General features: G+C 45.2%; 1 protein-coding gene across 1 annotated transcript; it reads left to right on the forward strand.

Annotated features, from left to right (window-relative positions):
* Positions 1-30426: 30426 nt before the first annotated feature.
* On the forward strand, positions 30427-58971 carry LOC130298323 (uncharacterized). Its single transcript, XM_056551253.1, has 3 exons — positions 30427-30598; positions 30685-31218; positions 58914-58971. Exons 1-3 carry the CDS (start codon positions 30474-30476, stop codon positions 58969-58971), a joined length of 717 nt encoding a protein of 238 aa, XP_056407228.1. The 5' UTR covers positions 30427-30473.
* Positions 58972-72089: the final 13118 nt, after the last annotated feature.

Raw genomic sequence — 72089 nt, forward strand, 5'->3', positions numbered from 1 at the left:
AGTGAGGAAATATCCATAATAACATTGGTTTCTTTTCCTTCACAGTGACGTGGGAAATGTCTTTCCCGAAAGCATATTATTCAGAATTGGATTCATAGGGATGTCCATTGGCACTTTTGGTACTAACCTTTCTTATTTATAAGTATATGGTTATGCATACTGAAGAGTTCAGGGGTCATCAGGTCCTGATCCAGAGGATCCTGCTGGCCATTGTGTGGGCCTCCTGTTTTTCCACAGCTGTTATGCATGTATTGTCCCCCGAAGAATATCCCAGGATACACTTTGTCAGCACGATAATTTCCATTACATGTGAAGCCTTATACTACCTTGGGCAGTCCATCCAGATGTATAAATTACCAGGAGCAAAAAAAGTCATCCACCATAGTAGATGCACCTGCTGTGGCCTGACTTTTGTCTGTGTAGTTTTCTATTTTGGATATGAAACATTAAAGGAATTATTCCATAATGATGAAGACTGGGACGAGATCCGTGAAATCCCCATCATAATCATCGAGTGGGTGATGCTTCTACTGATCCTGATAAACATCGTGACCTATTATTCCACCATGCAGAGGTTATTGTTGACCGTCTCCAGAAACAGCTGCACACTCTCTCTTAGAGTAAAAATTGATGACTTCGGGGTGTAGACCACCACGGGGGCCATCAAGTGGACTTCTGGGAGAGATACTGCACAGGACACGGAAAACATCTAAAGAAGAATAACTGGGGGACTACATATGGTGCCAGTAATCATGACACAATAATATGAGCTGGTGATATTACCTATACAAAAAAAAATAAAAAAAATAATAAAAAAATATTGGTGTGTGAAGTGTAATACCTAGTTAGAAAAACAGAATCAAATTCATCATTATAACCCCCCTCTGCATTACCCTGTTTATTATTTTTCAAGCAAGCACTTTGTTCTAATTCGTCCACTCTCTGGCGTGCTCCTTGTATAAGGGGTTTGGGATACCCTTTTTGTTTAAAACGATCCTCCAGGTTCTCTAGTTGTTGTAGGTATTTTTGTGTGGAAGAACAATTCCTTCGGATTCTTTTCATTTGACCTAATGGAATGTTCTTCTTCCATTATTTAAGATGGCAACTGTTAAAGTCGAGGTATCTGTTTGCATCCACCTCCTTAAAATAGTTGGCAGTATGCGAACAGCCATCCTGAATATAGATATTTAAATCCAGGAACTCACATTTTTTGGGGGGACTGATGCAGCGCTGCCTTTGGATATCTCTGGCTCTGCCATAGCGCTTTTTTTGAGGGGGCGTGTCGGCTGCCCCTTCGTCTGGTGGTCAACACTAGTGTTGCTCGCAAATATTCGCAATGCGCGAATTCGCGAATATTCGCCAATATAGCACTATATATTCGAAATTACGAATATTGTTTTTTTTTTTTTCACAATACACATCACAGTGATCATCCCTCTCTGCTTCCAGCTTGTGTGGTGTAAAGAAGGCTCTAATACTACTGTGTGAGACTGGCGTATGAATTTTCGCATATGGGAAAATTTGCTTATGCACATTTTCATTTATGCAAATTTTCGCATATGCAAAAATATTACGCGAATATGCGAATTTAGCGAATATATGACGAATATTTGTCCATATATACGCGAAATATCGCGAATTCGAATATGGCCTATGCTGCTCAACACTAGTCAACACGCGCTATCTGGCCGGCGAGCCAGGGCCCCGTACAGGAGATCACGGGGCCCCCCAGCAGTCGGACACCCCACAATCTGAAATGTATCCCCTATCCTTGGGATAGGGGATGTTTTTCAACACTGCACTACTCCTTTAATGGCCTCCAAAATGAAGTTCCTCTGATGTATGGGCATCAAGGGATCTTCCACTAAAAAAGATCACACAGCTTCCACTCCTCTGTCATGTGGGATGTTACTATATAATGAAGCAATATCTAGCGTTGCCCACATATAGTCCTCTTCCCGTATGATATCTTTCAATAGGGTTAATAAACGCCCATTTATCTCTGAGGTATGCTGGTAAAGACACCGCACATTTCTGTAACTGATGGTCTATATATTCAGATAAACATCTGGCAACTATCGGACGACCAGGTGTTTTTTTTTTCGGTCTTTATGTACATTAGGTAGAAAATAAAAATAAGGTACATTTGGTTTGGGGTTAAATATATATCATGTTTTTCCCTCTTAAAGGGGTACTACGCACCAAGACATCTTATCCCCTCTCCAAAGGACCCCCGTGATCTCGGTTGCGGCACCCTGTTGTCATCACTGCACAGAGAATACAGGGGCCAGCACATCGGCATAGCCATTGACTGTCCTGGCATGCTGGGAGTTTTGCTACAGCTGGAACTCTTTTTATTAGAAAAATATAAAACTTTTACAAAACACAAATACAATGCTTAATCAGCTGAAACATAAGGATGAAAAAGTAACAAATATAAACTCTTTGTTACAGAATAAAAGGACCTACCTAACCAACCAGCCCAGCTTAACTCAACTACCAAATAATGCCTGATACTACTAATTCTTACCTATTATCCTTCCAAACACACACACATACACACACACATTAATTACCAACAAAACATAAATATAGCTTTCCTTAATTAAGTTTTAACTGAAAACATCCGAATAGGAAACTTATCCCCACATACCATACACAAAATGCATTAAACAAAAATAAATAGGGCTAACTGCCATAAAAATAATAAGGAAATAAATAAAATAATTCCATCTTGGAAATACCATTAATTTTACACACAGACAACAACCAATACTCACAATACATATTAGATCATAACAACGAAAAAAATAAAAAAATAAAATAAAGTAAAAAAAAATAAAAAAATTTATAATAAAAAGAGGGCTTATTGCCATAACTAAAAATAATTCCAACTTGGAAATTTCATTTATTTATTTATTTTTTCCCCTTTCTCCTTTCCCTTCTCTTTAAACTATAGTAACACACACATGCATGGATACATTACCATAAGGGGGAAAAAATAAACACAATAATATCAACTAAAAGCTGGTCCGACTTCCTTTACCCAACAATGAGGTATAACACTATACAAAAATACATAAAACTATTTATACTTATGAAATACATGTAAACAAGAATAAAACCTAAAGAAAAATAACCTACACTATGAACTCTCCCATCACCCACACCACTCCCACTGGACATGGTCAGAGTTCGTGTATCACAGTGTTTTTTTTATTTATTATTATTTTTTTTTTACTGAAACAGTCATTGTCCATAAACTGACCCAAGTCAGACCCAAAGCATCACCCCCTCCCCCCAACAACCCCCACCCAACTTAAAATTAATCCCCCCCCCCACTATTATTAACTAACTCAACAATGTACTAATTCACTACAACCACAGAAATAATATGAAAAACAAAGTAATACAGTACTTCAAACCCCCACCAGGCCCAAGATTGGTTGCCTGCAAGCCCTTTACATTCAAATTACAGAAAACAAAACAAAAAGCTAGAGTGACATGCATAGCCCACCACCAGGAAGAAGGATGGCAATCCTGATAAAACTAAGTTTCAAAATGCTTACCCTATGAACCTTACTTCTAACCCTATCGCTATCCCTTCATAAAACTGACCCTATACTCACCCTAACATCTATATACTGTCCCTAACCAAAATTAAGGTACATCAAAAGAAAACCCTCTCCACAGGAGAGAAGCCCTACTGGTACCAAGACTGCCATACTCCAAAGACCTGATCTTCCCGAGGTCACCAGTGATGTTCCTACATACCTCCACCTCGGAGAGGACTTTCTGTTGGGTCGATACTAAGCACCGTGCATTCCACGTGTAGTACCTAACCACTAAGCTAACTAAGAATAAAGTGCCCCGATCACGGCCACCCAGGTTCCTGAATGCCCCATAAGCCCACTCCGGATAGGAAAGGCCGGCAAGTTGACTCCAGCCGATGGAAGCACCCACCCTGTTGTAAACCCCTATATTAAAGGGACAATGAAGCAGGAAGTGGTCCATGCTTTCCAGCGTGTCCCCGTACTCTTCTCGGGGACATCCCCGGTCATCAGAGTTCCTGTACTTCAGGTTGTCCCTCACATATAGCTTCCCCTGAAAGCAGCGCCAGGCCAAGTCCCAAAACTTCTGGGGGATCCTTTTCATATTTAAAAGATGCAATCCCACCGTCAGATCCCGACCTGGGCAGTCCCTGAGCGCCAGAGGCTTCTGGAAGTGGGTCAACAGAACCCGTTTGTCAAGGAACTGCCTTGACTGGGTCCTGATCTCCCACACTCCCAGACCCCACCGACGTATCGCCTTCAGAGTCGGGGTAGCGTAAGCCGGAAGATATCCATGTGGTGTACGGAGGTCCTTCACTTGCCCTCCTGTCTCCCATTCCTGGAAGAAAGGCCGAAACCATTCCCTGCAGGAGAGTACCCACGGAGGAGCCCTCTCTGACCAGAGGTTTGCAATGTTGGCTTTCAAGAAGGTGTTCGTTAAGAACACCACAGGGTTTACCATAGATAAACCCCCTAGCCTCCTCGTGCGGTACGTAACCTCCCTCTTGACTAGGTTCAACCTGTTCCCCCATAACAGTTGGAAAAACAGGCTGTAGACCCTAGTGTAGTAAGCCTCTGGTAAAATACATACGCTGCCCAGATAGATAAACAAGGGGAGCAGGTACGATTTGATCAGGTGTACCCTTTCCCTGAGGGTCATAGACCAACCCTTCCACTGGTCCACCCTCTGAGTGGCATCCTGGAGCTTACCATCCCAGTTTTTGGTGGGATAATCATCCTGGCCGAATGTGATGCCCAAAACTTTTGCTGAGTCTTGGGGCCCTGGAAGGGTGTCCGGGAGATCAAACGTGGGGTCTCCCCCTCCCAGCCAGAGACTCTCACACTTATCCTGGTTGATCTTAGACCCGGATGCCTCCGAGTAGCGGTCCACTTCCGACATCACCACATCGGCCTCCTCTCTCGAGGAGAGGAAAATGGTGACATCATCAGCGTACGCCACCACTCTCTGGGCGACACCCGGCTCCGCCAGAATCATCCTGACTCCCGCCAATGGTCCGCAACTCACCCTCCTAAGGAAGGGATCGATCGCAAATACATATAAGAGCGGGCTCAAAGGACAACCCTGACGGACTCCAGACCCCACCTCAAAGAGCGGCCAGACCACCCGTTCACCAGCGGGAAACTCTCTGCCCCTGCATACAAGATCTTAAGCCAATTAACAAAAGTACACGGTAAGCCATATCTCAGGAGGACGGACCAGAGGTAGTCATGGTTCACTCGATCAAATGCTTTGGCCTGATCCAAGGAAAAGTAAGTACCCCTTCCAGAGACCCGCACTACTCCGCTCCACTGCCTCCCTGACACTGAGGACAGCACTTAAGGTGCTTCGGCCTGGAACAGAGCAGTGCTGAGCCCCCGAAAGGAGCCGGGGTGCAAACTTCACCAGCCGATTAAACAGTATCTTGGCCAGAAGCTTCCTGTCTGTAGGTGCGAGTAGAAGGATCTGACGACCTCCAGGATCCCTGATCTGGACCGATTCAGAGATCCCGTACTATCAATCAGTCCTGAGACTACTTTACTACTCACTGACATCTTGCAGTTCCTGTAAGGGTCGGGCGAGCGGTACTTCCCGTAATCCCTCTCAAAAACCAAAGATGCTTGCCTATCGTACTGACACCTCATCAGCAAGGACTTCACTCTGGAGATATCCTCTCGGCTACCTCCAGTCGAGACGAGAAGCTCGAGTTTCCTCCTCAGTCCCTGATACAGGCGATACCTGTTTAGGGACCTGAGGCTCGAGAGCTGGCGGAAGAACCCCGCAACCTGCTTCTTGAATATCTCCCACCACTCAGACTTACTACTACAAAAGTCCAGTAAAGGTACCTGACTTTGAAGAAAATCCTCAAAGGACTGTCTTATCTCTGTTTCCTCCAGGAGGGACAAATTCAGCTTCCAATAACCTTTTCCCATCCGGGGGGTCTCTGAAACATTCAGGGAAAACAAAATCATACAGTGGTCGGAGAACTCCACCTCAACCACGGACACTGCGGAAGAGACGGCTTCCTCCTTTAAATAAAACCTGTCTATCCTAGACCTGCTGCTACCTCGATGAAAGGTGAAACCCGCGTGGCCTGAGGGGCTCCGGATGTGGGCATCCTCTAGGCGAGCTTCCCTGACTATATTACTAAGGGCCACACAGTCATAAGCCAGCCGATCATTGGAACCTCTCCTATCTTGGGACCTCGTGACATTATTGAAGTCCCCTCCAAAGATCACTTGCCAGCTAGTAAAAAGAAAGGGTTTAATCCTCATAAAGAGATCCTTACGGCCCCACTTTGTTTGTGGGGTGTAGATGTTAATGAGCCGGAGCTCTTGTCCCTTCATGAAGACATCTAAGATCAGGCACCTCCCCATTTCTAACTCAATGACCCGTCTGCATTCGACCGGAGCGGTAAAAAGGACCGCCACCCCACTATACGGCTCAGCCACAAGAGACCAGTGGGAGGGGCCGCGCCTCCACTCTCTTCTGGCTTTCACCAGAGAGGCTAGATCTGACAACCTGGTCTCCTGTAAAAAGAAAATGTCGGCTTCAACACGGCCGAGAAAATCAAAGGCTGCGAATCTAGCCGTATCAGACTTTATACTGGCACAATTAATAGATGCCAGCGTCAATGGGGTGAGTGCTGCCATCCTGGGTAATTGAGTTAGACGGCCTTACCCATTATTTTTTCTTGCCCTTCTTCTTCACCGCCTCATCCCCTGAAGAAGAAGGAGCATTCTTACTTTCTTTAGATCTCTTTTTTGACTCAGACTGATCCATCTGGCTCCCATCTCCATCTGGCCCTGAGTTAGCCCTGCCCTCCGAGGAAGATGCCTCAACAGGACAGGACCCAGTTCCCCCTGGAGGCTCCAATCCCTCAGGCACCCCATCCTCGCCACCCCCCTCCAATGAGGGGGAGGAGATGGTATCAAGGACAAGGTACCTGTTCGATAGGTCAATCAGAAGGGGGGCAGGTAAGCTTCCTTTTAGGACCTGGCCTTTAGCACCTGAAATAGAGGACTGAGACTTCCCCTTTACAACTTTTTTGCCCTTGTCTTTTTTCGGCCTTTCCCTCCCCTCCTCATCCACACTTTTATAGTGGGAGGAATCAGAAAAGATCAGCCTCTTTGCCTTCCTCTTCGCGAATCCTCCTAATCTCCTCATCCAACACACCATCCCCCAGGGTCTCAGCAACATCTGGGCTAGTGACAGGAGCAGGGCCAGGAGCTACCCCCGCCACCTGAGAACTCTCCAGCTCCCTGCTCCTTCTGCGGTTTTCCTCTCGCCTTAGTTTGGCAGGCCCCTTCTTGCTCTTCATTAACCCTTTTGCTCCTTCACCCATGCCCGTACCCTCCCCAGCCGGGGCAACCCTAAAGCTCTCCCCAGCTGGAGCGGCCACCAAACGGGAAAAGGCGCTGGGGCAACGCTTGAAAGGGTGTCCTAGGACAACACACAGATGACACCGGATCTGCCCACAGGATGCAGCCAAATGACCAGCCCCACCACAAAAAGCGCAAACTTGCACAGTGCAGGCTGCGCTAAAATGGGTAGGACTACCACACCTGTGGCAGACTTTAGGCTGCCCCTGGTAGAAGACTTGGATTCTGTCACGTCCGAGTAAGGCTGCCGATGGGATGTGGGCAACTGTGCTCCCTGAACGCCTAAGTTTGACGGAAAACGTCCAGGCCCCAGACCAGATCCCGTGCTCATCAAGATTTTTCTTGGGCATGTCCGTCACATCCCCATAACGACCGAGCCAGGTCATGATGTCGTAGCAAGACAGCGACTCGTTACGGGTCAAAACGGTCACTCTCTTGGTTTGGTTCTGCCGGGATATCGCTTTTACAGCGAAATCCCGCCAGCCGGGCTCGTTCTTCACCATCTCGTAATTCGACCAGAAAAGTTCAAGACCCTCTGGCCGAACAAAGCTGATGTCGAACTCAGAAGAACCATAGGGGTGAATCAGGGCAAAGATGTCACTCGCCCTGAACTCCATCTGAAGGAGGAGCTCAACCACCCTTGCCCGGGGCGGGCACGCTGTCACGATGCCGGCTGGCAGGTAGTGGATCCTCTGTGCCAGAGAGGGATTGGCGTGGACCGTGCTAGTGGATCGGTTCTAAGTCACTACTGGTTTTCACCAGAGCCCGCCGCAAAGCGGGATGGTCTTGCTGCGGCGGTAGTGACCAGGTCGTATCCACTAGCAACGGCTCAACCTCTCTGACTGCTGAAGATAGGCGCGGTACAAGGGAGTAGACAGAAGCAAGGTCGGACGTAGCAGAAGGTCGGGGCAGGCAGCAAGGATCGTAGTCAGGGGCAACGGCAGGAGGTCTGGAACACAGGCTAGGAACACACAAGGAAACGCTTTCACTGGCACAATGGCAACAAGATCCGGCGAGGGAGTGCAGGGGAAGTGAGGTATAAATAAGGAGTGCACAGGTGAACACACTAATTAGAACCACTGCGCCAATCAGCGGCGAAGTGGCCCTTTAAATCGCAAAGACCCGGCGCGCGCGCGCCCTAGGGAGCGGGGCCGCGCGCGCCGGGACAGGACCGACGGAGAGCGAGTCAGGTACGGGAGCCGGGGTGCGCATCGCGAGCGGGCGCCACCCGCATCGCGAATCGCATCCCGGCTGGAGGCGGTATCGCAGCGCCCCGGGTCAGTGGATCTGACCGGAGCGCTGCAGTGACGAGAGTGTAGCGAGCGCTCCGGGGAGGAGCGGGGACCTGGAGCGCTCGGCGTAACAGTACCCATCCCCTTGGGTCTCCCCCTCTTCTTAGAGCCTGAGAACCTGAGGACCAGACTTTTGTCTAGAATATTGTCCTCAGGTTCCCAGGATCTCTCTTCTGGACCACAACCCTCCCAATCAACTAAAAAAAAAGTTTTCCCTCTGACCTTCTTGGATGCCAGAATCTCTTTGACGGAGAAGATGTCCGAGGAGCCGGAAACAGGAGTGGGGGAAACAAGTTTGGGAGAGAAACGGTTGATGATAAGTGGTTTAAGAAGAGAAACGTGAAAGGCATTAGGGATACGAAGAGAAGGAGGAAGAAGAAGTTTGTAAGAGACAGGATTAATCTGGCACAAAATTTTGAAAGGACCAAGATAGCGTGGTCCCAACTTGTAGCTAGGGACACGGAAGCGGACATATTTAGCGGAGAGCCATACCTTGTCTCCAGGAGAAAAAATGGGAGGAGCTCTTCTTTTCTTATCAGCAAACTTCTTCATGCGTGATGAAGCCTGTAAGAGAGAATTTTGGGTCTCTCTCCATATGGTGGAAAGATCACGAGAAATTTCATCCACAGCGGGCAGACCAGAGGGCAAGGGGGTAGGGAGGGGAGGAAGAGGGTGACGGCCGTACACCACGAAAAATGGGGATTTGGAGGAAGATTCAGAGACTCTGAAGTTATACGAGAATTCGGCCCTTGGTAGAAGATCTGCCCAATCATCCTGGCGGGAGGAAACAAAATGTCGTAAATAATCACCCAAGACCTGGTTAATTCTTTCTACTTGTCCATTGGATTGAGGATGATATGCAGAAGAAAAGTTTAATTTAATCTTGAGTTGTTTACAGAGAGCCCTCCAGAATTTTGACACGAATTGGGCGCCTCTATCCGAGACGATCTGCGTGGGCAACCCGTGAAGACGAAAAATGTGTACAAAAAATTGTTTAGCCAACTGAGGCGCTGAAGGAATACCAGGAAGAGGGATGAAATGTGCCATTTTGGAGAATCGATCAACGACCACCCAAACAACAGTGTTGCCACGGGATGGGGGTAAGTCTGTAATAAAATCCATACCAATCAGAGACCAAGGCTGTTCGGGGACAGGCAGAGGATGAAGAAAACCAGCGGGCTTCTGGCGAGGAGTCTTATCCCGGGCACAGACAGTGCAGGCTCGCACAAAGTCCACGACATCCGTCTCCAGAGTCGGCCACCAATAGAAGCGAGAGATGAGTTGCACAGATTTCTTGATGCCTGCATGACCTGCGAGATGGGAGGAGTGACCCCATTTGAGGATTCCGAGGCGTTGGCGTGGAGAGACGAAGGTCTTTCCTGGAGGAGTTTGCCTGATGGAGGCTGGAGAAGTGGAAATCAGGCAGTCAGGAGGAATGATGTGTTGCGGAGAGAGTTCAACTTCCGAAGCATCCGAGGAACGAGAGAGAGCATCGGCCCTAATGTTCTTATCGGCAGGCCGAAAGTGAATTTCAAAATTAAATCGGGCAAAGAACAGAGACCACCTGGCCTGGCGAGGATTCAGCCGTTGGGCAGACTGGAGATAGGAGAGGTTCTTGTGATCGGTGTAAATAATAACTGGAAATCTTGATCCCTCCAGCAGATGCCTCCATTCCTCAAGTGCTAATTTAATGGCTAGAAGCTCTCGATCCCCGATGGAGTAGTTCCTCTCCGCCGGAGAGAAGGTCCTAGAAAAAAACCACAAGTAACAGCATGCCCGGAAGAATTTTTTTGTAGAAGGACCGCTCCAGCTCCTACAGAGGAGGCATCAACCTCCAATAGGAAGGGTTTAGATGGGTCAGGTCTGGAGAGCACGGGAGCCGAAGAAAAGGCAGACTTGAGCCGTTTAAAGGCGTCTTCCGCTTGAGGAGGCCAAGACTTGGGATTGGCATTTTTTTTGGTTAAAGCCACGATAGGAGCCACACCGGTAGAAAAATGTGGAATAAATTGCCTGTAATAATTGGCGAACCCCAAAAAACGTTGGATAGCACGGAGTCCGGAGGGGCGTGGCCAATCTAAGACGGCAGAGAGTTTGTCTGGATCCATTTGTAGTCCCTGGCCAGAGACCAAGTATCCTAGGAAAGGAAGAGATTGGCATTCAAACAGACATTTCTCTATCTTGGCATAAAGTTGATTGTCACGAAGTCTCTGAAGAACCATACGGACATGCTGGCGGTGTTCTTCTAGATTGGCAGAAAAAATCAGGATATCGTCCAGATATACAACAACACAGGAGTATAAGAGATCACGAAAAATTTCATTAACAAAGTCTTGGAAGACGGCAGGGGCGTTGCACAGGCCAAAGGGCATGACCAGATACTCAAAGTGTCCATCTCTAGTGTTAAATGCCGTTTTCCATTCATCCCCCTCTCTGATGCGGATGAGATTATAAGCACCTCTTAAGTCCAGTTTGGTAAAGATGTGGGCACCTTGGAGGCGATCAAAGAGTTCAGAGATGAGGGGTAGGGGGTAGCGGTTCTTTACCGTGATTTTATTAAGACCGCGGTAGTCAATGCAAGGACGTAGAGAGCCATCTTTTTTGGACACAAAGAAAAATCCGGCTCCGGCAGGAGAGGAGGATTTACGGATAAAGCCCTTTTTTAAATTTTCCTGGATGTACTCAGACATAGCAAGAGTCTCTGGGGCGGACAGAGGATAAATTCTGCCCCGGGGTGGAGTAGTGCCCGGGAGGAGGTCAATAGGACAATCATAAGGCCTGTGAGGAGGTAGAGTCTCAGCTTGTTTTTTGCAAAAAACATCCGCAAAGTCCATATAGGCCTTAGGGAGACCGGTTACAGGGGGAACCACAGAGTCACGGCAAGGGGTACTGGGAACCGGTTTTAGGCAGTCCTTGAAACAAGAGGGCCCCCAACTCTTGATCTCCCCAGTGGACCAATCCAGGGTTGGGGAATGGAGTTGAAGCCAGGGTAGTCCAAGGAGAATTTCGGAAGTGCAATTGGGGAGGACCAAAAATTCAATCTTCTCGTGATGAGGTCCGATGCACATTAGAAGGGGCTCCGTGCGGAAACGTATGGTACAGTCCAATCTTTCATTGTTTACACAATTGATGTAGAGGGGTCTGGCGACACTGGTCACCGGGATGTTGAACCTGTTGACGAGAGAGGCCAAAATAAAATTTCCTGCAGATCCGGAATCCAAGAAGGCCATAGTAGAGAAGGAGAAGGCAGAGGCAGATATCCGCACAGGCACAGTAAGACGTGGAGAAGCAGAGTAGACATCAAGGACTGTCTCACCTTTGTGCGGAGTCAGCGTACGTCTTTCCAGGCGGGGAGGACGGATAGGACAATCCTTCAGGAAGTGTTCGGTACTGGCACAGTACAGGCAGAGATTCTCCATGCGGCGTCGTGTCCTCTCTTGAGGTGTCAGGCGAGACCGGTCGACCTGCATAGCCTCCACGGCGGGAGGCACAGGAACGGATTGCAGGGGACCAGAGGAGAGAGGAGCCGGGGAGAAAAAACGCCTCGTGCGAACAAAGTCCATATCCTGGCGGAGCTCCTGACGCCTTTCGGAAAAACGCATGTCAATGCGAGTGGCTAGATGAATGAGTTCATGTAGGTTAGCAGGGATTTCTCGTGCGGCCAGAACATCTTTAATGTTGCTGGATAGGCCTTTTTTAAAGGTCGCGCAGAGGGCCTCATTATTCCAGGATAATTCTGAAGCAAGAGTACGGAATTGTACGGCGTACTCGCCAACGGAAGAATTACCCTGGACCAGGTTCAACAGGGCAGTCTCAGCAGAAGAGGCTCGGGCAGGTTCCTCAAAGACACTTCGAATTTCCGAGAAGAAGGAGTGTATAGAGGCAGTGACGGGGTCATTGCGGTCCCAGAGCGGTGTGGCCCATGACAGAGCTTTTCCAGACAGAAGGCTGACTACGAAAGCCACCTTAGACCTTTCAGTAGGAAACTGGTCCGACATCATCTCCAAGTGCAGGGAACATTGGGAAAGAAAGCCACGGCAGAATTTAGAGTCCCCATCAAATTTATCCGGCAAGGATAGTCGTAGACCAGAAGCGGCCACTCGCTGCGGAGGAGGTGCAGGAGCTGGCGGAGGAGATGATTGCTGAAGCTGTGGTAGTAGCTGCTGTAGCATCACGGTCAGTTGAGACAGCTGTTGGCCTTGTTGCGCTATCTGTTGTGACTGCTGGGCGACCACCGTGGTGAGGTCGGCGACAACTGGCAGAGGAACTTCAGCGGGATCCATGGCCGGATCTACTGTCACGATGCCGGCTGGCAGGTAGTGGATCCTCTGTGCCAGAGAGGGATTGGCGTGGACCGTGCTAGTGGATCGGTTCTAAGTCACTACTGGTTTTCACCAGAGCCCGCCGCAAAGCGGGATGGTCTTGCTGCGGCGGTAGTGACCAGGTCTTATCCACTAGCAACGGCTCAACCTCTCTGACTGCTGAAGATAGGCGCGGTACAAGGGAGTAGACAGAAGCAAGGTCGGACGTAGCAGAAGGTCGGGGCAGGCAGCAAGGATCGTAGTCAGGGGCAACGGCAGGAGGTCTGGAACACAGGCTAGGAACACACAAGGAAACGCTTTCACTGGCACAATGGCAACAAGATCCGGCGAGGGAGTGCAGGGGAAGTGAGGTATAAATAAGGAGTGCACAGGTGAACACACTAATTAGAACCACTGCGCCAATCAGCGGCGAAGTGGCCCTTTAAATCGCAAAGACCCGGCGCGCGCGCGCCCTAGGGAGCGGGGCCGCGCGCGCCGGGACAGGACCGACGGAGAGCGAGTCAGGTACGGGAGCCGGGGTGCGCATCGCGAGCGGGCGCCACCCGCATCGCGAATCGCATCCCGGCTGGAGGCGGTATCGCAGCGCCCCGGGTCAGTGGATCTGACCGGAGCGCTGCAGTGACGAGAGTGTAGCGAGCGCTCCGGGGAGGAGCGGGGACCCGGAGCGCTCGGCGTAACACACGCATCTTTACCCCTCCAAATCAGACGGGCCACATTCCTACGGTTACTATCCTGCCCGGGAGTCGGGAGGGACCACATCACCTCCCCATTCTGTTCTTGGAAGGCACCCAGACCATGCCTCTCTATCCAAAAAGACAGGTCAACCGAACCCCTCCCTTCTACCTCAATTGACCTATCACCCTTACGCAGAGCCTCCAGGAGGCGCCGCTGCAAGTGACCCCCAGAACCAGATGGAGACGGAGACCCTCTTGATTCCCCGGCAGCGACGCTGGCATAGCTTCTAGCAGTCGCCACCAGGGGGGCAGCCGAACCAGCCCCTACTTCCTAAGTACTCTTTACTGATCCAGTGACATCCCTTTGCCTGCCTCCAGCACTCTTCTCTTGCACACCGATAGCATCCCTCTCTTGTACACCTCTAGCACCCCTCTCTCGCACACCGCTAGCATCCCTTTCTTGCACACCGCTAGCACCCCTCTCTCGCACACCGCTAGCACCCCTCTCTTGCACACCGCTAGCACCCCTCTCTTGCACACCGCTAGCACCCCTCTCTTGCACACCGCTAGCACCCCTCTCTTGCACACCGCTAGCACCCCTCTCTAGTACACCTCTAATGCCCCACTCTTGCACACTGCTAACATTTTCATGCAACATACCATCACCAAAATTTTCACTCTCTTTTGCACTCTTCCCTTTCACACTATTATCCTGGCTAAACTTTCCTGAGCTGGCCGGGTTATTTGCGTATGCCACGGGGGTTTGTGCTGCTGGTCCCGCCCCCGATGACCGCTTTTTCGGTTCTGGCGATGTTACTTCCAGTTCCAGTGATGACACTTCCTTCAACGCCGATGATGTTCCCAGTGAGAACTGCTTCACACTGGGTGGGATCTGTCCCTCCGGACGCACCCCCACCCCTCCTACAGCAGCCGACGTGGAGGGATTCCCCACAGCGTCAGTGCAACCTTCAGGAGCCACCTTACCCGACCGCCCGGGCTTTTCTACCAATCCAGACGCATGGACACTCCCCCCCCTCACAGAGGAGTGCCCTGCTACGCCCAGATCGCTCGGGGGACCGCCCCCCGAGCAGACAGCAACATCACCAAGCTCCGGCACTAGGACACGCCCCCTGCCCACCTGGGGTGGTCCTGCAGCATCGGAGTCGCCCACCTTAAGCCTGTCCTGCCCTTCCCTACCGACTGGACAGGCGGCTCCTTGGCGTCTGCAGCCATCTTAGAAACCTTATCCACCATGTACCCCCCATTCTGGCCCCGCTTTACAGCAAAAGCGGGGTCGGGCAGACTGGGGGGCCCACCAGCCTGAACCACCTTTTCAGATGGCCCAGACTGCTGGAGAGAAGAATAAACAAGTCTGGTGACCTCTCCTTTTTTCCTTTTATTTCTCCTCTTCCTCTTGCCCTTCACCTCAGTATCTGGGCCTAAGTCATTTCCAAATGAGAAGTTCTCAAAATGGGTAGGTGACTCTTGGAGCACAATCGCCTTCAGCAATCCACCACCAATTAACCCATTGCTGCTGCCGCTGTCGTCACTGCTGTCATCTGACGTTACAGGCAGGGCTACCTGAGCAGGATTTATGTATGAACTCTGGGTTGTGTCCTCCTCCTCTATTTCACTCTCCTCTGCACCACCATCTTGCTTCTCTTTAGCACCTTCCTCAGCACTGTCCTCTCTTTCTCCACCACCATCTTCCTCCACACTGTCCTCCTCAGCACTGTTCTCTCTTTCTCCTCCACCATCCACCTCCACACCATCCTCCTCTGCACTGCTTTCGCTGTGACTGACCTCCTCCTCTCTTTCTGGGTTCTGCTGGCCTCTGAACCGACTTTCATTGCAGAGTTTTTCTCTGAAGATACCAGCCCCTTCCATGATCTCCATCCTCACCCTTTCTACCTCCTCAACCTCTTTTTTCAGGGTGCGCACTTTAGCCGAATACACTGGCCTTCGATTTTTTGAGGTGTAATCAGCCTGGTAACGGGCAAATTTTAAGTCCTCTCTTAGCCCACGAAGCATTTTGCCAAGACACTCATACTCCGCCATTTTTGCTTGGATTCGGGACCCAAAAGTGGCCAAAGACTCCCTGGGACCCAATGCCCCCCATTGCTGGGGTTCAGAGGTACCTTGCCTCCCCATGTTTCTCCTCAACTCCTCACCTTCATGCAGGTCTTTACCTGCAGCCTTGCTTGTAGCCTTCCTTGCAGCCTTGCGGCTTCCAGATATGGACGGTGGAGTTGGTTCTGCATTTCTGCGGATCCTGGAGGATCTCCGTACCCCATCCTGGGAGTTGGCCGTTGCAATGTCACCTCCACCTCCCGCCGGCCTGGTAAGGGAGATGGGGACGTTGGGGTTCATGCAGGGAAACCCTTCCCCGAAGGCTGCCACAAACCTGGGGGGGGGGGGGGGGAGGGCTGGTGAAAATCCTGCTGCTCTCTGGTTCTCTGGTTCTCCTGGAGCTGACGATCACACAACCACACCCTGAACAGGAAGTAGTGCAACAGCTGGAGACACCCTATTTGGAAAGCACTGCTGTAGGGTAATTTGGTGGTGGATGCAAATCCCTAATTTAGGCCTCAAATGCACATGGTGCTCTTTCACTTTGGAGCCCTCTCATATTTCAAGGCAACAGTTTTTGGTTACAAATTTTTTTTCTCTTCTTTTACCCCTTAAGAAAAGGTAAATTTTGGGTCTACACCAGCATGTTAGTGTAAACAGAGTGTACCATATACATTTGAGGCCTAAATTGGTGATTTGCACAGGGGTGGCTGGTAGTTACAGCAGTTCTGACATAAACATAAAAAACACCCATATGTGACCCCCATTTAGAAAACTACACCCCTCACGTAAAGTAACAAGGGGTATAGTGAGCCTTAACATCCCACAGGTGTTTGACAAATTTTTGTTAAAGTTGGAGGTGAAAATAAAAAAATGTATATTTTTTTCCCTAAAATGCTATTGTTACCCCAATTTTATCATTTTCACAAGGGGTAATAGGAAAAAAAGCCCAGCAAAATTTGTAACCCCATCTCTTCTGAGTCAGAAAATACCCCACATGTGGATGTAAAGTGCTCTGCGGGTGAACTACAGGGCTCAGAAGAGAAGGAGCACCATTGGGCTTTTGGAGAGAGAATCTGGCTGAAATTGAAGGCCATGTGCGTTTAGGCCTCCATGGTGCCAGAACAGTGAACCCCCCCCCCCCCCCCCACACACACACACACATGTGACCCCATTTTGGAAACTACACCCCTAATAAGAAGTGCAGTGAGCATTTACATCTCACAGGTGTCTGATAGATTTTTTTGAGCAGTGGTCTGCCAAAAGAAAAATGAAAATTTTTCATTTGCACAGCCCACTGTTCCAAAGATCTGTCAAATGCCAGTGGGGTTTAACCCCTTAAGGAACCAGCCCATTTTCACCTTAAGGACCCAGCCATTTTTGCACATCTGACCATTGTCATTTTAAGCATTAATAACTCTGGGATACTTTTACTTTTCATTCTGATTCTGACATTGTTTTTTCGTGACATATTCTACTTCATGTTAGTGGTAAATTTTTGTCGAGGCTTGCATCATTTCTTGGTGAAAAATTCCAAAATTTGATGAAAAAATTGAAAATTTAGCATTTTTCTAACTTTGAAGCTCTCTGCTTGTAACAAAAACAGACATTCCAAATAAATAATATATTGATTCACAGATACAATATGTCTACTTTATATTTTCATCATAAAGTTGACAGGTTTTAACTTTTAGAAGATATCAGAGGGCTTCAAAGTTCAGCAGCACTTTTCCAATTTTTCACAACATTTTCTAAATTGGAATTTTTCAGGGACCAGTTCAGTTTTGAAGTGGATTTGAAGGGCCTTCATATTAGAAATACCCCACAAATGACCACATTATAAAAACTGCACCCCTCAAAGTATCCAAAATGACATTTGGGTAAGTGTGTTAACCCTTTAGGTGTTTCACAGGAATAGCAGCAAAGTGAAGGAGGAAATTCAAAATCTCCATTTTTTACACTCGCATGTTCTTGTAGACCCAGTTTTTGAATTTTTACAAGGGGTAATAGGAGAAAAAGCCCCCCAAAATTTGTAACCCAATTTCTCTAGAGTAAGGAAATACCTCATATGTGTATGTAAAGTGTTCGGCTGGTGCAGTAGAGGGCTCAGAAGGGAAGGAGCAACAATGGGATTTTGGAGAGTGAATTTTTGCTGAAATGGTTTTTGGGGGGCATGTCACATTTTGGAAGCCCCTATGGTGCCAGAAGAGCAGAAAACCCCCACATGGCATACCATTTTGGAAACTACACCCCTCAAGCCACGTACCAAGGGGTCCAGTGAGCCTTAACACCCCACAGGTCTTTTACGACTTTTCGTTAAATTTGGATGTGTAAATGAAAAAAAAAAAAAAAAAGTTTCACTTCCAGGCAGTGGAAGAGAGGTGGTTGTGGTTGTGATAAATATAAAGCAAATACACTATGTTGAGCTAGCGATTGTTTGTCTGTATACAAGAGTGTGAAGCATACAAGTGAGTGAGTATAAAAGTGAGGGGACTTAAAATTAAGGGACTTTAAATTCAGGAAGTTTAAATTGAAATATTTGATTTTTTTTTCTTTTCTGTTAATTTTTGCAATCCCCAAATCTAGTATGACCTCCATGTTGGAAAAGGCAGTCCAGTGTGCATCTTGCGCAATGTATGCAATCCTTGAACAACAGTTTGAGGGTGCATATTGTTGTGCGAGATGTGTGCGAGTTGCTCATTTAGAAGCCCAGATCCTGGATCTAGAGGAGCAACTGGCAACACTGAGATGCATTGACAACCCGCAGAGTAGTCTCCTGCTCACTGAGCAGGTACTCTCTGGGGTCGAGGTGGGGATGGATAGTGGGACGGAGGGGCAGGACAGTCAGGCAGTTAGCTGGGTTACAGTTAGAAAACGGGGTAGAGGGAAAAGTGTCAGGGAGGCTAGTCCTGAACTGGCACACCCCAACAAGTTTGCCCAGTTGGCAGATGAGGGGGATGTCATTTCAGAGCTAGCGGTACTGCAGCAGGACTCTGCCTCTGACCGCCAGGGGGGTGTCTGCTCCAGTAAGGAGGGAGGGAGGAGAGCAGGGCAGGCCAGACAGGTACTGGTAGTGGGGGACTCAATTATTAGGGGGACAGACAGGGTGATCTGTCACAAAGACCGGGATAGCCGAACAGTGTGTTGTCTTCCTGGCGCTCGAGTTCGGCACATCGCGGATCGGGTTGACAGGTTGCTGGGTGGGGCTGGAGAAGACCCAGCAGTCATGGTACATATTGGCACCAATGACAAAGTAAGAGGTAGATGGAGTGTCCTTAAAAATGATTTCAGGGACTTAGGCTGCAAGCTTAAGGCAAGGACCTCCAAGGTAGTATTTTCTGAAATATTACCTGTACCACGAGCCGTACCAGAGAGGCTGCGGGAGATAAGGGAGGTAAACAAGTGGCTCAGAAGCTGGTGTAGGAAGGAGGGGTTTGGGTTCATGGAGAACTGGGCAGACTTCGACTTTAAAGGAAACAGATTTCTGACTATAGCTAAAGACCATTATCTGTCCCAAATGGTGCAGGGCCTGACCAGAGGGGGCGCCCTACTAGACTTAATATTTACCAACGTACTGAAACTGGCAGAGTAATTAATGTGCAAGTAGATGGACACCGAGGAAATAGTGATCATAATGTAATACATTATAACTTGTTCTTCAATAAGGGAATCTCTCGAGGGGCCACAAAAACAATGAACTTTCGAAAAGCAAAGTTCGATCAACTCAGAGAAGCCCATAACAATATAAAATGGGATAATGTCCTCAAAAATAACAATACTGACACTAAATGGGAGACTTTTAAAAATATCTTAAATTTTCACTGTAAGATGTATATACTTTATAGGAATAAAAGGGTCAGAAATAAAAGTAAACCAATATGGATGAATAAAAATGTTAAGGGGGCAATAAATGACTAAAATAAAGCATTTCAGTTACTAAAACAGGACAGCAGTGAAGAAGCATTAAAAAGCTATAGAGAAAAATGTGAAATATGTAAAAAACAGATAAAAGCCGCAAAAATAGAGACAGAAAGACTCATTGCCAAAGAGAGTATGACTAACACCAAAATGTTCTTTAATTATATAAATAGCAAAAAGGTCAAAAATGAAAGTGTTGGCCCTTTAAAAAATGATGAGGAAGAAATTATAAACGGGGATCAGGAAAAAGCAAATATACTAAAATTCTTCTCCACTGTATTCACTGAGGAAAATTAAATGCCAGGTGAAATACAGTGTGATAAGGTAAGCTCCCCAGTACAGGTCACCTGTCTAACCCAGGAAGAAGTACAGTGCCACCTACAAAAAATCTAAATAGACAAATCACCAGGTCCAGATGGCATTCACCCCCATGTTCTAAAGGAATTAAGTAATGTAATAGACAGACGCGGAGGTGTTGAGGGGCATGTGTGGAACTCCGCTACTCCTTGCTGGGATTTGAATAGACTGGCCCAGACCCTTTCTTGTGGATGGAGAGTGGAGCTGAGTAAAACGATCAGACTTTACATGTGATGAATATCTAACAGTGCAGAAGCCGGTGAAACCATTGATTAATACCCCGGCAATATTCTGAACAGAAGCAGCCTCTTGCACTGGCCCCATGTGGAATGGACAATATTGGATGCCTGACTCTCTGCCTGGTCACTCCTCCTAGCGATTTGGAGAAACCGGGACTCATGGACTAAATTGAACAACTTGGTCTTAGCAGAATTCCTCTCTCATGAAATTGGACCCCTCCCTGGACCCAATAAGATCAGTGACTCTGGGGGGTGATTGCACTGTCTACCAGGGGGAGCGTGAATACGCTAATGATTCCGTAGTTGCATATTAGTATGCTATATTTGGTGGTGGATATTTCTGGATCAGGGTGTGATACCCTAGGTTTTAAGCGCTCCCCAGAGCCATATGGGACTGTGAATTCTTACTTTTGTATGCTGTAAATAACGGGATTTAAATTCTCGAGTGGGAGGGGCCTATGGTGTATAAAGTTGCTAAGTTGGTCCGTGATATCCCCGTAGTGATACATACACCCCACAAATATAAAGTGAAGAGAAATAGTGGGTGAAATGGCCCCTAAGGTGAACCCCAGAAGATCAGGGGGTAGCTCGCCACAAAAAGATAAGGGGGCTATGGGTAAATTGGATAAAATATGGAAGTCTCCAGCTGTGGGTATAAAAACTAGAACCCAGAAGGATCTCTCCCCTAGTAAAACAGGCTCTAGGTACTCGGTCTTGGCGGTGGAAGAAACTGAGGAAGGGCAGTCTGTGCCCCCTGTGGGAACACAGATGTTGGAGGAGATCTTGGGAGGGGTGAAAAAATCTAATTGTGCAATTGAGGAGATAAATAAACAATTAGGTGTGGTATCTACCGAGGTATCTCTGATAAGACACGATATGACTAAAATGAGAGATAGGATTTCCAGACTGGAGGAAGAAGCCCCTAAAACAGAAAATAGGATTAAGGTTTTGGAGGAGGAGGTTAATGACTTGAAAAAGGAGAGGACATCTGTTAAAGATAAGCTCACTGACCTTGAGGATAGATCCAGACGTTGTAATATAAGGATGGTGGGGTTTCCTGATGGGATGGTGGGGTTTCCTGAGGGGGGGGGGGGGGACTCTGCCATACAGTTTCTTAGTAGGTGGTTGAAGGAGGGGATAGGGGAAGGGCATCTTACTCCAATGTTTGGGATTGAACGAGCTCATCAGTGCCAAGGCGTATTCCCCCTCCGGGGGGTCCCCCTAGGACAATCCTAATTAAGTTATATACCTCCCAGGACAGGGATACTATCCTTAGGAGGGCAAGAGAGATGAGGGACCTACAGTATAATGGACAGAATATTTTTCTATATCCGGATTTCTCTTGGGAGACCCAGAGGAAAAGGGCATCCTTTCGGGAGATAAAAAGGCGGCTAAAGAACGCAGGGGTGCCCTTCTCTCTGCTGTTTCCAACGAGACTCCGGGTTGAGCATAAGGGAAAGGTAACAATATTTGGAACCCCACAAGAAGTCTCAGATTGGATGGATAAATAAGGCATCTAATATAAGGCACTACTGTGGCATTAGGGGTTGGAAGTATTAGTTGAGTAATAATGTTACGTCTCGGGGGGGAGGGGTTGGGGGGTTCTCTGGGGTGTCACTAGGATAGGAGTGCATAGTAGAAGTACGGTGCATTATGGGGAGAGGGGGGGTGCGGGGGGGGGGAAGGATAAGGGAAAGGAGGGAGGGATGGCACGGGATGATCAAAAGAGTGTTTTTTTTTTTTTTTCTCTCTCTCTTCTTCTTCTCTCTTTTCTTTTTTCTCTTAGGCAAATATATCTATGCTTAAATTATTAGCCTGGAACATACGAGGTATGTCAGATAGAATTAAAAAGTGTGCAGTCTTCGATTATATTCGGAGGTGCCTTCCTGCGATCATATGTTTAGTTGAGACCCATAGGTCAAGAGATGAGCAGATACTTCCAAGGAAGTGGGCCAAAGAAGAATACCACTCCAGACTCTCTTCCTACTCCATGGGAGTATCAGTATATGTTCACAGGAGGGTACCATTCGAGACTAAGAATGCAAAGGTAGATAAGTATGGTCGATATGTATTTCTTTATGGAATATGGGAAGATAGGGCAGTCATCTTGGCTTTTGTTTATATTCCTCCATCTTTTAGAGTGGATGTTCTGAGGGACCTCGTGAGCTATAGCGAAAGTAAGACACATTCGGCATTATGGATAGTTGGAGATTTGAACAATGTAATAGACCCTAGTATGGACAGATACAAATTAGGTAGGAATGTAGGGGGGAACGAAACAGCATTGGCGAGATACTGTGGAGAGATGAATTGGGTTGATGGGTGGCGGAAACTAAACCCAGGAGTAAGACAGTACTCATGTTTTAGTACCTCATATAACACCGCTTCCCGAATTGACTTATGCCTGTGTGATAAGAATGCAATGACCTGGACCAGCAGGGTGCAGTATAAAGCTAAAACCCTATCGGACCATTGCCCAGTGGTGGTGGAAATTGGAGGTAAGGTAATGGGTGGGAAAAGGTTGGGCTTTCGGCTCAACCCCCACTGGATTGAATTAGTGGGCGACCAGGACTGGTTTAGACAGGAAATAGAGGCATTCTGGGAGATTAATCATAAGTCCGCAAACCCTCAGGTGGTATGGGATACTATGAAGGCATACTTGAGGGGTCTATATATAGGGCGAATCAATAAAAAAAAAAAAGGAATTCTCACAGGAAGAATCAGTACTGAATAGTAAAGTGGCAACATTAGAAGCAGGGATAGAAGAGGATAGTGGGGGGAACAGCTGTTAGAACTGAAGGCAGCTCAAGAGGAATATAAAGAATATCTACTTAAAAAGGCACAAAATAAACTATTCTTCAGTGGGCAATTTAATTTCTTTGAGAAAGGGAAACCAAATAAGACACTGTCAAGATTACTTAAAAATCAAGGCGACGAACGTGGTATTATGGCTCTGAGGAGGGAGGATGACAGCATAACCACAGATAGAGAAGAAATAGCCCAAATGGTTGGCTCTTTTTTCTCCAATCTCTATATGGGCAGCTATATTAATAGGGCGGAGGTAGCGGAATTCTTGAGGGGAATTAATATTCCGAGTTTGACAGAGGATGTCAGGGACTCCCTGGATGACCCAATCTCCCTCCAGGAATTGGAGGAGGCATTGGCATCAATCCAAGGGAATACATCCCCTGGGTCTGACGGCATTCCTTTCTAGATATATAGAATATACTCAATCCTGCTGCTTCCAAAACTGCTGGGTATCATTAATGAATCCTGGAGGGGGGGGGGGGGTTCTCCCTAAATCTATGTGTGAGGCTAATATTAGACTCATTAGGAAAAAAGATAAGGATCCCTTGGATTTGGGCTCATATCTCCTTGCTTAATACAGATATAAAGATAATAGCGAAAGCACTGGCAAGGAGATTGGATAAAGTAGTGGAGGTAGTGGTGGGCGGTGACCAGGGAGGGTTTAGGTCAGGAAGAACGGTTCATGACAATATCCACCAGGTGTATGAAGCAATCCAGAGTGGATCCCGTGGCCCCCGCTCCATTCTGTCATTGGATGCTACTAAAGCTTTTGACAGGGTGGAGTGGGAATACCTCTGGGAAGTTTTGAAAAGGGTTAGGGTGGGCCCGAGGTTTTTGAGTTATATTCAGCTACTATACACTAACCCCGAGGCGAGTGTGGTGGTAGATGGAACCCCCTCCTACCCATTCAAACTAAGTAGAGGAACAAGGCAGGGCTGCCCCCTCTCACCCTTTTTATTTTTAATTTATATTGAACCCTTAGCGGCTTGGATAAGAGATAATGATGTTTATGAGGGATTTGGAGTAAATGGAGAGAAGAGTAAGATCTTGTTATTTGTAGATGATATCCTCCTTTTTGTAACTAACCCACAAGAAAAAATACATCGTATCATTAAGATGTTCGAGGCATTTGCCCCTCTATCTGGGTTGGACATAAATTGGAGTAAATCTACTATGCTCCCCCTGGATGAAGATATGGGGGAGACGGTGGGAAGACTATCCGTGTTAAAAAAAAATGAATGTCTCCATTATCTGGGAGTAAAAATAGCAGCCACGAATGATAGGTTTGTGATTAACAATATACTGCCCCTTTTGAATAGTTTAGCGAAGAGAGTAGAAGTATGGATTAAAATGCCCTTCTCTATGTCAGAAAGGATGGCGATAATAAAAATGGTGGTCCTCCCACAGATCCTTTTTTTTCTTGCTACCTCGCCAGTGTGGATCGGCAAATGCTGGTTCCGGAAGATAGAAGTGATACTGGGTAGATTGTTATGGGGAAGAAAAAGGGTTCGTCTGAAGTACAGATATTTTATGGCCCCTGGAGATAGGGGGGGATTGGATATGCCCAATTTCTTTGTTTATTACATGGCCGCGCAGTTGGTACGAATCGTGAATTGGAGAAATTTTAGATATCTGGAGAAGATTGTAGTAGATAAGGAGAAAGTGAACATATATGAGGTGTTGGAATGAGATGATTATGAGGAGAGTGGGTCAAATAACACGATGTTATTGTATAAATATAGGAAAGTATGGGAAAGATTAAAGGGAGAATTACATGTAGGAAATAGTTTTGGGTTCACACCCCTATGGGGTAACAATAAATTTAAAGAATTGGTGAAGTGTGAGTCAACTTTTTGGGATAGTAAGGGTATAAAACGACTGGAACAATTATTTGATAAAGGACAACTCTTTTCATTTGAGCACATAAAAAGGGGGTATGATATTAGTGATAACGATTGGCTGTACTATTGGCAAGTTAGTCATGCAGTCCATAACACGATAGATAAGGAGATATATGTAGCACAGAAACACAATTTCATAGAAGCACTAACTCAAATAGAGCACTTTAAAAAAAAAAAGGAATATCAATTTTGTATAAGAAATTAAATAAGATTATTGGAGTAAGGGGGATCGACAGAATTAAAGACAAATGGTCCGGAATAGTGGGTACTGTGTCTGAGGAAGATTGGGACATTATGGCCCAAAATATAAGCAAGGTTTCTCGTAATATGGAACATAAAATTACACAATTTAAGATATTACACAAGACCCACTATTCCGCGCTTCATTTACATAGGATAGGGGTGAGAATCACTTCACAGTGTGTTAAATGTGGTTTGGAAGAGGCGGACTATTTACATAGTTTTTGGTCGTGTGAGAAGATATCTGTTTTCTGGGAATCTGTAATAAAAGAGGTAGAAAGTAAAATCCCTGTGAAGGTACCTCGTACGATAGAGTTTATACTGCTGGGAGCTATTGGTAAGATGGGCAAATTTGATTAGACATACTCTTGGATGTAAACAAGTATGGATTTGGCTTCTATGGCTTTTGCTTTTCTTCCGATTGGTGATGTTGTTTTATCGGATTTGTACAATGTATTTTTGTAATTGTTTAATATTAAAATAAAAAAAATATAAAAAAAAAGTAATGTAATAGACAGACCCCAATTTTTAATATTCAGGGACTCTATAGTGACAGGGACTGTTCCCCAGGACTGGCGCATGGCAAATGTGGTGCCAATATTTAAGAAGGGGTCAAAAGGTGACCCCGGGAATTATAGACCTGTTAGTTTAACCTCGGTAAATTGTTTGAGGGTTTCCTAAGAGATGCTATTTTGGAATATCTTGATAAAAATAAATGTATGACCCTGTATCAGCATGGATTTATGAGGGATTGATCCTGTCAAACTAACCTGATCAGCTTTTATGAGGAGGTGAGCACAAGACTGGACCAGGGGCAATCGCTGGATGTCGTATATCTGGATTTTTCCAAAGCATTTGATACGGTTCCACATAAAAGGTTGGTGCATAAAATGAGAAGGTTTGGGCTGGGTGAGAATGTGCGCAAGTGGGTAAGTAACTGGCTCAATGATAGGAAACAGAGGGTGTTTATTAATGGTACTTATTCTGATTGGGTGACTGTTACTAGTGGGGTACCACAGGGGTCCGTCTTGGGTCCTGTCCTATTTAATATATTCATGAATGACCTTGCAGAGGGGTTGAATAGTAAAGTAGCAATCTTTGCAGATGACACCAAACTCTGTAAAGTGGTAAACACTATAGAGGACAGTGCACTGTTACAAATGGATCTGGATAGGTTGGAGGTTTGGGCTGGGAAGTGGCAGATGAGGTTCAACACTGATAAATGTAAGGTAATGCAAAAATCCGAGCTGGGATTATGTATTAAATGGAAGAACACTTAGGACGACTGACATGGAAAAGGACTTAGGAGCCTTAGGTAACAGTAAACTTAGCTGTAGTGACCAGTGTCGGGCAGCTGCTGCCAAGGCTAATAAAATCATGGGGTACATCAATAGGGGCATAGATGCCGACGACAAGGAAATAATGCTACCGCTGTACAAATCACTAGTCAGTCCTCACATAGAGTACTGTGTACAGTACTGAGCACCAGTGTACAAGAAAGATATAGTGGAGCTGGAGAGGGTTCAAATCCCACTAAGGACAACAATAAATAAAGACATTATTATTATTATTATAATAACGTCAGCAGAGAGCACTGTGCTCGTGATGTCATCAGAGAGCATTCCAAAAAGAAAATAATTTCCTCTGTAGTATTCAGCAGCTAATAAGTACAGGAAAGATTACGATTTTTTAATAGAAATAATTTACAAATCTGTTTAACTTTCCGGAGCCAGTTGATTTAAAAGAAAAAAAAGGTTTTCACCGGAGTACCCCTTTAACCCCTTCATGACCCAGCCCATTTTCACCTTCAGGTCCTGGGCATTTTTTGAAAATCTGACCACTGTCACTTTAAACATTAATAACTCTGGAATGCTTTTACTTATCATTCTGATTCCGAGAACTGCTGTAACAATCAGCCACCCCTGTGCAAATCGCCTCAAATGTACATGGTGCACTCTCCCTTCTGAGCCTTGTTGTGCGCCCCCAGAGCACTTTGCGCCCACATATGGGGTATCTCCATACTCGGGAGAAATTGCATTACAAATTTAGAGGATCTTTTTTCCCCTTTTACCTCTTGTGAAAATGAAAAGTATAGGGCAACACCAGCATGTCAGAGTAAAAAAATTATTTTTTTACACTAACATGCTGGTGTAGACCCCAACTTCACCTTTTCATAAGGGGTTAAAGAAGAAAAAGCCCCCCAAAATTTGTAAGGCAATTTCTCCCGAGTACGGCAATACCCCATATGTGTCCCAAAACTGTTGCCCTGAAATACAACAGGGCTCCAAAGTGAGAGAGCGCCATGCGCATTTGAGGCCTGAATTAGGGATTTGCATAGGGGTGGACATAGGGGTATTCTATGCCAATGATTCCCAAACAGGGTGCCTCCAGCTGTTGCAAAACTCCCAGCATGCCTGGACAGTCAATGGCTGTCCGGCAATACTGGGAGTTATTATTTTGCAACAGCTGGAGGCTCCGTTTTGGAAACAGTAGCGTACCAGACGTTTTTCATTTTTTTGGGGGAGGGGGGCTGTGTAGGGATAATGTGTATATGTAGTGTTTTTTACTTTTTATTTTAGGTTAGTGTTAGTGTAGTGTTTTTAGGGTACAGTCACATGGGCAGAGGTTCACAGCAAGTTTGCCGCTGGGAGTTTGAGCTGCAGCGCAAATTTTGCGCCATCTCAAACTTGCAGCACTCACTGTAAACCTCCGCCCATGTGAGTGTACCCTGTACATTCACATTGGGGGGAGGGGGCAAACATCCAGCTGTTGCAAACTCCGAGCATGCCCTTTGGCTGTCCGTGCATGCTGGGAGTTGTAGTTTTGCAACAGCTGGAGGCACACTGGTTTGGAAACACTAAGTTAAGTAATAAACTTTCAAGTGTTTTGCAACCAAACTTAGCGTTTCCAAACCAGTGTGCCTCCAGCTGTTGAAAAACTACAACTCCCAGCATGCATGGTCTGTCAGTGCATGCTGGGAGTTATAGTTTTGCAACAATTGAAACAGCTGGAGGCACTGAGGTAGCAAACGGACAATGTTTCCCAACTAGTGTGCCTCCAGTTGTTGCAAAACTACAACTCCCAGCATGCCCAGACTGCCCAAGCATGCTGGAAGTTGTAGTTCGGCAATATCTGAAGGATCAGATGTTGCCGAACTACAACTTCCAGCATGCTTGGGCAGTCTGGGCATGCTGGGAGTTGTAGTTTTGCAATATCTGGAGGTCCACAGTTTGGAGACCACTGTATAATGGTCTCCAATCTATGCTCTTCCAGATGTTAGAGAACTACAACTCCCAGCATGCCTGAACAGACTGAGCATGCTGGGAGTTGTAGTTTTGCAACATCTGGAACAGCACAGATTGGAGACCATTATACAGTGGTCTCCAAACTGTGGACCTCCAGATGTTACAAAACTACAACTCCCAGCATGCCCAGAAAGCCAAAGGCTGTCTGGGCATGCTGGGAGTTGCCGTTTTGAAACTCCCAGAGGCAGCAGTGAGATCGCTTTACGGCGATCTCACTGCTGCCAATGAAGATGCCGCACTGCTGCCGGAAACTCACCTCCGGGACGCAGCGCCGCCGGGACCGCCTGGAGGACGTCGCTCGCAACGGGACCACTCGGGACACCGCATGGTCGGGTAAGTGATGCCGGGGGATGGGTAAGGGACACTTAGCAGAGCGGTGTGTGTCCCGATCCCCGTGATCGGGACTTACACACCGCGCTGCTAAATATTCTGATAGCGAAACGCTGCTATTAGCTAGTCAGAGTTGACCAGCTGATAGCAGCGATCGCTGGGGGGGGGGGGGGGGGGGATGAAACCCCCCGTGGTCGCATGGTAAGATGGCTGGCTATCAGTGATAGCCACCATCTTACCGGGCGCTGCGGGATGCCGCGAGTAGCGGCAAAAATGTTCATGACGTACCTGTATGTCATGGGTCGGGAACACCTTGCCACCCATGACGTACAGGTATGTCATAGGTCGGGAAGGGGTTAATGGTATAGAGAACTGTGTCTAGTGCATTAACTCTGATTTTTTGCCCATTGAAACCAGTAGGCCCATTGTGGTCTATGGGGAAAGCTGCTGAGTTGCCCATAGCAACCAATCAGATCGCTTCTTTCATTTTTGAAAAAGTCTCTGAAAAATGAAGGAAGTAATCTGATTGGTTGCTATGGGCAACTCAGAAACTTTTCCAGGAAAATATGCTGAGTTGCCCATAGCAACCAATCAGATCGCTTCTTTCATTTTGCAAAGGCATTGTGAAAAATGAAAGAAGCAATCTGGTTGCTATGGGCAACTGCACAACTCTTCCTCTACACTGGTCTTAATGAATCTCCCCCATAGAGGGAGATTTATCAAAACCTGCCCAGAGGAAAAGTTTCTGAGTTGCCCATAGCAACCAATCAGATCGCTTCTTTCATTTTTGAAATAGCCTCTGAAAAATGAAGGATATTTTTGAGATTTTGGAAGCTGGGATACTCACTACACCCATGCATATCTAGATAATTAAGTATGGGGGGAACTTAAATTTATTTTTTAAATCACATGGAGTTTTGACTTTACTTCATTATGGTCGAATAAAGCACTTAAAGAGTTCCTTAAAATTAAAGATTCACTCTTTTGGATGAAAAGGGGCTTATTTATGTAAATCAATTATACGCTTTAGGTCAAATAAAGTCGTTTGAAGAGATAGCCCATAAGTGTGTGGGGGGAAGACAATCACAAACATTGTTTTTTTACAAATAAGTAACACAGATCATAAAGCAATAAAAGGAGAGATTGGAGATTTCAGGGATTCTATATATAAGAAAAGTTTAATTAGACTATTTCCTTATGCAAAGTTGCTGTCTGGGCATGCTGGGAGTTGTGGTTCTGCAGCGGTTGGGGGTTCACAGCTTGAAGACCACTGCTATAGAGGGTGCAAATGTATCTGAGCCCTGGAACTCAAATAATGTGAAATATGAGATGATCAAAATGGAGCCCCTGCACTAATTACTTGGGTTCTGAGGTCTGTAAGGTCCATAGTAAAAACATCAGGTTCTGTCTATAGCAGATACTAAATCATGGCAGCTCAAAGAAACAAGCAGTCATTCTGACATGTCACATGTGATGTCATAGACAGCTGGAGGCCTGACATCCCACTGACAGCCGCCCGAGCCTTCAGTCTGTTCCAGTGCGATTAGTGAGAATAGTGAGATTAGCGTCTTCTTTTTCTACTTGTCTGAAATGGAGCTAAAAGGACTGGGGTTCGTCCCCCTCCTGTTGGCGTTTTGGTGTGCGGCCTGGCTTGCCACCAGCTACATCATGACGGTCGTCCTCGGCCATGCAGCCTCGCCACTGATGAGCATCAGGTAAGATAAACAAGCAAATGATTCTTATTTCATGGGTTGGGAGTGAGGAAATATCCATAATAACATTGGTTTCTTTTCCTTCACAGTGACGTGGGAAATGTCTTTCCCGAAAGCATATTATTCAGAATTGGATTTATAGGGACGTCCATTGGCACTTTGGTACTAACCTTTCTTATTTATAAGTATATGGTTATGCATACTGAAGAGTTCAGGGGTCATCAGGTCCTGATCCAGAGGATCCTGCTGGCCATTGTGTGGGCCTCCTGTTTTTCCACAGCTGTTATGCATGTATTGTCCCCCGAAGAATATCCCAGGATACACTTTGTCAGCACGATAATTTTCATTACATGTGAAGCCTTATACTACCTTGGGCAGTCCATCCAGATGTATAAATTACCAGGAGCAAAAAAAGTCATCCACCATAGTAGATGCACCTGCTGTGGCCTGACTTTTGTCTGTGTAGTTTTCTATTTTGGATATGAAACATTAAAGGAATTATTCCATAATGATGAAGACTGGGACGAGATCCGTGAAATCCCCATCATAATCATCGAGTGGGTGATGCTTCTACTGATCCTGATAAACATCGTGACCTATTATTCCACCATGCAGAGGTTATTGTTGACCGTCTCCAGAAACAGCTGCACACTCTCTCTTAGAGTAAAAATTGATGACTTCGGGGTGTAGACCACCACGGGGGCCATCAAGTGGACTTCTGGGAGAGATACTGCACAGGACACGGAAAACATCTAAAGAAGAATAACTGGGGGACTACATATGGTGCCAGTAATCATGACACAATAATATGAGCTGGTGATATTACCTATACAAAAAAAAAATAAAAAAAAATTATAAAAAAATATTGGTGTGTGAAGTGTAATACCTAGTTAGAAAAACAGAATCAAATTCATCATTATAACCCCCCTCTGCATTACCCTGTTTATTATTTTTCAAGCAAGCACTTTGTTCTAATTCGTCCACTCTCTGGCGTGCTCCTTGTATAAGGGGTTTGGGATACCCTTTTTGTTTAAAACGATCCTCCAGGTTCTCTAGTTGTTGTAGGTATTTTTGTGTGGAAGAACAATTCCTTCGGATTCTTTTCATTTGACCGAATGGAATGTTCTTCTTCCATTATTTAAGATGGCAACTGTTAAAGTCGAGGTATCTGTTTGCATTCACCTCCTTAAAATAGTTGGCAGTATGCGAACAGCCATCCTGAATATAGATATTTAAATCCAGGAACTCACATTTTTTGGGGGACTGATGCAGCGCTGCCTTTGGCAATTTCTGGCTCTGCTATAGCGCTTTTTTTGAGGGGGCGTGTCGGCTGCCCCTTCATCTGGCGGTCAACCTGCGCTATCTGGCCAGCGAGCCAGGGCCCCGTACAGGAGATCACGGGGCCCCCCAGCGGTCGGACCCCCGCAATCTGAAACTTATCCCCTATCCTTGGGACAGGGCCGGACTGGGGATGAAATCCAGCCCTGGAAATTACTGTATACCAGCCCCACAGCATTGTGTCATTGTGCCGGCAAACAGCCACCGAGCACAGGCGTATCACTTTGCGTGGCTATACATATATATATATATCACAGAAGGAATACACCAGTACTTTGCCAAATTTTTCAATAAAGTGGTGTCAGCGACCAAGACCTGATCATAGTCCACCACAAATTCAAAAAGTAAAATGGCACAACACTCCCTTATAATCAGGGCCGGTTTTAGGCTTAGCGTGGCCTTAGGCAAAATCAAAAGTGGGGCCCCAAAAGTCATAGTAGTGCACTAACTAGATTTGAACAATTTTGGTCACTTCAAATACTATAAAAAAAATATCTAAAAAGCTATTGAAAAGTCCCATCAAAACAAAAATGGTACCGATAAAAACTACAAATCACAGCGCAAAAAATGACCCTCACATCCCCATATACAGAAAAATAAGAGTTATAGGGATCAAAATAGTACAATTTTATATTTTTGTATAGTTCCCCCCACATTAGGTAAAGAGTATAGCTCCCCCACATTAGGTGTGCAGTATAGTTCCCCCACATTAGGTGCAGTATAGTCCCCCTCATTAGGTGCAGTATAGTTCTCCCCACATTAGGTGCAGTATAGTTCCCCCACTTCAGGTGCAGTATAGTTCTCCCCACATTAGGTACAGTATAGTTCCCCCACATTAGGTGCAGTATAGTCCCCCCACATTAGGTGCAGTATAGTCCCCCACATTAGGTGCAGTATAGTCCCCCACATTAGGTGCAGTATAGTCCCCCACATAAGGTGCAGTATAGTTCCCCCACTTCAGGTGCTGTATAGTTCCCCCACTTTAGGTGCAGTATAGTTCTAACCACATTAGGTACAGTATAGTTCCCCCACATTAGGTGCAGTATAGTCCACCACATTAGGTGCAGTATAGTTCTCCCCACATTAGGTGCAGTATAGTTCTCCCCACATTAGGTGCAGTATAGTTCTCCCCACATTAGGTGCAGTATAGTTCCCCCACATTAGGTGCAGTATAGTTCTCCCCACATTAGGTGCAGTATAGCTCTCCACATTAGGTGCAGTATAGCTCTCCACATTAGGTGCAGTATAGTTCCCCACATTAAGTGCAGTATAGTTCCCCACATTAGGTGCAGTATAGTTCTCCCCACATTAGGTGCAGTATAGTTCCCCCACTTCACGTGCAGTATAGTTCTCCCCACATTAGATACAGTATAGTTCCCCCACATTAGGTGCAGTATAGTTCTCCCCACATTAGGTGCAGTATAGTTCTCCCCACATTAGGTGCAGTATAGTTCTCCCCACATTAGGTGCAGTATAGTTCTCCCCACATTAGGTGCAGTATAGTTCTCCCCACATTAGGTGCAGTATAGTTCTCCCCACACTAGGTGCAGTATAGCTCTCCACATTAGGTGCAGTATAGCTCTCCACATTAGGTGCAGTACAGTTCCCTGCACATTAGGTGCAGTATAGCTCTCCACATTAGGCTGGCATTATAGTTCCCCCACATTAGGTGCAGTATATAATCCCCCCCCCCTCATTAGGTGCAGTATAGTTCCCGCACATTAGATGCAGTATAGTTCACCACATTAGGTACAGTATAGCTCTCCACATTAGGTGCAGTACAGTTCCCTCCACATTAGGTGCAGTATAGCTCCCCACATTAGGTTGGCAGTATAGTTCCCCCACATTAGGTGCAGTATATAGTCCCCCCTCATTAGGTGCAGTATAGTTCCCCCACATTAGGTGCAGTGTAGTTCCCCACATTAGGTGCAGTATAGTTCCCCACATTAGGTGCAGTATAGTTCCCCCACATTAGGTGCAGTATAGCTCTTCACATTAGTTGCAGTATAGTTCTCCCCACATTAGGTGCAGTATAGTCCCCCACATTGGGTGCAGTACAGTCCCCCACATTAGGTGCAGTATAGTTCCCCCACATTAGGTTGGCTGTATAGTTCCCCCACTTCAGGTGCAGTATAGTTCTCCCCATATTAGGTACAGTATAGTTCCCCCACATTAGGTGCAGTATAGTTCTCCCCACATTAGGTGCAGTATAGTCCCCCACATTAGGTGCAGTATAGTTCTCCCCACATTAGGTGCAGTATAGTTCTCCCCACATTAGGTGCAGTATAGTTCTCCCCACATTAGGTGCAGTATAGTTCTCCCCACATTAGGTGCAGTATAGTTCTCCACATTAGGTGCAGTATAGTTCTCCACATTAGTTGCAGTATAGCTCTCCACATTAGGTGCAGTACAGTTCCCTCCACATTAGGTGCAGTATAGATCCCCACATTAGGTTGGTAGTATAGTTCCCCCACATTAGGTGCAATATATAGTCCTCCCCCCCCCCCCTCATTAGGTACAGTATAGCTCCCCACATTAGGTTGACAGTATAGTTCCCCCACATTAGGTGCAGTATATAGTCCCCCCCCCCCCTCATTAGGTGCAGTATAGTGCCCCCACATTAGGTGCAGTATAGTTCCCCACATTAGGTACAGTATAGCTCTCCACATTAGGTGCAGTACAGTTCCCTGCACATTAGGTGCAGTATAGCTCTCCACATTAGGCTGGCATTATAGTTCCCCCACATTAGGTGCAGTATATAATCCCCCCCCCCCCCCCCCCCTCATTAGGTGCAGTATAGTTCCCGCACATTAGATGCAGTATAGTTCACCACATTAGGTACAGTATAGCTCTCCACATTAGGTGCAGTACAGTTCCCTCCACATTAGGTGCAGTATAGCTCCCCACATTAGGTTGGCAGTATAGTTCCCCCACATTAGGTGCAGTATATAGTCCCCCCTCATTAGGTGCAGTATAGTTCCCCCACATTAGGTGCAGTGTAGTTCCCCACATTAGGTGCAGTATAGTTCCCCCACATTAGGTGCAGTATAGCTCTTCACATTAGGTGCAGTATAGTTCTCCCCACATTAGGTGCAGTATAGTCCCCCACATTGGGTGCAGTACAGTCCCCCACATTAGGTGCAGTATAGTTCCCCCACATTAGGTTGGCTGTATAGTTCCCCCACTTCAGGTGCAGTATAGTTCTCCCCATATTAGGTACAGTATAGTTCCCCCACATTAGGTGCAGTATAGTTCTCCCCACATTAGGTGCAGTATAGTCCCCCACATTAGGTGCAGTATAGTTCTCCCCACATTAGGTGCAGTATAGTTCTCCCCACATTAGGTGCAGTATAGTTCTCCCCACATTAGGTGCAGTATAGTTCTCCCCACATTAGGTGCAGTATAGTTCTCCACATTAGGTGCAGTATAGTTCTCCACATTAGTTGCAGTATAGCTCTCCACATTAGGTGCAGTACAGTTCCCTCCACATTAGGTGCAGTATAGATCCCCACATTAGGTTGGCAGTATAGTTCCCCCACATTAGGTGCAATATATAGTCCTCCCCCCCTCATTAGGTACAGTATAGCTCCCCACATTAGGTTGACAGTATAGTTCCCCCACATTAGGTGCAGTATATAGTCCCCCCCCCCTCATTAGGTGCAGTATAGTGCCCCCACATTAGGTGCAGTATAGTTCCCCACATTAGGTACAGTATAGCTCTCCACATTAGGTGCAGTACAGTTCCCTCCACATTAGGTGCAGTATAGCTCCCCACATTAGGTTGGCAGTATAGTTCCCCCACATTAGGTGCAGTATATAATCCCCCCCTCATTAGGTGCAGTATAGTTCCCCCACATTAGGTGCAGTATAGTTCCTCACATTAGGTGCAGTATAGTTCCCCCACATTAGGTGCAGTATAGTTCTCCCCATATTAGGTGCAGTATAGTTCCCTCCACATTAGGTGCAGTATAGTTCTCCCCACATTAGGTGCAGTATAGTTCTCCCCACATTAGGTGCAGTATAGTTCCCCCACATTAGGTGCAGTGTAGTCCCACACATTGGTGCAGTATAGTTCTCCCCACATTAGGTGCAGTATAGTTCTCCCCACATTAGGTGCAGTATAGTTCCCCCACATTAGGTGCAGTATAGTTCCCCACATTAGGTGCAGTATAGTTCTCCCCACATTAGGTGCAGTATAGTTCCCTCCACATTAGGTGCAGTATAGTTCTCCCCACATTAGGTGCAGTATAGTTCCCCCACATTAGGTGCAGTATAGATCCCCCACATTAGGTGCAGTATAGTTCTCCCCACATTGGTGCAGTATAGTTCCCCACATTAGGTGCAGTATAGTCCCACACATTGGTGCAGTATAGTTCCCCACATTAGGTGCAGTATAGTTCCCTCCACATTAGGTGCAGTATAGTTCTCCCCACATTAGGTGCAGTATAGTCCCCCACATTAGGTGCAGTATAGTTCCCCACATTAGGTGCAGTATAGATCCCCCACATTAGGTGCAGTATAGTTCTCCCCACATTGGTGCAGTATAGTTCCCCACATTAGGTGCAGTATAGTTCCCTCCACATTAGGTGCAGTATAGTTCCCCCACATTAGGTGCAGTATAGTTCCCTCCACATTAGGTGCAGTATAGTTCCCCCACATTAGGTGCAGTATAGTTCCCCCACATTAGGTGCAGTATAGTTCCCCACATTAGGTGCAGTATAGTTCCCCACATTAGGTGCAGTATAGTTCCCTCCACATTAGGTGCAGTATAGTTCCCTCCACATTAGGTGCAGTATAGTTCTCCCCACATTAGGTGCAGTATAGTTCTCCCCACATTAGGTGCAGTATAGTTCTCCCCACATTAGGTGCAGTATAGTTCCCCCACATTAGGTGCAGTATAGTTCCCCCACATTAGGTGCAGTATAGTTCTCCCCACATTAGGTGCAGTATAGTTCCCCACATTAGGTGCAGTATAGTTCCCACATTAGGTGCAGTATAGTTCCCTCCACATTAGGTGCAGTATAGTTCTCCCCACATTAGGTGCAGTATAGTTCTCCCCACATTAGGTGCAGTATAGTTCCCCCACATTAGGTGCAGTATAGTTCCCCCACATTAGGTGCAGTATAGTTCTCCCCACATTAGGTGCAGTATAGTTCCCCCACATTAGGTGCAGTATAGTTCCCCCACATTAGGTGCAGTATAGTTCCCCCACATTAGGTGCAGTATAGTTCCCCACATTAGGTGCAGTATAGTTCCCCACATTAGGTGCAGTATAGTTCCCCCACATTAGGTGCAGTATAGTTGCCCCACATTAGGTGCAGTATAGTTCCCCCACATTAGGTGCAGTATAGTTCCCCCACATTAGGTGCAGTATAGTTCCCCCACATTAGGTGCAGTATAGTTCCCCACATTAGGTGCAGTATAGTCCCACACATTGGTGCAGTATAGTCCCCAGGCCCGTCGCTACCGGACCGGCAAACCAAGCAATTGCTTGGGGCCCCGAGCTGGCTGGGGGGCCCCGAGCAGAGCCGGTGCTTGCCCGTCCTGTAGCGACGGGACACTTCGGGGGGCCCGCACATTTCACCAAAATTACATTTTTGATGGGCGCGGGCCCCTTAAGAAACAAAGCAGGGCCGGCACCGGACAGGTCAGGGGATGATTGGAGTAGAGACGTCACGTGCCCCGCGCAGGCACGCACGTTTACGCCAATCACCTGACCTGTCCCTGCTTGCGTCCCCGCGGGAACCTCCAGCATCCTCCGTGCAGTGACAGGAGCAGCAGCAGACTCCCGCCTCTGCAACGATCCCCGGCAGGGTAAGTAAACTGGCGCGGGGGGCCCGGGGGATTGTATGGTTGTCAGGGGACTGCAATGGTGATGAGAGGTGTTTGTGTGTGTGTGTGTGTGTGTGGGGGGGGGGGGGTCATGGGGGTCATGAGAGATGCAGGAGGGGTGTTATGGGGGTCATGAGAGATGCAGGAGGGGTGTTATGGGGATCATGAGAGATGCAGGAGGGGTGTTATGGGGGTCATGAGAGATGCAGGAGGGGTGTTATGGGGGTCATGAGAGATGCAGGAGGGGTGTTATGGGGGTCATGAGAGATGCAGGAGGGGTGTTATGGGGGTCATGAGAGATGCAGGGGGGTGTTATGGGGGTCATGAGAGATGCAGGGGGGTGTTATGGGGATCATGAGAGATGCAGGAGGGGTGTTATGGGGATCATGAGAGATGCAGGAGGGGTGTTATGGGGATCATGAGAGATGCAGGGGGGTGTTATGGGGATCATGAGAGATGCAGGAGGGGTGTTATGGGGGTCATGAGAGATGCAGGAGGGGTGTTATGGGGTCATGAGAGATGCAGGAGGGGTGTTATGGGGATCATGAGAGATGCAGGGGGTGTTATGGGGGTCATGAGAGATGCAGGGGGTGTTATGGGGGTCATGAGAGATGCAGGAGGGGTGTTATGGGGATCGTGAGAGATGCAGGAGGGGTGTTATGGGGTCATGAGAGATGCAGGAGGTGTGTTATGGGGATCGTGAGAGATGCAGGAGGGGTGTTATGGGGGTCATGAGAGATGCAGGAGGGTGTTATGGGGGTCATGAGAGATGCAGGAGGGGTGTTATGGGGATCGTGAGAGATGCAGGAGGGGTGTTATGGGGGTCATGAGAGATGCAGGAGGGGTGTTATGGGGGTCATGAGAGATGCAGGAGGGGTGTTATGGGGGTCATGAGAGATGCAGGGGGGTGTTATGGGGGTCATGAGAGATGCAGGGGGGTGTTATGGGGATCATGAGAGATGCAGGGGGGTGTTATGGGGATCATGAGAGATGCAGGGGGGTGTTATGGGGGTCATGAGAGATGCAGGAGAGGTGTTATGGGGGTCATGAGAGATGCAGTGGGGTGTTATGGGGGTCATGAGAGATGCAGGGGGGTGTTATGGGGGTCATGAGAGATGCAGGGGGGTGTTATGGGGATCATGAGAGATGCAGTGGAGTGTTATGGGGGTCATGAGAGATGCAGGAGGGGTGTTATGGGGGTCATGAGAGATGCAGGCGGGGTGTTATGGGGGTCATGAGAGATGCAGGAGAGGTGTTATGGGGATCGTGAGAGATGCAAGGGGGTGTTATGGGGATCGTGAGAGATGCAAGGGGGTGTTATGGGGATCGTGAGAGATGCAGGGGGTGTTATGGGGATCGTGAGAGATGCAGGGGGTGTTATGGGGATCGTGAGAGATGCAGGGGGTGTTATGGGGGTCGTGAGAGATGCAGGAGAGGTGTTATGGGGATCGTGAGAGATGAAGGGGGGGTGTTATGGGGTCATGAGAGATGCAGGGGGTGTTATGGGGGTCATGAGAGATGCAGGAGGGGTGTTATGGGGGTCATGAGAGATGCAGGAGGGGTGTTATGGGGGTCATGAGAGATGCAGGGGGTGTTATGGGGGTCATGAGAGATGCAGGAGGGGTGTTATGGGGGTCATGAGAGATGCAGGAGGGGTGTTATGGGGATCGTGAGAGATGCAGGGGGTGTTATGGGGGTCATGAGAGATGCAGGGGGGTGTTATGGGGGTCATGAGAGATGCAGGGGGGTGTTATGGGGGTCATGAGAGATGCAGGGGGGTGTTATGGGGGTCATGAGAGATGCAGGGGGGTGTTATGGGGATCATGAGAGATGCAGTGGAGTGTTATGGGGGTCATGAGAGATGCAGGGGGTGTTATGGGGGTCATGAGAGATGCAGGGGGTGTTATGGGGGTCATGAGAGATGCAGGAGGGGTGTTATGGGGGTCATGAGAGATGCAGAAGGGGTGTTATGGGGGTCATGAGAGATGCAGGAGGGGTGTTATGGGGGTCATGAGAGATGCAGGAGGGGTGTTATGGGGTTCATGAGAGATGCAGGAGGGGTGTTATGGGGATCATGAGAGATGCAGGAGGGGTGTTATGGGGATCATGAGAGATGCAGGGGGGTGTTATGGGGGTCATGAGAGATGCAGGAGGGGTGTTATGGGGGTCATGATAGATATAGGGAGTGTTATGGGGGTCATGAGAGATGCAGGGGGTGTTATGGGGGTCATGAGAGATGCAGGGGGTGTTATGGGGGTCATGAGAGATGCAGGGGGTGTTATGGGGGTCATGAGAGATGCAGGGGGGTGTTATGGGGGTCATGAGAGATGCAGGGGGGTGTTATGGGGGTCATGAGAGATGCAGGGGGGTGTTATGGGGGTCATGAGAGATGCAGGGGGTGTTATGGGGGTCATGAGAGATGCAGGGGGTGTTATGGGGGTCATGAGAGATGCAGGGGGTGTTATGGGGATCATGAGAGATGCAGGGGGGTGTTATGGGGGTCATGAGAGATGCAGGGGGTGTTATGGGGGTCATGAGAGATGCAGGGGGGTGTTATGGGGGTCATGAGAGATGCAGGGGGTGTTATGGGGGTCATGAGAGATGCAGGGGAGTGTTATGGGGATCATGAGAGATGCAGTGGGGTGTTATGGGGGTCATGAGAGATGCAGGGGGGTGTTATGGGGGTCATGAGAGATGCAGGAGGGGTGTTATGGGGGGTCATGAGAGATGCAGGAGGGGTGTTATGGGGGTCATGAGAGATGCAGGGGGGTGTTATGGAGGTCATGAGAGGTGCCCCCCCCCTGCACCTCTCCTCATCCCCCCCCCCCGGTTATAATAGTGATGAGGAGAGGTGGGGGGGGGGGAGTTATAGTAATAATGAGGAGAGGTATATGTATATATGATGTGTATGCATGTGTGGCAGTATTGTATTCAGTGGATGCAGTGTGGAGCAGCATTATATTCAGGGTACAGTGTGTGGCAGCATTATATTCAGGGGTACAGTGTGTGGCAGTATTATATTCAGGGGTACAGTGTGTGGAAGCATTATATTCAGGGTACAGTGTGTGGCAGTATTATTTTCAGGGTACAGTGTGTGGCAGTATTATTTTCAGGGTACAGTGTGTGGCAGTATTATTTTCAGGGTACAGTGTGTGGCAGTATTATTTTCAGGGTACAGTGTGTGGAAGCATTATATTCAGTGGATACAGTGTGGAGCAGCATTATATTCAGGGTACAGTGTGTGGCAGCATTATATTCAGGGTACAGTGTGTGGCAGAATTATAGTCAGGGTACAGTGTGTGGCAGCATTATAGTCAGGGTACAGTGTGAGGCAGCATTATATTCAGGGTACAGTGTGTGGAAGCATTATATTCAAGGTACAGTGTGAGGCAGCATTATCTTCAGGGTACAGTGTGGGGCAGTATATTATTTAGAGTACACTTTCTGGCAAGGTTATAATGATTACTGTCTTCATGCAGAGGATGAGGATCTGCTGACAGTGAGGAGCCAATGATGCCTGGATGTCAGACTCTGCAGAGAAGATGGAGCTGGAGGAAGACCTGGTCTCTGGACCAGATGAAGAAGAAAAGATAACAGAGAAGATATCACTCAAGTCAGAAGACGTCACTCAGGTCACTATCATTGTGTATTCTCCTGACTGTCCCATCAGAGCTGTAGTCACTTGTAAGTTCTGCAGTGATGATGGGTAAAACTGTGTCCAATCTGTGGCTCTTCAGCTGTTACAAAACTACAACTCCCATTGCCAGAGGCTCTCCAGAATGATGGGAGTTTTAGCTTTCCAACAGCTGGAGAACCATTTTAACCGAGGTGATCGGTGGGGGTCTCAGCAGTCAAACCCCCACCAAAAAAATGGCCCGGGAGGGGGGGGGGGTCTGGACAGCGGGTATGGGTAGGGAACACTGCTGCACCTAATGTGGGGGGAACACTGCCTACCTAATGTGGGGGGAAGACTGCCTACCTAATGTGGGGGATCTCTGCTGCACCTAATGTAGGGGGAACACTGCTGCACCTAATGTGCGTCGTATTGACGTTCGCTCACGTTGCGCTCCCAGAATTCAAGGGTCGGCGTTACTATGGAGGGGGGGGCCTCCATGTCCATTTTGCTTGGGGCCCCCAAATTCCTTCAAACGGCCCTGATAGTCCCCCACATTAGGTGCAGTATAGTTCCCCACATTAGGTGCAGTATAGTCCCACACATTAGGTGCAGTATAGTCCCCCACATTAGGAGCAGTATAGCTCTCCACATTAGGTGCAGTATAGCTCTCCACATTAGGTGCAGTATAGCTCTCCACATTAGGTGCAGTATAGTTCTCCACATTAGGTGCAGTATAGTTCTCCACATTAGGTGCAGTATAGTTCCCCCACATTAGGTTGGCAGTATAGTTCCCCCACATTAGGTTGGCAGTATAGTTCCCCCACATTAGGTTGTCAGTATAGTTCCCCACATTAGGTGCAGTATAATTCCCCACATTAGGTGCAGTATACAGTAGTTCCCCCACATGAGGTGCAGTATAATTCCCCACATTAGGTGCAGTATACAGTAGTTCCCCCACATTAGGTGCAGTATACAGTAGTTCCCCCACATTAGTTGCAGTATACAGTAGTTCCCCCGCATTAGGTGCAGTATAATTCCCCCCATTAGTTGCAGTATACAGTAGTTCCCCACATTAGGTGCAGTATACAGTAGTTCTCCCACATTAGGTGCAGTATACAGTAGTTCCCCCACATTAGGTGCAGTGTAGTTCCCCCACATTAGGTGCAGTATAGTTCCCCACATTAGGTGCAGTATAGTTCCCCCACATTAGGTGCAGTATAGTTCCCCACATTAGGTGCAGTATAGTTCCCCCACATTAGGTGCAGTGTAGTTCCCCCACATTAGGTGCAGTGTAGTTCCCCCACATTAGGTGCAGTGTAGTTCCCCCACATTAGGTGCAGTATAGTTCCCCCACATTAGGTGCAGTATAGCTCTCCACATTAGGTGCAGTATAGTTCTCGACATTAGGTGCAGTATAGTTCTCCACATTAGGTGCACTATAGTTCCCCCACATTAGGTTGGCAGTATAGTTCCCCCACATTAGGTTGGCAGTATAGTTCCCCCACATTAGGTTGGCAGTATAGTTCCCCACATTAGGTGCAAAATAGTTCCCCACATTAGGTGCAGTATAGTCCCTCCACATTAGGTGCAGTATACAGTAGTTCCCCACATTAGGTGCAGTATACAGTAGTTCCCCACATTAGGTGCAGTATACAGTAGTCCCCCCACATTAGGTGCAGTATACAGTAATCCCCCCACATTAGGTGCAGTATACAGTAATCCCCCCACATTAGGTGCAGTATACAGTAATCCCCCCACATTAGGTGCAGTATACAGTAATCCCCCCACATTAGGTGCAGTATACAGTAGTCCCCCCACATTAGGTGCAGTATACAGTAGTCCCCCCAAATTAGGTGCAGTATTCAGTAGTTCCCCACATTAGGTGCAGTATACAGTAGTTCCCCACATTAGGTGCAGTATACAGTAGTCCCCCCACATTAGGTGCAGTATACAGTAATCCCCCCACATTAGGTGCAGTATACAGTAATCCCCCCACATTAGGTGCAGTATACAGTAGTCCCCCCACATTAGGTGCAGTATACAGTAGTCCCCCCACATTAGGTGCAGTATACAGTAGTTCCCCACATTAGGTGCAGTATACAGAAGTTCCCCCACATTAGGTGCAGTATACAGTAGTTCCCCCACATTAGGTGCAGTATAATTCCCCACATTAGGTGCAGTATACAGTAGTTCCCCCACATTAGGTGCAGTATACAGTAGTTCCCCCACATTAGGTGCAGTATACAGTAATTCCCCCGCATTAGGTGCAGTATAATTCCCCCCATTAGGTGCAGTATACAGTAGTTCACCACATTAGGTGCAGTATACAGTAGTTCCCCCACATTAGGTGCAGTATACAGTAGTTCCCCCACATTAGGTGCAGTATAGTTCCCCACATTAGGTACAGTATAGTTCCCCCACATTAGGTGCAGTGTAGTTCCCCCACATTAGGTGCAGTGTAGTTCCCCCACATTAGGTGCAGTGTAGTTCCCCCACATTAGGTGCAGTGTAGTTCCCCCACATTAGGTGCAGTGTAGTTCCCCCACATTAGGTGCAGTGTAGTTCCCCCACATTAGGTGCAGTGTAGTTCCCCCACATTAGGTGCAGTGTAGTTCCCCCACATTAGGTGCAGTGTAGTTCCCCCACATTAGGTGCAGTGTAGTTCCCCCACATTAGGTGCAGTGTAGTTCCCCCACATTAGGTGCAGTGTAGTTCCCCCACATTAGGTGCAGTGTAGTTCCCCCACATTAGGTGCAGTGTAGTTCCCCCACATTAGGTGCAGTGTAGTTCCCCCACATTAGGTGCAGTGTAGTTCCCCCACATTAGGTGCAGTGTAGTTCCCCCACATTAGGTGCAGTGTAGTTCCCCCACATTAGGTGCAGTGTAGTTCCCCCACATTAGGTGCAGTGTAGTTCCCCCACATTAGGTGCAGTGTAGTTCCCCCACATTAGGTGCAGTGTAGTTCCCCCACATTAGGTGCAGTGTAGTTCCCCCACATTAGGTGCAGTGTAGTTCCCCCACATTAGGTGCAGTGTAGTTCCCCCACATTAGGTGCAGTGTAGTTCCCCCACATTAGGTGCAGTGTAGTTCCCCCACATTAGGTGCAGTGTAGTTCCCCCACATTAGGTGTAGTGTAGTTCCCCCACATTAGGTGCAGTGTAGTTCCCCCACATTAGGTGCAGTGTAGTTCCCCCACATTAGGTGCAGTGTAGTTCCCCCACATTAGGTGCAGTATAGTTCCCCCACATTAGGTGCAGTATAGTTCCCCCACATTAGGTGCAGTATAGTTCCCCCACATTAGGTGCAGTATAGTTCCCCCACATTAGGTGCAGTATAGTTCCCCCACATTAGGTGCAGTATAGTTCCCCCACATTAGGTGCAGTATAGTTCCCCCACATTAGGTGCAGTATAGTTCCCCCACATTAGGTGCAGTATAGTTCCCTCACATTAGGTGCAGTATAATTCCCCCACATTAGGTTGGCAGTATAATTCCCCCACATTAGGTTGGCAGTATAGTTCCCCACATTAGGTTGGCAGTATAGTTCCCCACATTAGGTGCAGTATAGTCTCCCACATTAGGTGCAGTATACAGTAGTCCCTCCACATTAGGTGCAGTATACAGTAGTTCCCCACATTAGGTGCAGTATACAGTAGTTTCCCACATTAGGTGCAGTATACAGTAGTTCCCCACATCAGGTGGAGTATACAGTAGTTCCCCACATTAGGTGGAGTATACAGTAGTCCCCCCACATTAGGTGCAGTATACAGTAGTCCCCCCACATTAGGTGCAGTATACAGTAGTCCCCCACATTAGGTGCAGTATACAGTAGTCCCCCCACATTAGGTGCAGTATACAGTAGTCCCCCCACATTAGGTGCAGTATACAGTAGTTCCCCACATTAGGTGAAGTACAATAGTTTCCCCACATTAGGTGCAGTATACAGTAGTTGCCCCACATTAGGTGCAGTATACAGTAGTCCTCCCACATTAGGTGCAGTATACAGTAGTTCCCCACATTAGGTGCAGTATACAGTAGTTTCCCCACATTAGGTGAAGTACAGTAGTTTCCCCACATTAGGTGCAGTATACAGTAGTTCCCCCACATTAGGTGCAGTATAGTTCCCCACATTAGGTGCAGTATAGTTCCCTCACATTAGGTGCAGTATAATTCCCCACATTAGGTGCAGTATAGTCCCCCACATTAGGAGCAGTATAGCTCTCCACATTAGGTGCAGTATAGCTCTCCACATTAGGTGCAGGTATAGCTCTCCACATTAGGTGCAGTATAGTTCTCCACATTAGGTGCAGTATAGTTCTCCACATTAGGTGCAGTATAGTTCCCCCACATTAGGTTGGCAGTATAGTTCCCCACATTAGGTTGGCAGTATAGTTCCCCCACATTAGGTTGTCAGTATAGTTCCCCACATTAGGTGCAAGTATAAGTTCCCCAACATTAGGTGCAGTATACAGTAGTTCCCCCACATGAGGTGCAGTATAATTCCCCACATTAGGTGCAGTATACAGTAGTTCCCCACATTAGGTGCAGTATACAGTAGTTCCCCCACATTAGTTGCAGTATACAGTAGTTCCCCCCGCATTAGGTGCAGTATAATTCCCCCCATTAGTTGCAGTATACAGTAGTTCCCCACATTAGGTGCAGTATACAGTAGTTCTCCCACATTAGGTGCAGTATACAGTAGTTCCCCACATTAGGTGCAGTGTAGTTCCCCACATTAGGTGCAGTATAGTTCCCCACATTAGGTGCAGTATAGTTCCCCCACATTAGGTGCAGTATAGTTCCCCACATTAGGTGCAGTATAGTTTCCCCCCACATTAGGTGCAGTGTAGTTCCCCCACATTAGGTGCAGTGTAGTTCCCCCACATTAGGTGCAGTGTAGTTCCCCCACATTAGGTGCAGTATAGTTCCCCCACATTAGGTGCAGTATAGCTCTCCACATTAGGTGCAGTATAGTTCTCGACATTAGGTGCAGTATAGTTCTCCACATTAGGTGCACTATAGTTCCCCCACATTAGGTTGGCAGTATAGTTCCCCCACATTAGGTTGGCAGTATAGTTCCCCCACATTAGGTTGGCAGTATAGTTCCCCACATTAGGTGCAAAATAGTTCCCCACATTAGGTGCAGTATAGTCCCTCCACATTAGGTGCAGTATACAGTAGTTCCCCACATTAGGTGCAGTATACAGTAGTTCCCCACATTAGGTGCAGTATACAGTAGTCCCCCCCACATTAGGTGCAGTATACAGTAATCCCCCCACATTAGGTGCAGTATACAGTAATCCCCCCACATTAGGTGCAGTATACAGTAGTCCCCCCACATTAGGTGCAGTATACAGTAGTCCCCCCAAATTAGGTGCAGTATTCAGTAGTTCCCCACATTAGGTGCAGTATACAGTAGTTCCCCACATTAGGTGCAGTATACAGTAGTCCCCCCCACATTAGGTGCAGTATACAGTAATCCCCCCACATTAGGTGCAGTATACAGTAATCCCCCCACATTAGGTGCAGTATACAGTAGTCCCCCCACATTAGGTGCAGTATACAGTAGTCCCCCCACATTAGGTGCAGTATACAGTAGTTCCCCACATTAGGTGCAGTATACAGAAGTTCCCCCACATTAGGTGCAGTATACAGTAGTTCCCCCACATTAGGTGCAGTATAATTCCCCACATTAGGTGCAGTATACAGTAGTTCCCCCACATTAGGTGCAGTATACAGTAGTTCCCCCACATTAGGTGCAGTATACAGTAATTCCCCCGCATTAGGTGCAGTATAATTCCCCCCATTAGGTGCAGTATACAGTAGTTCACCACATTAGGTGCAGTATACAGTAGTTCCCCCACATTAGGTGCAGTATACAGTAGTTCCCCCACATTAGGTGCAGTATAGTTCCCCACATTAGGTACAGTATAGTTCCCCCACATTAGGTGCAGTGTAGTTCCCCCACATTAGGTGCAGTGTAGTTCCCCCACATTAGGTGCAGTGTAGTTCCCCCACATTAGGTGCAGTGTAGTTCCCCCACATTAGGTGCAGTGTAGTTCCCCCACATTAGGTGCAGTGTAGTTCCCCCACATTAGGTGCAGTGTAGTTCCCCCACATTAGGTGCAGTGTAGTTCCCCCACATTAGGTGCAGTGTAGTTCCCCCACATTAGGTGCAGTGTAGTTCCCCCACATTAGGTGCAGTGTAGTTCCCCCACATTAGGTGCAGTGTAGTTCCCCCACATTAGGTGCAGTGTAGTTCCCCCACATTAGGTGCAGTGTAGTTCCCCCACATTAGGTGCAGTGTAGTTCCCCCACATTAGGTGCAGTGTAGTTCCCCCACATTAGGTGCAGTGTAGTTCCCCCACATTAGGTGCAGTGTAGTTCCCCCACATTAGGTGCAGTGTAGTTCCCCCACATTAGGTGCAGTGTAGTTCCCCCACATTAGGTGCAGTGTAGTTCCCCCACATTAGGTGCAGTGTAGTTCCCCCACATTAGGTGCAGTGTAGTTCCCCCACATTAGGTGCAGTGTAGTTCCCCCACATTAGGTGCAGTGTAGTTCCCCCACATTAGGTGCAGTGTAGTTCCCCCACATTAGGTGCAGTATAGTTCCCCCACATTAGGTGCAGTATAGTTCCCCCACATTAGGTGCAGTATAGTTCCCCCACATTAGGTGCAGTATAGTTCCCCCACATTAGGTGCAGTATAGTTCCCCCACATTAGGTGCAGTATAGTTCCCCCACATTAGGTGCAGTATACAGTAGTTCCCCCACATGAGGTGCAGTATAATTCCCCACATTAGGTGCAGTATACAGTAGTTCCCCCACATTAGGTGCAGTATACAGTAGTTCCCCCACATTAGTTGCAGTATACAGTAGTTCCCCCGCATTAGGTGCAGTATAATTCCCCCCATTAGTTGCAGTATACAGTAGTTCCCCACATTAGGTGCAGTATACAGTAGTTCTCCCACATTAGGTGCAGTATACAGTAGTTCCCCCACATTAGGTGCAGTGTAGTTCCCCCACATTAGGTGCAGTATAGTTCCCCACATTAGGTGCAGTATAGTTCCCCCACATTAGGTGCAGTATAGTTCCCCACATTAGGTGCAGTATAGTTCCCCCACATTAGGTGCAGTGTAGTTCCCCCACATTAGGTGCAGTGTAGTTCCCCCACATTAGGTGCAGTGTAGTTCCCCCACATTAGGTGCAGTATAGTTCCCCCACATTAGGTGCAGTATAGCTCTCCACATTAGGTGCAGTATAGTTCTCGACATTAGGTGCAGTATAGTTCTCCACATTAGGTGCACTATAGTTCCCCCACATTAGGTTGGCAGTATAGTTCCCCCACATTAGGTTGGCAGTATAGTTCCCCCACATTAGGTTGGCAGTATAGTTCCCCACATTAGGTGCAAAATAGTTCCCCACATTAGGTGCAGTATAGTCCCTCCACATTAGGTGCAGTATACAGTAGTTCCCCACATTAGGTGCAGTATACAGTAGTTCCCCACATTAGGTGCAGTATACAGTAGTCCCCCCACATTAGGTGCAGTATACAGTAATCCCCCCACATTAGGTGCAGTATACAGTAATCCCCCCACATTAGGTGCAGTATACAGTAGTCCCCCCACATTAGGTGCAGTATACAGTAGTCCCCCCAAATTAGGTGCAGTATTCAGTAGTTCCCCACATTAGGTGCAGTATACAGTAGTTCCCCACATTAGGTGCAGTATACAGTAGTCCCCCCACATTAGGTGCAGTATACAGTAATCCCCCCACATTAGGTGCAGTATACAGTAATCCCCCCACATTAGGTGCAGTATACAGTAGTCCCCCCACATTAGGTGCAGTATACAGTAGTCCCCCCACATTAGGTGCAGTATACAGTAGTTCCCCACATTAGGTGCAGTATACAGAAGTTCCCCCACATTAGGTGCAGTATACAGTAGTTCCCCCACATTAGGTGCAGTATAATTCCCCACATTAGGTGCAGTATACAGTAGTTCCCCCACATTAGGTGCAGTATACAGTAGTTCCCCCACATTAGGTGCAGTATACAGTAATTCCCCCGCATTAGGTGCAGTATAATTCCCCCCATTAGGTGCAGTATACAGTAGTTCACCACATTAGGTGCAGTATACAGTAGTTCCCCCACATTAGGTGCAGTATACAGTAGTTCCCCCACATTAGGTGCAGTATAGTTCCCCACATTAGGTACAGTATAGTTCCCCCACATTAGGTGCAGTGTAGTTCCCCCACATTAGGTGCAGTGGTTCCCCCACATTAGGTGCAGTGTAGTTCCCCCACATTAGGTGCAGTGTAGTTCCCCCACATTAGGTGCAGTGTAGTTCCCCCACATTAGGTGCAGTGTAGTTCCCCCACATTAGGTGCAGTGTAGTTCCCCCACATTAGGTGCAGTGTAGTTCCCCCACATTAGGTGCAGTGTAGTTCCCCCACATTAGGTGCAGTGTAGTTCCCCCACATTAGGTGCAGTGTAGTTCCCCCACATTAGGTGCAGTGTAGTTCCCCCACATTAGGTGCAGTGTAGTTCCCCCACATTAGGTGCAGTGTAGTTCCCCCACATTAGGTGCAGTGTAGTTCCCCCACATTAGGTGCAGTGTAGTTCCCCCACATTAGGTGCAGTGTAGTTCCCCCACATTAGGTGCAGTGTAGTTCCCCCACATTAGGTGCAGTGTAGTTCCCCCACATTAGGTGCAGTGTAGTTCCCCCACATTAGGTGCAGTGTAGTTCCCCCACATTAGGTGCAGTGTAGTTCCCCCACATTAGGTGCAGTGTAGTTCCCCCACATTAGGTGCAGTGTAGTTCCCCCACATTAGGTGCAGTGTAGTTCCCCCACATTAGGTGCAGTGTAGTTCCCCCACATTAGGTGCAGTATAGTTCCCCCACATTAGGTGCAGTATAGTTCCCCCACATTAGGTGCAGTATAGTTCCCCCACATTAGGTGCAGTATAGTTCCCCCACATTAGGTGCAGTATAGTTCCCCCACATTAGGTGCAGTATAGTTCCCCCACATTAGGTGCAGTATAGTTCCCCCACATTAGGTGCAGTATAGTTCCCCCACATTAGGTGCAGTATAGTTCCCTCACATTAGGTGCAGTATAATTCCCCACATTAGGTGCAGTATAGTTCCCCCACATTAGGTTGGCAGTATAGTTCCCCCACATTAGGTTGGCAGTATAGTTCCCCACATTAGGTGCAGTATAGTTCCCCACATTAGGTGCAGTATAGTCTCCCACATTAGGTGCAGTATACAGTAGTCCCTCCACATTAGGTGCAGTATACAGTAGTCCCTCCACATTAGGTGCAGTATACAGTAGTTCCCCACATTAGGTGCAGTATACAGTAGTTCCCCACATTAGGTGCAGTATACAGTAGTTCCCCACATTAGGTGCAGTATACAGTAGTCCCCCCACATTAGGTGCAGTATACAGTAGTCCCCCCACATTAGGTGCAGTATACAGTAGTCCCCCCCCCACATTAGGTGCAGTATACAGTAGTCCCCCCACATTAGGTGCAGTATACAGTAGTTCCCCACATTAGGTGAAGTACAATAGTTTCCCCACATTAGGTGCAGTATACAGTAGTTGCCCAGCATTAGGTGCAGTATACAGTAGTCCTCCCACATTAGGTGCAGTATACAGTAGTTCCCCACATTAGGTGCAGTATACAGTAGTTTCCCCACATTAGGTGAAGTACAGTAGTTTCCCCACATTAGGTGCAGTATACAGTAGTTCCCCCACATTAGGTGCAGTATAGTTCCCCCACATTAGGTGCAGTATAGTTCCCTCACATTAGGTGCAGTATAATTCCCCACATTAGGTGCAGTATAGTTCCCCCACATTAGGTGCAGTATAATTCCCCACATTAGGTTCAGTATAGTTCCCCCACATTAGGTGCACTATAATTCCACCACATTTGGTGCAGTATAGATCCCCACATTAAGTGACTGCACTTAATGTGGGGGAACTATACTGCACCAAATGTGGTGGAATTATAGTGCAACTAATGTTCCCCTACAGACATACAGCCTTCAGCCATATACAATGTATGGCTGGAGGCTGTATGCCTGTTTACTGCCCCACTTGAGTATTCCGACCACCGCTCCTGGATCACGATCTACTGCTATGGCCTATGGGCCATCCCGGTCACGATCTACTGCTATGGCCTATGGGCCATCCCGGGAGCAGCGGTCGGAACACTGAAGATGACCGCAGGTCACTTACCATACCCGCACGTCCTCCTCACAGCTGCGCTCTGCTGTACTGTTGCTATGGGCGCACGCACGTGACGTCAGTGCCGTCACTGCGTGCGCTTCCTCCCAACGGCCCCAGCGTTTTTAAAGTTAACGCGGGGCCGCTATGAAGTAAACGGGGCATCCTTGTGGCCTGAAAAGATTTTTCGGGACACAGGGATGTCCCGAATGTGACGGGGCCCCCCTGCGGGCACGGGGCCCGGAGCTGATCACTGTTTTAAAGTTGCCCCCCTGCTAATCTTTAACAAGAAGCCAACGCTGCGGCCACTTTAAAACAGTTGCCCCCCCCCCCCCCCCCCTACTGAGCAGACGGCAGGACCCCTGGGGGATGGGGGCCCTAGGCAATTGCCTGGTTTGCCCCGCCATAACACCGGCCCTGCTTATAATGAAAAATGGCAGCAATGTTTTAAAAAGGCTATATGTGAAAATCCGGTATATTGATAGCAATATTAACAATAATGCCAGTATACAAGGAGAAAAATTATCACCATACATATTACCATGATACTGTTACTGACCAAATCCTGTATGTTGAGAGTAATATTACCAATAATACCAGTATACAAGGAGGAATATTATCCCCATACATATTACCATCATACTGTTACTAGCCAAATCCTGTATACTGAAACCAATATTACCAGTATACAAGGAGGAATATTATGCCCATACATATTACCGTCATACTGTTACTGACCAAATCCTGTGAACTGACATTGAAATTATCAATATCACTATACAAGGGACAAGTAATATCGCCACATCATGACCATTATCACCGCAGAATGACTAATATCCCCGCACTGCTACTGAAAAAAATCCACTAGGCAAAGACCAAGGTTAACTCCATACAGTGATCATATACAGATAGATACCAACACTACAAAGGTGCCCCCCTTCCCTCTCCCCTTCTTAGCTAAGTAAATGTTCAGCCTTAATATATTAGGTAGGTAGGCAGGCTTCTTCCCACTTCTACCTCCATTCCACATTAGGCTGTATTCACCCCACGATTGTTACATACGGGACCGGATCCGATAGGGATATGTGAAAACCAGGCACTCCCGTATCTCAGCCGGACCCGGCCCCCATCTCATCTCATTTGAATGAGCCGACCGGAGTCAAATAGTGACTCCGGTCGGCTTATTTTTGCCCCATATCCGGTTTTGTGACCAGACTTAAAACCGTGGTATACTACAGTTTTAAGTACGGTCACAAATCTGGATACGGGGCAAAACTGAGCCGACTGGAGTCATTATCTGACTCCGGTCGGCTCCTTCAAACGAGATGTGGTCCGGGTCCGGCTGAGATACGGGAGCGCCTGGTTTTCACATCTCCCAGCCAGATCCGGTTTGTAACAATTGTGGTGTGAATGCAGCCTTAGCTAGATATATCTCTCTCCACCCAGGGCAGAACTGGGGCTAAAAACCAACCCTGAAAAAATGATCATACCAGCCCCACAGCATTGTGTCATTGTGGCAGCCGCCGGCAGCAGGGAAGGGACAGGGAAGCCTGACATTTGATTTGCCAGGCCTCCATAAGAAAGCTATGTTGTGGCAGAAATGTGGTATTAACGCTTGGGGAAGACAGTATAAAAAAACCCTCTCTTCCTTGCTCTTGCGCTACCGCCAGAATCACGAAATTCAGTTCCCAGTGTCCAGCGCTTCTGGGTTAGGTGACGTTACACAGCTGCTCATTCAGTTATGGGCCGAAGCAATGTCCAGCCTCAGCCTCTGATTGGATGGCTAGTTATATGACGTCACCTGACCCGGAAGTGCCAGATACCAGGAACACAATTCCAGTAGTAGTGCAGAAGCCAGGAATGTAACTGTATAGGGACTAGGGCTACAAACTGTGGACTGCTAGTTGTTCCAAAAATGGTCTGGGCATGCTGGGAGTTGTAGTTTTGCTGGGAGTTTTAGTTAAGCAACAGCTGGAGGTCCACAGTTTGGAGACCATTGGCATAGGGAGAGATGCGTCACCCGCCCCGCTGGGACCAGCCCCAGGGACTCATTTCCGGGGTTTCAGCAGGATTTTCAATCTAAGATGACTCTGAATGACCGAGTGTCTCAGTGTTTTTCCTGGTGTCCTGGGATCGTGATGTCTGCACCAGTTTTATGCTGCCCGATGTTTAGGCAGAATAACTGATAACACATTCCCCTTAACTGTAGTTATATATAAAACAATATTTATTATTTTTCATTAACTAACAACTTAAATTGCAATAAAAGAAAACCAAAGTGCCCTCTCTTACAAAGTAGTAACAGCAGGTCTTCTCAGTGGCGTCTCTAGGGGGGGGGGCAGAGGGGGCCACGGCCCCCCCTACATCATGATTGGCCCCCCCTTGTGCCCCCCCTAGCAGCAGTAGGTCACTAGCAGCTCTCATGGCTATCAGGGGGTACAGCTAGTTCACCAGTAAGGGGCCCGAGCCCCCGCCCCCCCGGAGCCATCTTTTTTATATAAACCTTCAGCCTGTAGAGGAGTGTACAGAGGGGTTTAGAGGAGTGTACATGAGTGACAGATGGGTGTACATGGGTGACAGAGGGGTGTAGAGGAGTGTACATGGGTGACAGATGGGTGTACATGGGTGACAGAGGGGTGTAGAGGAGTGTACATGGGTGACAGAGGGGTGTAGAGGAGTGTACATGGGTGACAGAGGGGTGTAGAGGAGTGTACATGGGTGACATGGGTGACAGAGGGGTGTAGAGGAGTGTACATGGGTGACATGGGTGACAGAGGGGTGTAGAGGAGTGTACATGGGTGACAGAGGGGTGTAGAGGAGTGTACGCATAGGCGTGCACAGTCTATTGCATTTATATATATAAATGTCGAAAAAAATGCAGCACTACTTTACCACAGTAGGCGGGTGCCAGCTCCTCAGGCTCGATCACAGCCAATTGATAACTTCAAAAATGGTGCGGCACTCCAAATATCCAAAAAATAACTATTTATTCCACATGTCAAACAGTGCGACGTTTCAGCCCCTCTTGCTTGCATGCACACATACATAAACAGACCTACACTCATATAAATATCAATACAAACAAAATGAAAAACTTTATTAAAACTTTTTTGGGGATTGGAAGCTTTTTTTTTTAGATTGGAGGCTCCATTATACATACACTGTACAGCAATCATACATCCATTATACATACACTGTACAGCAATCATACATTCAGTATACATACACTGTACAGCAATCATATATCCATTATACATACACTGTACAGCAATCATATATTCATTATACATACACTGTACAGCAATCATACCTCCATTATACATACACTGTACAGCAATCATACCTCCATTATACATACACTGTACAGAAATCATACATTCATTATACATACACTGTACAGCAATCATACCTCCATTATACATACACTGTACAGCAATCATACCTCCATTATACATACACTGTACAGCAATCATACCTCCATTATACATACACTGTACAGCAATCATACCTCCATTATACATACACTGTACAGCAATCATACCTCCATTATACATACACTGTACAGCAATCATACCTCCATTATACATACACTGTAAAGCAATCATACATTCATTATACACACACTGTACAGCAATCATACCTCCATTATACATACACTGTACAGCAATCATACATTCATTATACATACACTGTACAGAAATCATACATCCATTATACATACACTGTACAGCAAGCATACCTCCATTATACATACACTGTACAGCAATCATACATTCATTATACATACACTGTACAGCAATCATACCTCCATTATACATACACTGTACAGCAATCATACCTCCATTATACTTACACTGTACAGCAATCATACATTCATTATACATACACTGTACAGCAATCATACCTCCATTATACATACACTGTACAGCAATCATACATTCATTATACATACACTGTACAGAAATCATACATCCATTATACATACACTGTACAGCAAGCATACCTCCATTATACATACACTGTACAGCAATCATACCTCCATTATACTTACACTGTACAGCAATCATACATTCATTATACATACACTGTACAGCAATCATACATCCATTATACATACACTGTACAGCAATCATACCTCCATTATACTTACACTGTACAGCAATCATACATTCATTATACATACACTGTACAGCAAGCATACCTCCATTATACATACACTGTACAGCAATCATACATTCAGTATACATACACTGTACAGCAATCATACATCCATTATACATACACTGTACAGCAATCATATGTATAAAGCCTGATGGGCTGTATTTGTGCGAGGGGCGGAAGTAATTATCGCTCCCTGCACTTCCAGGTGGGGCTTATTGGGAACAGGTGGGGGCGTGTGTATATAACTTCCCCCTCTCCTACAGGGGCGGAGCACGTGTCGTTTGTGGAATCTCTGCTTCCTGTGGCTGGTGTTTGAATCTCCCACAAAAATCTTCAGAGCTGCTGCTCACGGTGCGGAGGCCTTGCTGATCATGAGTCTGGGGGGTGCAGGCGCAGCATCCTGGCAGCTCCTCTGGCTGTCTTATCCGGGGATGCTGTCTCACTCTGATTATAAGGTAATATTGGGCAGGTATGGTGCTGACTGGCTCTGCCCGCAGCGGTAGTGGGGGCCAGGAGTGGCAAGCAGGTGAGTTAAATCTGTGCTGGGGGTGGTGCGGCCTCAGCATTTCGCGCAGCCCGCTAGCTGCCTCATGGCGAAATGTGGACCGCCCGCCACCCACACAGCTACAATTGTCTATGCTCTTGGGACAGGTTGCGGCAGCTGCCCAGTCCTCGTTAGGCGGTCCTGTCAGCTTGTCTGCTATCGTTAATCTAAAGTATAGTGTAATGCTCTGCGGAGGGTTGTTTCAATATAACGTTTGCTGTATACAGTGTGGTGCAATGCTCTGCAAAGAGTCGTTTCAAAATAACTTTTGCTGTGTGCTGCGGTGCTCTGCGGGGTATACGGTGCCCTTGCAGTATACGGTACAGTGTAATGCTCTGCAAAGGGTCTCGTTACAATATAACATGTACTGTATAACGGTATAGTGCAATGCTCTGCAGATGGTCTCGTTACAATATAGTATACATGATATACAGCTATGGCGATATGCTCTGCAGATTGTCTTGTTGCAATATAGTATACATGATATATAGTTAAGGTGCAATGCTCTGCAGATGGTCTCATTACAATATAGTATACATGATATACAGCTATGGTGCTATGCTCTGCAGATGGTCTTGTTACAATATAATATATACTATATACAGTATAGTGCTATACTCTGCAGATGATCTCATTATAAACAAACTTTATACAGTTAGTGCAATGCTCTGCAGATGGGATGGTTTCAATACAACATATTATATAGGGCATAGTGCAATGCTCTGCAGAGGGTCGTTACAGTTAGCATGTCCAGTGTGGTGCAGTGCTCTGCGAAGGGTCTCGTTGCAACACAGGGTGGCATTTACTGTGTGGTGCAATACTCTGCAGAGGATCACGTTGCAGGGTAGCATATGCTGTGTGTGGTGATGCAGTGCTCTGTAGACTGTCTTGTTTCAATATAGTATATAGTAGGGTGCAATGCTCTGTAGAGATATAACATAGGCTATATCCAATTAAATCATAGTATACACAGTGTAATGCTCGTTATTTGAACGATCATGGTATCCATACGGTTCATACACTTGGTTTATTATGGGCATACACGCATTACTGGTACAAGGTGCACACGAGTAGAGCATCTTCACGGTTTGATAACTCCATAAGTTTCTTATTGTCCGTACTCTCATGGTTAATTCATACGCTTGTGGCACACTGCTCGTACGCGCATAGTATGTATACAGTTTCATGTGCTAATATCATTATATACGGTACATGTACTCACTGACGATACATTCACAGCATTTATACTGGGCAAACTCCTTTATGCTGTTCACCTCATGGTTATTCTCTCACTCACTGATGTTCTACACGGTCCACAAACTTGGCATTTATGCTGTTCACATATTCTTGGCATGTTCACGGTCTTACATTCTTTCTACCATGTTACGTTCATGGCAATCAAACACGTCGTAATTATCACTGGTTCATACGCTCAAAGTATCATTCGGTTCATATGTTAATGGTATTTCATACTGGTTACGGCAGTATACTGCCTATAGCAATTATACGGTTCATACACTCATGGCAGTTATAGTGGTCACACTCTCACGGTTCTTAAGTTGTTCACATGTTCACCGCATTCATACACGCAGGTTTCATACGCTCATGGCAGTTATATTGGTCACACGGTTATGGTTTTGTTGTTCGCGCATTCATACACGCAGGGTTCATACAGTTCATACGCTCATGGCGGTTGTATTGGTTGCACGGTCATGGTTTTGTTGTTCACGCATTCACCGCATTCATACACGCAGGTTTCATACGCTCATGGCAGTTATATTGGTCACACGGTCATGGTTTTGTTGGTCACATGTTCATCGCATTCATACACGCAGGGTTCATACGCTCATGGCAGTTATATTGGTTACACGGTCATGGTTTTGTTGTTCACCACATTCATACACGCAGGTTTCATACGCTCATGGCAGTTACATTGGTCACACGGTTATGGTTTTGTTGTTCACACGTTAATCGCATTCATACATGCAGGGTTCATACGCTCATGGCAATTATATTGGTTTTACGGTCATTGTTTTGTTGTTCACACGTTCACCGCATTCATACGCTCATGGCAGTTATATTGGTTACACGGTCATGGTTTTGTTGTTCACATGTTCACCGCATTCATACACGCAGATTTCCTATGGTTCTCACACATAGTGTCATGCTGTTTCGTGCAGTTGTGGCCATGCGCTCATAGCATGTTCACAGCATTACACTGCTTATAGTACTCATACCTCATAGCGTCATACCACATATTAATTTGTAGCCCATATGCTCGACGCTTATACTGCACATGTACTTGTAGCATTTATACTACACATACACATGGCCTACATCAGGCACATACGCTCTTAGCATTGATACCGCAAGTATATTCATAGCATTATACTGCTCATAGTATCATACCACTATACGCTCATAGCATTTATACCACATACACGCTCGTTGTATTCATACCACAGACATGTTCACGTCATGTATATTGCACATAGAATTGTAGCAATACACTACACGGACATTCGTAGCATTCATTCTGTACATACGATGGTAGTAATTATTATGCTAACAGGTTGTAGTACTTATTCTGCGTACATGTAGCATTCATTCTGTTATGTTATCTGCACTAACATCTATAGCGTTTATTGTACATGGGTAATGGTATTTATTCTGCATGTTCATCCATAGCGTCTACACTACACACATGCTCCCGTAGCTTTTACTGTACGTATGTTTATAGCATTCATTCTGTGTATTCGTACATAGTCTTTTATACGGAAAGTTCACTCAGGTTTGTCAGGATGTAGCCCTATTGCCGAACTCCTCTTCAGGTTAAGGGGTCAATGTCGGTTGCTACTGACTCGTTCAGAGCAATCGCATTGTTGTTTATTGTCATGACCTGACAAGTTCTCAGGTCAGATACAACCTCCTCTGTTGTATTTCACGACTACGTTATCAGTTAGTTATAGTACACATATTCAACTATCCGGCACAGGTACTCGTTCAAGGGTGGTCATCATTTTAGTGGCACTAATCGGCTGTTCAATGCCCGGTCACCTGACTCGTTCCTTCAGGGGTTGAATCGCGGTTGTTACTGACTCACATTCAGAGCAACCAATTTCAGGAATACTCACAATGTTAACCTGTTGCCTGACTCCTCTTCAGGTTAAGGGGTAATGTCGGTTGCTACTGACTCGTATTCAGAGCTATTTTGTCGTTGGTGTATTTGTTATGACCTGACACGTTTTCAGGTCAGATACAACCTCGTCTGTTGTATTTCTCGATTACGTCATTTCGTTATAGTACACAGATTCAACTATCTGGCATAGTTGCCCGTTACGCTCATAGTCTGGTTACGTTCATAGCTTTATTTTGTTGTACTGCACATGGGTAATAGTTGTTCTGCATTTCCATCCTTAGAGTCTACACTACACATATGCTCCCGTAGCTTTACTGTACTCATGCTCATAGCTTTCATACTGCATATTCGTGCATAGTGTTTATACGGAAAGCTTATACAGCTTTGTTAGGATGTTGCCCTATTTGCCTGACTCCTTCAGCTTAAGGAGTTAATGTCGGTTGCTACCGACAAATTTTCAGAGCAATTACATTGTGGTTCATTGTCACGACCTGAGACGTTCTCAGGACAGATACAACCTCCTCCGTGGTATTTCATGACCACGTTATCAGTTACTTATAGTAGACATATTCAACTATCCGGCATAGTTGCACATTGTCTATCTTTTGAGATATATGTTTACACTTTATTTTCTAGGCGTGTATGCTGTACTCATAATGATGTTAGAGCATAAATTCATAACGTTCCTTACGTTTTCACGGTACTTACGCTCCCAGCTTGTGTATGATACATGCACCAGTACACAGCATTTGTTGCATACTACCATAGTTGTATGCGGGTAGGTTATGTGCATTCGTTCCTAGTGTTGAATAGCAGTTGCACCTCTGGCTGTACATATATTTACAATGCACGATTACAGTATTCATATGGTGCTTACATTCATTGCAGATATATCGAGCACATATTCTTAAACCTCCTACGTCTGCAGGGGGATGCACCACATAGGTTATTGTTAGACATGTCTCAGAGCAATAACATATTGAGTAGCGACTTGTAGTTGGGTATACTGTTAGCAGGTTATGCCGTACATACGGTTAACATGTTTCATGCGTTGCACACAGGGGAGGTAGATCATTTGCTTAGGGTATTGGACACAATTGGTCATTTTTGTTACTGACACACCTTCAGAACAACACGCCAGCTTCATACAGGTATCTTGTCATGAATACTCATGAGGTTACCCTGTTGCCTGACTCCTCTTCAGGTTAAAAGGGGTAATGCCAGTTGCTACTGACTCGTTTTCAGAGCAATTTTGTCGTGTGTTATATTTGTTATGACCTGACACGTTTTCAGGTCAGATACAACATCGTCTGTTGTATTTCTCGATGACGTTATCATTTCGTTATAGTACACAGATTCAACTATCCAGCATAATTGCACGTTCTCTTTTAAGGAGGGCCAGCATTTAGTTGCAGATATATTGTGCATTTAATACAGTTTCATGACTCATTTCTTTAGGATCGGGGATTGAATCGTGGTTGCTGCTGTCTCATTTCAGAGCAATTGATTTGACATGGTTATGTAGGTAATCTGACACGTTTCAGATAGCATACAATCTCAATATGGCATTTCACATTTACGTATTTGAGAAGAAAAAAAAAAAAAAAGTGGTTTACAAAGACCTGTGACGTTTACAGGCACAATGATTTCACAAAGACCTGTCATGTCTACAGGCTCGATGGTTCCGCGGGGACCTGTGACGGGTTCAGGCACGACGGTGTCACAAAGACCTGTCAGGTCTACAGACATGATGGTTCACCTAAACACTGGTCACGTCTACAGATACGTTGCTCTCGCAGGGAGCTGTCATCTGCAATGGGTCATCACTCCCAAGTCCAGTTGGGTCAGTACAGTGGCTAGTTAGGTATGTCTGTTACAGTCTCAATCAGGTAAGGTGCCTTCGTGAACCTTGTCATGCGACATGACCCACACTGTCTATCAGGTAGATAGGTATTTCTTGTCATTTACCTGTCAGTTTAGTTTTTGCCTCTTAAATAGCAGGGGATTGGTGCTTGTCAGACCTGCCATGAAGTTAGCCTTTCCGTGTCCATTCGAAGTAATGTCACAAGTAGGGATGGTGATAGGTATAGTTCAGTTAGTATATTTGGCAGGGAAGGTTATTTTCAGGTTGATTCTTTACAGATGGACGTTACTACCACGGTTTCAAAGGTATGGTTACCACCACTAGTAGTCACTAGTTGGTCAGGGCTACTCTTTCAGCACACTAGGTATAGTCTACTTCGGGTATGTGAAGATTGATGCTGGATGTAGGATGTTTTATTTCAGGAATTGTATTCATCCTAGCATGGTTGCTTTTTGCCCTCTATAGGCGTGCCCTCATTGCGCGGTTATGGCACAACTCAGACCGCTATGCTAGGGTAAGATCTTGTATAGGTATGTAGGCAATCTTTCCTGTCACTAGTACACGTATGGAGCCCCGATCACAAGTATAAAGCCTGATGGGCTGTATTTGTGCGAGGGGCGGAAGTAATTATCGCTCCCTGCACTTCCAGGTGGGGCTTATTGGGAACAGGTGGGGGCGTGTGTATATAACTTCCCCCTCTCCTACAGGGGCGGAGCACGTGTCGTTTGTGGAACCCTCCCAACCCTCCCTTATCTTATTCCTTCACTATAGTGCATGCCCTCTATAGGCGTGCCCTCATTGCGCGGTTATGGCACAACTCAGACCGCTATGCTAGGGTAAGATCTTGTATAGGTATGTAGGCAATCTTTCCTGTCACTAGTACACGTATGGAGCCCCGATCACAAATTCATTATACATACACTGTACAGCAATCATACCTCCATTATACATACACTGTACAGCAATCATACATCCATTATACATACACTGTACAGAAATCATACATTCATTATACATACACTGTACAGCAATCATACCTCCATTATACATACACTGTACAGCAATCATACATCCATTATACATACACTGTACAGCAATCATACATCCATTATACATACACTGTACAGCAACCATACCTCCATTATACATACACTGTACAGCAATCATACATTCATTATACATACACTGTACAGCAATCATACCTCCATTATACATACACTGTACAGCAATCATACATTCATTATACATACACTGTACAGCAATCATACATCCATTATACATACACTGTACAGCAAGCATACCTCCATTATACATACACTGTACAGCAATCATACCTCCATTATACATACACTGTACAGCAATTATACCTCCATTATACATACACTGTACAGAAATCATACATTCATTATACATACACTGTACAGCAATCATACCTCCATTATACATACACTGTACAGCAATCATACATCCATTATACATACACTGTACAGCAATCATACATCCATTATACATACACTGTACAGCAATCATACCTCCATTATACATACACTGTACAGCAATCACACATTCATTATACATACACTGTACAGCAATCATACATCCATTATACATACACTGTACAGCAATCATACCTCCATTATACATACACTGTACAGCAATCATACATCCATTATACATACACTGTACAGCAAGCATACCTCCATTATACATACACTGTACAGCAATCATACATTCAGTATACATACACTGTACAGCAATCATACATCCATTATACATACACTGTACAGCAAGCATACCTCCATTATACATACACTGTACAGCAAGCATACCTCCATTATACATACACTGTACAGCAAGCATACCTCCATTATACATACACTGTACAGCAAGCATACATCCATTATACATACACTGTACAGCAAGCATACCTCCATTATACATACACTGTACAGCAATCATACATCCATTATACATACACTGTACAGCAATCATACATTCATTATACATACACTGTACAGCAATCATACCTCTATTATACATACACTGTACAGCAATCATACATTCATTATACATACACTGTACAGCAATCATACATCCATTATACATACACTGTACAGCAAGCATACCTCCATTATACATACACTGTACAGCAATCATACATTCAGTATACATACACTGTACAGCAATCATACATCCATTATACATACACTGTACAGCAAGCATACCTCCATTATACATACACTGTACAGCAATCATACATTCATTATACATACACTGTACAGCAATCATACATCCATTATACATACACTGTACAGCAATCATACATTCATTATACATACACTGTACAGCAATCATACATCCATTATACATACACTGTACAGCAAGCATACATTCATTATACATACACTGTGACTGTACAGCAATCATATATCCATTATACATACACTGTACAGCAATCATACATTCATTATACATACACTGTACAGCAATCATACATCCATTATACATACACTGTGTCTGTACAGCAATCATACATCCATTATACATACACTGTACAGCAATCATACATCCATTATACATACACTGTACAGCAATCATACATCCATTTTACATACACTGTACAGCAAGCATACATTCATTATACATACCAAGTGATTGTACAGCAATCATACATCCATTATACATACACTGTACAGCAATCATACATCCATTATACATACACTGTGTCTGTACAGCAATCATACATCCATTATACATACACTGTACAGCACGCATACCTCCATTATACATACACTGTAAAGCAATCATACATTCAGTATACATACACTGTACAGCAATCATACATCCATTATACATACACTGACTGTACAGCAATCATACATCCATTATACAAACACTGTGACTGTACAGCAATCATACATCCATTATCCATACACTGTACAGCAAGCGTACCTCCATTATACATACACTGTGACTGTACAGCAATCATACATCCATTATACATACACTGTACAGCAAGCATACCTCCATTATACATACACTGTGACTGTACAGCAATCATACATCCATTATACATACACTGTACAGCAATCATACATCCATTATACATACACTGTACAGCAAGCATACCTCCATTATACATACACTGTACAGCAATCATACCTCCATTATACATACACTGTACAGCAATCATACCTCCATTATACATACACTGTACAGCAAGAATACCTCCATTATACATACACTGTACACCAAGCATACCTCCATTATACATAAACTGTGACTGTACAGCAATCATACATCCATTATACATACACTGTACAGCAAGCATACCTCCATTATACATACACTGTACAGCAATCATACATCCATTATAAATACACTGTGACTGTACAGCAATCATACATCCATTATACATACACTGTGACTGTACAGCAAGCATACCTCCATTATACATACACTGTACAGCAATCATACCTCCATTATACATACACTGTACAGCAATCATACCTCCATTATACATACACTGTACAGAAATCATACATTCATTATACATACACTGTACAGCAATCATACCTCCATTATACATACACTGTACAGCAATCATACATCCATTATACATACACTGTACAGCAATCATACATCCATTATACATACACTGTACAGCAACCATACCTCCATTATACATACACTGTACAGCAATCATACATTCATTATACATACACTGTACAGCAATCATACATTCATTATACATACACTGTACAGCAATCATACCTCCATTATACATACACTGTACAGCAATCATACATTCATTATACATACACTGTACAGCAATCATACATACATTATACATACACTGTACAGCAAGCATACCTCCATTATACATACACTGTACAGCAATCATACCTCCATTATACATACACTGTACAGCAATTATACCTCCATTATACATACACTGTACAGAAATCATACATTCATTATACATACACTGTACAGCAATCATACCTCCATTATACATACACTGTACAGCAATCATACATCCATTATACATACACTGTACAGCAATCATACATCCATTATACATACACTGTACAGCAATCATACCTCCATTATACATACACTGTACAGCAATCACACATTCATTATACATACACTGTACAGCAATCATACCTCCATTATACATACACTGTACAGCAATCATGCATCCATTATACATACACTGTACAGCAAGCATACCTCCATTATACATACACTGTACAGCAATCATACATTCAGTATACATACACTGTACAGCAATCATACATCCATTATACATACACTGTACAGCAAGCATACCTCCATTATACATACACTGTACAGCAAGCATACCTCCATTATACATACACTGTACAGCAATCATACATCCATTATACATACACTGTACAGCAAGCATACCTCCATTATACATACACTGTACAGCAATCATACATCCATTATACATACACTGTACAGCAATCATACATTCATTATACATACACTGTACAGCAATCGTACCTCTATTATACATACACTGTACAGCAATCATACATTCATTATACATACACTGTACAGCAATCATACATCCATTATACATATACTGTACAGCAAGCATACCTCCATTATACATACACTGTACAGCAATCATACATTCAGTATACATACACTGTACAGCAATCATACATCCATTATACATACACTGTACAGCAAGCATACCTCCATTATACATACACTGTACAGCAATCATACATTCATTATACATACACTGTACAGCAATCATACATCCATTATACATACACTGTACAGCAAGCATACCTCCATTATACATACACTGTACAGCAATCATACCTCCATTATACATACACTGTACAGCAATCATACATCCATTATACATACACTGTACAGCAAGCATACATTCATTATACATACACTGTGACTGTACAGCAATCATATATCCATTATACATACACTGTACAGCAATCATACATTCATTATACATACACTGTACAGCAATCATACATCCATTATACATACACTGTGTCTGTACAGCAATCATACATCCATTATACATACACTGTACAGCAATCATACATCCATTATACATACACTGTACAGCAATCATACATCCATTTTACATACACTGTACAGCAAGCATACATTCATTATACATACCAAGTGATTGTACAGCAATCATACATCCATTATACATACACTGTACAGCAATCATACATCCATTATACATACACTGTGTCTGTACAGCAATCATACATCCATTATACATACACTGTACAGCACGCATACCTCCATTATACATACACTGTAAAGCAATCATACATTCAGTATACATACACTGTACAGCAATCATACATCCATTATACATACACTGTGACTGTACAGCAATCATACATCCATTATACATACACTGTACAGCAATCATACATCCATTATACATACACTGACTGTACAGCAATCATACATCCATTATACAAACACTGTGACTGTACAGCAATCATACATCCATTATCCATACACTGTACAGCAAGCGTACCTCCATTATACATACACTGTGACTGTACAGCAATCATACATCCATTATACATACACTGTACAGCAAGCATACCTCCATTATACATACACTGTGACTGTACAGCAATCATACATCCATTATACATACACTGTACAGCAATCATACATCCATTATACATACACTGTACAGCAAGCATACCTCCATTATACATACACTGTACAGCAATCATACCTCCATTATACATACACTGTACAGCAATCATACCTCCATTATACATACACTGTACAGCAAGAATACCTCCATTATACATACACTGTACAGCAAGCATACCTCCATTATACATAAACTGTGACTGTACAGCAATCATACATCCATTATACATACACTGTACAGCAAGCATACCTCCATTATACATACACTGTACAGCAATCATACATCCATTATAAATACACTGTGACTGTACAGCAATCATACATCCATTATACATACACTGTGACTGTACAGCAAGCATACCTCCATTATACATACACTGTACAGCAATCATACCTCCATTATACATACACTGTACAGCAATCATACCTCCATTATACATACACTGTACAGCAATCATACCTCCATTATACATACACTGTACAGAAATCATACATTCATTATACATACACTGTACAGCAATCATACCTCCATTATACATACACTGTACAGCAATCATACATCCATTATACATACACTGTACAGCAATCATACATCCATTATACATACACTGTACAGCAACCATACCTCCATTATACATACACTGTACAGCAATCATACATCCATTATACATACACTGTACAGCAATCATACCTCCATTATACATACACTGTACAGCAATCATACATTCATTATACATACACTGTACAGCAATCATACATTCATTATACATACACTGTACAGCAATCATACCTCCATTATACATACACTGTACAGCAATCATACATTCATTATACATACACTGTACAGCAATCATACATACATTATACATACACTGTACAGCAATTATACCTCCATTATACATACACTGTACAGCAATCATACATTCATTATACATACACTGTACAGCAATCATACATCCATTATACATACACTGTACAGCAAGCATACCTCCATTATACATACACTGTACAGCAATCATACATTCAGTATACATACACTGTACAGCAATCATACATCCATTATACATACACTGTACAGCAAGCATACCTCCATTATACATACACTGTACAGCAAGCATACCTCCATTATACATACACTGTACAGCAAGCATACCTCCATTATACATACACTGTACAGCAAGCATACCTCCATTATACATACACTGTACAGCAAGCATACCTCCATTATACATACACTGTACAGCAATCATACATTCATTATACATACACTGTACAGCAATCGTACCTCTATTATACATACACTGTACAGCAATCATACATTCATTATACATACACTGTACAGCAATCATACATCCATTATACATACACTGTACAGCAAGCATACCTCCATTATACATACACTGTACAGCAATCATACATTCAGTATACATACTGTACAGCAATCATACATCCATTATACATACACTGTACAGCAAGCATACCTCCATTATACATACACTGTACAGCAATCATACATTCATTATACATACACTGTACAGCAATCATACATCCATTATACATACACTGTACAGCAAGCATACCTCCATTATACATACACTGTACAGCAATCATACCTCCATTATACATACACTGTACAGCAATTATACCTCCATTATACATACACTGTACAGCAATCATACATTCATTATACATACACTGTACAGCAATCATACATCCATTATACATACACTGTACAGCAAGCATACCTCCATTATACATACACTGTACAGCAATCATACATTCAGTATACATACACTGTACAGCAATCATACATCCATTATACATACACTGTACAGCAAGCATACCTCCATTATACATACACTGTACAGCAAGCATACCTCCATTATACATACACTGTACAGCAATCATACATCCATTATACATACACTGTACAGCAATCATACATTCATTATACATACACTGTACAGCAATCATACATCCATTATACATACACTGTACAGCAAGCATACCTCCATTATACATACACTGTACAGCAATCATACATTCATTATACATACACTGTACAGCAATCATACCTCTATTATACATACACTGTACAGCAATCATACATTCATTATACATACACTGTACAGCAATCATACATCCATTATACATACACTGTACAGCAAGCATACCTCCATTATACATACACTGTACAGCGATCATACATTCATTATACATACACTGTACAGCGATCATACATCCATTATACATACACTGTACAGCAAGCATACATTCATTATACATACACTGTGACTGTACAGCAATCATATATCCATTATACATACACTGTACAGCAATCATACATTCATTATACATACACTGTACAGCAATCATACATCCATTATACATACACTGTGTCTGTACAGCAATCATACATCCATTATACATACACTGTACAGCAATCATACATCCATTATACATACACTGTACAGCAATCATACATCCATTATACATACACTGTACAGCAAGCATACCTCCATTATACATACACTGTGACTGTACAGCAATCATACATCCATTATACATACACTGTACAGCAATCATACATCCATTATACATACACTATACAGCAAGCATACCTCGATTATACATACACTGTACAGCAATCATACCTCCATTATACATACACTGTACAGCAATCATACCTCCATTATACATACACTGTACAGCAATCATACCTCCATTATACATACACTGTACAGCAAGAATACCTCCATTATACATACACTGTACAGCAAGCATACCTCCATTATACATAAACTGTGACTGTACAGCAATCATACATCCATTATACATACACTGTACAGCAAGCATACCTCCATTATACATACACTGTACAGCAATCATACATCCATTATAAATACACTGTGACTGTACAGCAATCATACATCCATTATACATACACTGTGACTGTACAGCAAGCATACCTCCATTATACATACACTGTACAGCAATCATACCTCCATTATACATACACTGTACAGCAATCATACCTCCATTATACATACACTGTACAGAAATCATACATTCATTATACATACACTGTACAGCAATCATACCTCCATTATACATACACTGTACAGCAATCATACATCCATTATACATACACTGTACAGCAATCATACATCCATTATACATACACTGTACAGCAACCATACCTCCATTATACATACACTGTACAGCAATCATACATTCATTATACATACACTGTACAGCAATCATACCTCCATTATACATACACTGTACAGCAATCATACATTCATTATACATACACTGTACAGCAATCATACATACATTATACATACACTGTACAGCAAGCATACCTCCATTATACATACACTGTACAGCAATCATACATTCAGTATACATACACTGTACAGCAATCATACATCCATTATACATACACTGTACAGCAAGCATACCTCCATTATACATACACTGTACAGCAAGCATACCTCCATTATACATACACTGTACAGCAATTATACCTCCATTATACATACACTGTACAGAAATCATACATTCATTATACATACACTGTACAGCAATCATACCTCCATTATACATACACTGTACAGCAATCATACATCCATTATACATACACTGTACAGCAATCATACATCCATTATACATACACTGTACAGCAATCATACCTCCATTATACATACACTGTACAGCAATCACACATTCATTATACATACACTGTACAGCAATCATACCTCCATTATACATACACTGTACAGCAATCATACATCCATTATACATACACTGTACAGCAAGCATACCTCCATTATACATACACTGTACAGCAATCATACATTCAGTATACATACACTGTACAGCAATCATACATCCATTATACATACACTGTACAGCAAGCATACCTCCATTATACATACACTGTACAGCAAGCATACCTCCATTATACATACACTGTACAGCAAGCATACATCCATTATACATACACTGTACAGCAATCATACATTCATTATACATACACTGTACAGCAATCGTACCTCTATTATACATACACTGTACAGCAATCGTACCTCTATTATACATACACTGTACAGCAATCATACATCCATTATACATACACTGTACAGCAAGCATACCTCCATTATACATACACTGTACAGCAATCATACATTTATTATACATACACTGTACAGCAATCATACATCCATTATACATACACTGTACAGCAATCATACATCCATAATGCATACACTGTACAGCAATCATACATCCATTATACATACACTGTACAGCAATCATACATTCATTATACATACACTGTACAGCAATCATACATCCATTATACATACACTGTACAGCGATCATACATTCATTATACATACACTGTACAGCGATCATACATCCATTATACATACACTGTACAGCAAGCATACATTCATTATACATACACTGTGACTGTACAGCAATCATATATCCATTATACATACACTGTACAGCAATCATACATCCATTATACATACACTGTGTCTGTACAGCAATCATACATCCATTATACATACACTGTACAGCAATCATACATCCATTATACATACACTGTACAGCAATCATACATCCATTATACATACACTGTACAGCAAGCATACCTCCATTATACATACACTGTGACTGTACAGCAATCATACATCCATTATACATACACTGTACAGCAATCATACATCCATTATACATACACTATACAGCAAGCATACCTCGATTATACATACACTGTACAGCAATCATACCTCCATTATACATACACTGTACAGCAATCATACCTCCATTATACATACACTGTACAGCAATCATACCTCCATTATACATACACTGTACAGCAAGAATACCTCCATTATACATACACTGTACAGCAAGAATACCTCCATTATACATACACTGTACAGCAAGCATACCTCCATTATACATAAACTGTGACTGTACAGCAATCATACATCCATTATACATACACTGTACAGCAAGCATACCTCCATTATACATACACTGTACAGCAATCATACATCCATTA

The sequence above is a fragment of the Hyla sarda genome (assembly GCF_029499605.1).
Source record: "Hyla sarda isolate aHylSar1 chromosome 2 unlocalized genomic scaffold, aHylSar1.hap1 SUPER_2_unloc_1, whole genome shotgun sequence".
Taxonomy (NCBI): Eukaryota; Metazoa; Chordata; class Amphibia; order Anura; family Hylidae; genus Hyla; species Hyla sarda.

What these genes read in the sequence shown, in the direction of transcription:
- LOC130298323 (XM_056551253.1), top strand. Translation starts at nt 30,474, where the DNA reads ATGGAGCTAAAAGGACTGGGGTTCGTCCCCCTCCTGTTGGCGTTTTGG. An exon ending in TCGCCACTGATGAGCATCAG is followed by an intron (nt 30,599 to 30,684) that starts GTAAGATAAACA and finishes TTTCCTTCACAG; the next exon opens with TGACGTGGGAAATGTCTTTC. An exon ending in TCCACCATGCAGAGGTTATT is followed by an intron (nt 31,219 to 58,913) that starts GTTGACCGTCTC and finishes GCGTACATGTAG; the next exon opens with CATTCATTCTGTTATGTTAT.